The sequence below is a fragment of the Schistocerca nitens genome, chromosome 1 (assembly GCF_023898315.1).
Source record: "Schistocerca nitens isolate TAMUIC-IGC-003100 chromosome 1, iqSchNite1.1, whole genome shotgun sequence".
NCBI classification, from domain to species: domain Eukaryota; kingdom Metazoa; phylum Arthropoda; class Insecta; order Orthoptera; family Acrididae; genus Schistocerca; species Schistocerca nitens.
In genome coordinates this window covers 1,034,553,205-1,034,625,293 of record NC_064614.1, presented here as the reverse complement: position 1 = coordinate 1,034,625,293, position 72,089 = coordinate 1,034,553,205, and positions in this window count along the sequence as shown.

The following is a 72,089-nucleotide window of genomic DNA, read 5'->3' as shown; positions in this document are numbered from 1 at the left end:
CAGGTAATCACGTTGTAACATCATGCGTTCTCAGATTTGATAAGTTCACAAAGGTACATGTACCACATTGGAACAACCGAAACAAAATGTTCGAACGTACCTACGTTCTGTATTTTAATTTAAGAAACCTACCTGTTACCAACTGTTCGTCTAAAATTGTGAGCCATATGTTTGTGACTATGACAGCGCCATCTATCACAAAAGGAAAAAAGTGGTCCAACTAAAACATTCATATTTCTTTACGTACTACACGAATATGTAATAAAAATGGGGGTTCCTATTTAAAAAAAAAACAGTTGATATCCGTTTCACCTATGGCAGCGCCAACTAGCGGGTCAACCATAGCACCATCTGGTTTCCCCCTTCAAGCTAGACAAGTTTCGTTCTTTGTAGTTTTTGCGTTTGACGCTTATTTCGTGAGATATTTGGCCTGGTCACGATCAATGGACCACCCTGTATAACAAAAATCCACATCTTACTGAAACATTATTGAGATGTAATTTCTCATTCCCTATCACCTACAGGTTCTTCTTATTTAATGACCTGAAACTGTGTTTAGATCTTCCTCAAATAGTAGAATTGTCAAGTGGTATTGTCATAGATCCTCTAAACTTACCTGACAGAGTTTCATGAGAAATTTGTCATATTTCTGCTGCCGATTATTATTTAAGTTCTTCGGGTATTCCTTTTAGTGACTGATAAAGTCATCAGCAGTGTGTCTCTCGAAATTAAATGTCTGTTGGGATGCATTCTTGATAATGACACAAGTTTTTTCTGATATCAGCCTTGGAAGTGGTTTGTTTCACCCTGCCAGAAATTCCCCTCTTATCCCAAACTCATCTTCTCAGAGAGTCAATTTATCCCAGGTCCTTAGTGTTACCGCTGGATTTATTCCTGTGCCTGTCATACTTTACGGTTTCCCCTTCCTGCTGCATTCCATACAGCAATGGAATTTATTCTCTGATGTTTTTATTACTGTTTAATGTAAATCATTAATATTTTCTTCACTTATATTTACACCATACCTAGAATATTTTTCTAAAAAATTTACTGTTCTTCGTTTTACAGATTAAACAGGGATATTCAATTCCTTATTTTCCATTTTCAGTTGTAACTTTATAAGAATTACGAGTATCAGTAAACTTTTTGTACTTTCATCACCATATGTATTGGTTGCGAAGGACTGACTGATTCTCCATTTACATAGATTAAAAATTTAAATAATAATTTTTCCATTCATTCATCATTACATTCTAAATACAATTCGCCAAATATGCGTAATTCTACATTTTTTCATCATTTTGTATGAGTGATTTTTCCTAAATAATTTAGTAATTCTTTGGTATATTTCCAGAAAATCTATTTTTCGATTTATAATAACAAATCCAATGTGTATGAACAATGTCAGAGATACACCCCACATTTATGTTCTCTGGGATAAATAGCCTTTTCATCAATCATGAAAATGTCAGTGAAGTATTTAATTTTTAATTTCGTAACAAGTTTTTCTACATCAAAATTAGTAAATCCATTAGAATACAAATGGATTAATTCTTTGATCTTATTTACTATTTTCTTTCTAGTTCCTTTCCTATCAACTGCTAAATTGTATATTTTTTATTCTCATTCTTTATCAATTTTTGTTTATTGTGAACATATGATGCAACAGAAGATACACCACCAGCTACTGAACTGATAGCTGCTAACTTTGTTAATAAAATTGGTAAAAATTCTCTTTCATGTTTTTTTAATCCAATAACTTCTTTTTTCGTTAGACATTCGACTATTTTTTCTGGGTGCACCTAATTGTGTAAGTAAATTTCAACAGTTTTTTTAATCTCACTTCCTGTTTTAAGTAACAGAAATTATCGATGGTATTTAATTGTCCATTACAGAGTCAAATGTAATCGGTTTTGGTTTGGTCTTGCCACTAGGTAGCAAAAACATAGATTAAAAACTTAATAAGGAATTTATGAAGCCCATCCGTTTTCATTAAATTTCAGCCCCATTCGCCATTATGGGCTCATGATTAGTTTGCTGGATATGGGCTTGGCGAAACCGGGTTCCCGAGCGGGGACTGGTCAGCGCTGCCAGTCCTCTGTCACTGTAAGCTCTGGTCATGCTTCAGCGACCACTGTGTAGTGTGGTAGTGAAACGTTGTACGTCACACGGGATGGTGATCTAAGTTTTACCATCAGGATCGCGAGGATGGTAAAAACCTCTACAAAGAAAACCACTCTTTCAAGGTACGCTGGGTAATGATGAGATGCACGGCTGTTGCGGTGGCACAGTCGCTAGCGGGCAACCACTGGGAACCTGCCGCATCTCAATTGTATAAGGTTTAATTAGGCATGTTCGGCTCTGTCTGGGAGGACCCTTACTTCCGGAGCTGCTCGTGGGACCGGAATGGATCCTCCCAAATTTCTTTTCCTCCTCCCAGCGGAAAGGGTGAGCTGCTGGAAGGTACTATGACGAAAAGTAAGTAGAGGGCTCAGATAACCAGCCCTCCAGATGCGAGACTAAGGCGGTGCAGAGTGAAGAATAACAGAACAGAGGCTACTAATCAGAATGTGTTTTTAGTCATACAATGGGATGAAGGAAGTTTCGAGGATGTCTCACCTTGCTACATCCAGAAGAGCAGATTAAAATCGGTAAATCTATTATGAAATGGTATATGGTTGTTTGAAACATCCAGTTCCTAACAAGCTGTTAACCTACATGTTGCTAAGTCCCTCTGCGAAAATGCCATGGATACTGAGCTCCACAGCATTTCAGCAAAGGTGTTGGATCATGTAGAGACGTTGTTGATCTACCAATCAAAGAACTGTAGAGTGACTTGGCCCCAGACGCAACTGTGAATGTCCAGAACGTTATGAAAAGAATGGCTGGAAACCTGCTGGAAAGTTACTCCTTCATTCTTACCTTCAATACCCCAAACTCCCAGAGCCCCTCAAGGAAGGCTTTCTTCTCCTAAGCCTGTGCTATTTTAAATATCAGCGTTTCAGGCATATAACTGTCTGTTGTAAATGATACACGACATATGGCAACTGCGGTAAGGCTACTCATGATGGAGTGGGTTGCTCGTCTCCAGCGAAGTATATCGATCGCTTTGGACACCGCCCTGTTTGTAGTAGAGACAGCACGATCTTTCTAGAGGAATGCAGGGTACAGAAAATAAAAAGGACGAAGCATGTACCCTATGGTGAGGCCAAAAGATCTACAAGTCCATGCAGCCTTCCACATTTCTATATATTTTACATCAATGCTACAGAAGCCTATTCCAAAAGCTTAGGTCTCTGTGCAAACGGAGGTGGTGAGTGTAGGCTCTAATATCTGCTTGTGTCAGTGCACTTGCAAAGTGGCAAGTGTTTCAGAGCCTCTAGCCCACCCTGTAACAGCAGACAGATGTACAGTGGCTAACATGGGCGATCCCCAGGCACCTCCAAGGGCTGAGGCTGTTCAGAAGCCCAGTAAGGCCATTACTACTACTACTCCACCTCCAGAAAAGCCCACAAAACAGCGAAACGCCCCTGTAAAGCAGCAAAAGCTGGTAAAATCAGGCTGTACACCGTACGGCCATGTCACTGTGACTCTACCTGACGGCTTAATCTGACTCTTCCCAGAGCTGATGAGTTATGAGGTATGTATGGGGCAATCATCTCGCCCCATGACTGAAACTCCACTAACTGAAGTGCCCCACCACAGTGGAGAGACAGGATGCAGGTGCTATCCCCGTGACAGATGGCCCTCATACAGCAGTGGAATTTGCAGGTGTTGAGGACACATGAGAACGAATTTCGTCGACTATCTCAGGGTAGACACCGTGTCTATGTCTCTAGGAGACTAATTTCGATCTATCACAGTCCCTAGATCCTGTACTCGAAGTATGACCTGAATCGTGAGAGAGCTAGAGGAGAAGTTTCGTCAGTACCGACTACCACACCTTGCCTCTCTCACAACGAATTTATGAGCAACTGCCATATCAGTGCACATTCATGATTCTGTTCTGTTTTCCTGGCGCCACATGGTGCGCTCGATGAAGAGGATCTAAAAGACCTTCGTACACAGCTTCTCCACCCCTTCATCATCTGTTTCTCATCGTGTGCGTATTCGCTCACGCTCTTCTGCATTGCAACTGGGTGATTCTCTCTCATAGATCTGTCACTATGCTCTCCAGCCCTGGCCCACACAGCTCAGGGGGAAGTGGTTGACGACTTGCGAGGAAGTGATCACTTTCCGGTCTGGATCCAGTTGCCAGATTGGGTGGAACCATAATGGAAACCCCCACGTTGGGTGTTCAGTAGAGCAGACTAGATGCTTAACAGGCAAATAGCCAAGTTTGAACATCTTGTCCATGTTGACAAATGAGTGGATCGTATTACTAACCGCATCCATTGCGCTGCTGAAGCATCCATTCCTCAGTCCATGGGCAATTGAAGAGGTATTCTGTCCCTTGGTTGAGTGACGAACGCCGCTCTGCAGTCAGAACTAGAAGTTCAAGTGCTGACCAACAGCAGATAATCTTGCAGCCTTTCGGGTTGCTTGTGTGAAACATCGCCAGATTTTCCCAAGACCAAGGACAGATCGTGGCAACGATTCCTGAACAACATTCATCGTTCCAGAAGAGCTCTGTTGTATGGGGGGACCATCAAGAGAATTGCTGGGAGAAGTTGGAGGAGCCCCTTGGCTGCTGTAGTGCGAAATGGCACTCTGCAAACCAGTCTGTGAAACACTGTCCAGACGGCCTATTTTGCCACAGTTACTGCAACTGAAAGTCAGGATCCAGGTTTCCACCACCATATAATTTGAATATTCACTCAAACTGAACCAAAGAAAACTGAAATATCCTAAAATACCCATTTACGTCTTTTAACCACAAACTATAGAGATTGTGACATTAAGTGAAAAAAAAAATTTTAAGCCACATATCGCTAATTATTATCATTCTGCAGAATTTGATATGACTTACTTTAAATTTGTTGTTTTTCAAATGAAGTGAAGAAATAATCATCTAATTGACTCCTCTTCACTCGATCATGTTAAATTACAAATTATCTGTATAAAGAATGGTAGAAGTGAAGTTTTACCTCAATAATTATGTAATTTTGATCCTCTGAACGAATTTTATAAAGCTTTTGATGCTTTTAGATATTTTAAGAGTAACACAATTGAATCATGATGTTAATCTAAATCTCTTCAATTATATGGAAAATGGACCCACCTATGTAATAAATAAGCCTTGACAATTGAATGTTTTATCTTCATAGAAAACATATGTACTACTTTCAATGACAAAATTTCAGATTATACACTGCCATGTGTAATTATATATGGTGAAAATAATTTAACTTACGATTCACAACGCAGGATCTCGATTGAACGTTTTAAAAATCATCATCACATTTTTTGGCTATTGAGTGAAAAACTTTTTTATAAAACATATATAAGCATAAACATATTCTTTTTTTAAAAATATGTATTAGATTGTAAAAGGAGGTTTTTAAGAAGTTGTCTTGAATAAAGCCATAAAGAAAAATGGCAAATCTTAAATTATGGATTTACAAAAAAAGTTACAAAAAACCTATCCTGAGGCAGAATTCACAGTTGATAACTACTGTTTTATCAACTAGTTCCTCTTAATTGGCAGTTTTTTCTGTGTGTTCCATTCTTTGCAGATACTGTGGAGAGTCTATATACTCCTTAACTTATTTACTTAATTTTCAATGTTCTTCTGTAGCATCTGTTCTCAGACCCATAGGTTATTTTTATTTCTGGTTTACCAACAGTCAGTGATTCACTACTATTCAGTGCTGTACTCCAAAACTTACAGACCCAAAAATTTTCCTCCCATAACACCTACGTCTGAAACCATTAGCCTTATTTTGACCAGGAAGGCCTTCTTGCTCGTGCTACTCTGACTTCTGTGAACTCCTCACTTCATATGTGATCTGTTAATTTGTTTCCAATGTAACAGATTTCATTAAATTCGTTCTAAACCCTGGTCACCCATTTCAAAGTTAGGATTATTGCTAATGTCTCTTCTGTTAATTGGTGTTACTTTCTTCCTTCTTCCATTTACTCTCAATTCCCCTTCTGTATCTATCAGACCAATTCCCCTTCTGTACCTATCAGACTGTTCACTCCAATCAACATGTCCAGTAATTCTTCTTCACTTTCACAGAGGAAGGCAAAGTCATCGGCAAATCCAATCACACCTGTCTGAATCTATATCCAAGTCTTGAGCTTTATTTCAATTTTGTCATTGCTTCTCCAACCTATAGGTTGAACAGTTACACCTTTGAAATCCATGAACTAAGCTTTCAGACATGCATACTTATTGTTCCGTATTGGTTCTTGCACATATTGTATATAACTAACCTTCCTCTATAGCTTAGCCTTATTTTTCTCCAAATTTTGCATATGCACCATTTCACGTTGTAGAACTTTTGTTCTACTTAACAGACACGTATAAGGTCTATTAATTCCTTTAATTCTTGCTTTTATTATCTGGTGCTACGTCAGAAGCGCTTCTCTGGTACATTTATCTTTGCTAAATCCTAACTGATCATTGTTGAACTGTTTTTTTACTTTCTTTCCCATTTTTCTGCATATTATGTCATCGGGTTCGTGCATGAGCTGTTAAGCTGATGAACAGCAACTACCTCTCCTGACTCTCTTCGGATCTCCGTGGATAATTAAAATTTCCCGTGAGTTTGATGGTATTTGTCTTAAATTCTACACGTCAGCTTGGCTACTCGCTTACTCGCTAGTACCCTCAATGGTTATAGTGTCTCTGATGGAATCTTTTCTAGCCTTTCAGCCTCATAATAATAACAATAATGTCGTGTGACGACGGCCTCCCGTCGGGTAGACCGTTCGCCTGGGGCAAGTCTTTCGATTTGACGCCACTTCGGCGATTTGCGCGTCGATGGGGATGAAATGATGATTATTAGGACAACAAAACACCCAGTTCCTGAGCGGAGAAAATCTCCGACCCAGATGGGAATCGAACCCGGGCCCTTAGGATTGACGGTCTGTCGCGCTGACCACTTTTTTTTTTTTTTATTTATTTATTTTTTTTTCTTTTTTTTTTTTATTTTTTTTTGTATATACATGCGACGGTGGGGGCGCGGGGGGCAAAGTGGGCAGGGGTCGAAACCTGAGGCCTGGCCACAGTGTCCCCCCCACCACCACCGAGCCTGTGGTGTTTAGGGAAATAGGAGACACAGGAATCAACAGTAGTGGAAGGCGTTGTTATTTATTTATTTGCATGTGTGTTTGTAAGATTCACTAATATCATGAAATTATGGGAACACATCGGCGAAAAAGAAAAGAAATATAAATTCTGGTTAAAGAAAAAGAAAGGAAAAAGGAAAAGCAAAAAGAAATAAAATCCGCGCAATCTGCGACGCGCTCTCCCATCCGCGGAGGTCAGAAGTAGAATAGATCGTAGGCGGTTGAAACTCAGACACCGCCAGGGGAGGAGCCAGGGACCCCCCAACTCAGTGGAGGTCTAACAAAGACCGCTCGAAGATAGTTAGCAAATAATGTTCGGTATCGTGGCGAGTTTTCGAGAGCTGCATGGGCTGTTCGTAAATAGGTCCAAAAGTCGAGGCGGGATTTAGGTCCCTCATGAAAGAGATAAGCGACCGCCCATCCTTTGACCCACGTAATAGCATGACATTTGGCGGCGGGAAAATGTCGGTCCTCCGGGTATAGAAACATTCGAGGTTCGATTGTGTCGGGTGGCACCCGGAGATAGCAGGCAATGATTTGCTGCACGAAGCGCCATACATCTTGCGACGAGGCGCATGTCAGACGGTGTTCAGCAGTGTCCAGTTGCTGGCAAAGGAGACAAAGAGGGGATTCTGACAAGCCAATGTTGTGCAGGCGCTGCTTCGTGGCAAATTTCCTGTTGACTATGCGATACCACAGTGCCCGGACGTTCGTAGGGAGGAAGGGCTGGTGGACGGTAGTCCACACTATGGGCCACTGGATGGAGGGATGTTTGGTCTCCATCACATTCCGGGGAACACAGCGCAGCAACAGGCTGTAAAAATCCTTAGTCCTAGGTGGGCGTGTATCTGGGAGACTGGTATGTATGTAACTGTAGTCGACGAAAAAGGTCGAAATATGGGACAAATAGGGCACGATATGGCCGACAGACACCGGTGGTGAGGTGGAAGCAGGTAGGAGGACTTCAAGCAGGCTGCGTGTTAGAGATGTACCCTGGCCCATCCACTGTTTTCTCATGGTACTCATGTACAAGGCTGCAGCTCGCATACGGACATTGACGAGCCCGACGCCACCATACCGTGAGGGCAGGGTAAGTGTCTCATAACGGACTTTAAACATCGAACCAGCCGTGAGATAATAGCCAAAAGCCGCCTGAAGGTTGCGCCCAATTGCAGTTGGCAGAGGGAGAACTTGCGCGATGTGAACCAATTTTGATGCCACATAAAGATTAATAAACTGAACCCGTTGAAGTGTGTCCTGGCGGCGCAAGAGGTTCTGGCGGACGTCGTTGCGGATGACGTGTAACAGGCGACGGAAATTCGTTGCCGCTGTGCGTGTTACCGTGGGGGTAAAGGTAATGCCCAAGTACCGGAAAGTCCGCACAAGCGGCAGGGGTGCAACTTCACCCTCCTGGAGGCCTCGTCCAATGTGCATTGCAGAAGATTTGGCGACATTCATGGCACTGCCAGCGACAGCCCCATAACGGGTAATCAATTCGAGGACTTCCCGAATCTCAGAGCCGGAGCGAATGAGGAGGAGGAGGTCATCAGCATATGCCCGACAGCGAAAAGTGTGTTGGCGTAGGGTGAGGCCAGAGAGCTTGGTCGTCAAGCCACCAAGAAGGGGCTCAAGGGCAATGGCATACAGGAGGGTAGAGAGGGGACACCCTTGCCGTATCGAACGGCAGATAGGTACCGGCCCTGCTAAACGTCCATTGACTTGGACACGTGAACTGGCACTGTCGTAAAGACGCCGGATGACGTCGAGAAACGGAGGGGGGATGCCCATTCGGGCTGCCACCGAAAACAGGAAACGATGACGCACTTTATCGAAGGCGCTGTCGAAGTCTATAGCGACAACCGCTGCCCGGAGTCTGCAGGCCGCCGCTATCGCAATTAAGTCGCGGCATTCCCCTGTGGCAGTCTGTATGTTAACCTGTCCGCCAGGCGTCGTTTGCTCTGGCGAGAGGATATGAGGGAGTGTAGTTCGGAGCCGCATTGCCAGTAAGCGCGCGAAAATCTTGTAATCGGCATTGAGTAGGGTGAGCGGTCTGTAACTCGTGACCATCGAACCTCGGGCTGGTTTGTGGACCGGTATAATGATGCCCTCGGCATAGGCGGGTGGGATTGCTTGGTCAGATGTCATCAGTTCTTGGTACATAGTCGTCCACCGTGGTGCCATGAGGTCCCGAAAGGTACGGTAAAACTCAATCGGTAAGCCGTCAAAGCCGGGCGATCTGTTGACTGCACCCTTGGCGATGGCATGGTTGACTTCGTCTAGCGTGACCGGCACTGTCAAAGCATCCGCCTCCGTGTGGGGGAGGGTGCGCGTGACGTAATGCAAAATGGAGTCGTCTGCTGCAGTTCCAGCTTCTTCATCACTATAAGTACGACGGTAGTGCTCGACGAATGCGTGGACGATGTCATTCTGAGTGGTCACCTGCGTTCCATGAGGCGTGGTCAGAGTGCTGATGATCTGCCGACGACGCCGTCGTTTGTCGGACACTATATCATGCATGGATGGAATTTCTAAATCCGCGTGATCGTGGCGCCGCGTCCTTATCACGACCCCTTGCAGTTTCCGGCGTGCCAGCGCAATTATCTTCGCCTTAGTTCGTTGCCGTTCCAACTGGTTGTCCGGGGTTGGCGGTTGAGCATCCAGATCTCGGAGAATCGCGTAATAGAAGTCGACAGTGGTGCGATGCCAGTCGGCCATGTCCTTCCCGTATCTCATCAGTGTCCTCCGGATCGCCGGCTTGGCACAATCCAACCACCACGTCAATGTCGAGTGGTAGCGGGGAAGGCGTCGTTCGCAGGCTGTCCACGTTTCAGTGACTTGTTGGCGACACGCCAGGTCATGCAAGTGTGAGGTATTGAGTTTCCATGGCGCACGGCTGCGCCATACTGATTGCGGCGGAAGGAGGACCGTACAGATGTAAGCGCAATGGTCGGAAAACGCCAACGGCCATTGTTCGGCGCCCCGTATCGCAGATCTAAGAGTTTGTGAGACATATATCCTGTCTAGTCGACTTGCGGAATGACTGGTAAGAAAGGTATGGCCAGAAAGGTCACCGTGTTGAACTTCCCAGGTATCGTGAAGCAGGAGGTCTCGCACCACTATACGTAGCTCCTGGCATGTAGTATAGTGGGGAATCTGATCTTTAGGATGCAGAACGCAGTTAAAATCACCTCCTAGTAGGCAATGGTCATACCGCCCTAAAAACAGGGGAGCGATTTCCTCGGTATAAAACTGGGCTCTTTCATGCCGTCGGTCGGTGCCTGAGGGAGCGTAGACATTAATGATGCGTGTCCCCATGGCAGTGAGTGCCATGCCCCGAGCTGATGGAAGGAAGGCGACATCGGTCACAGAAATCCCGTGGCGGACGTAGATGGCCACCCCGCGGCCCATAGGATCACTCGCGGAGGCGTGGGCGGTATAGCCATTGATATCCGGGAGACTAGCCATGTGAACTTCCTGCAAAAGGGCGAAATCAATATCCGAAGCCCAGAACATCTCCTGCATAAGGCGGATTTTCACCCTGGAACGGATGTTGTTGGTGTTGATGGTTGCTATCCGGTAGGCCTGGTGTCGGATTTCTGGAGGCTGGTCCACTCCGCTGTCCGCGCAAGGGTGTGGGCGTCGCAGCGGAACATTATCCCGCTGGCCCGCAGGGGAGTCTGGGGAGAGTATGATTAGTGGTGAGGCCGTGACGGCGCAGGGTCCCGTAACGGGTCCTGCTCCTCGACCTCCTCCTCGTGCCACGCCGTGGAAGCGGAAACTGGTGTATCGTCCATTTTGCCAGCAGAAGATGTTGTAATTGTGCGTGGTGTAGTATCGCCTGTGTTACGTTCAGGATTTAGTTCAGCGTCAGCACGGGGCGCAGGCACACCGATAGATGTCTCCGCGCTCATACCGTCTTCGTCAGCAGTAGCGGGTTCTGAGGCCTCGTGCTGGTCGACGGTTACGTCCTCCTCGACTTATAACGTCTCCTCTTGGCCGGAAACGGTGCGACGTCTTCGCTTGCGACGTTTCGGGGAACGTTGTTTCCTTGTGCGACCCTCCGTGTCAGACGACGCAAGGGAGGCGCGTCGTTCTGGCAGAAAGGCCGCTGTAGGAACGATGAGCGAGTCGATCTCCATCGTGTTTTCGAGGCCAGGGTCAGCGTCTGGTTGCGCCGGCATCTTCGGAGCGGCGTCGATGGCCGGCCGAGGCGGCGGGTCGTCCGAGGCGCTCTCCGTCGGTGTCGGGTCGGGCACGTTGGTGGCGTCGTTTGTGGTGACCGGGAGACGTTGCAAAGCGGTAGGAGAAGCTAGAGCAGCGGCATAGGTCACCGGTAGCACCGTAGGTTGCGACGTGGGTGGTTCTTCGGCAGCTGGAAGTTGCGTAATACGCCGTTGTAGGCATTCGGATCTAAGGTGGCCTTCTTTACCGCACCCGGAACAGGTCCGAGGCTGGCCGTCGTATATAATTATTGCACGGCATCCGCCAATCTGTAAATAGGACGGGACGTGGCTTCGGAGATCTATGGTGACCTGTCGGACCCCGTTTAGGACAGGATACGTCCGAAACTGTGTCCACTTCTCCGCAGTGTGGCCATGGACTGTGCCGTATGGGCGTAGTGCCGCGACGACTTCCTCAGCAGGAAGTTCGAATGGCAGTTCGAAAATGCGTATCGTTCGCATACCTAAGCCGGCGTGGTCGACGGTTACCTCCCCCACATTGCCATCAGCGTGACAGAAGCGGAGCCCCTGTTTGGTCTCACGTAGTATGCGTTCGCACGCCGCGTCGTTAATGATTTTCACATAGACCGTGCTGCTCACGATGGACAAATGTATGCCGATAATATCGGTCGCCGGGATCTTCACTTCCTCTCGCAGAAAACGCTCCACATCGAGTGCTTTGGGTCGGGCATAATCTTTGCAGAAAGTAAATCGGAGTGTTGATTTACGGTAACGGTTCGCCATGGATCGTACAAGGTAAGCCGGCACTTAAGCAACGGCCGTCAGAAAGTAAACAAGGCGAGCTCGCGCGCCGCACGAAGTCAACACGTACGCGTCCGCTCTGTTGCCCTGCCGAAGGCAGACTGACCACTCAGCTACCGGGGGCGGACGTTCAGCCTCATTGTGTCACAATTCTTCAACATCTGTATGGCACTCTGACTGTATAATGGATCCTCTGCATTTCTATATCGGCTCTGTTTCTTCGTATGTCAGCTCATTAGACTCTTCGCTGTCCTGATACAAGCCTTCAGTCTATTCATTCGACCTAATCACTCTTTCCTCTGCGTTGAATAAGAAATTCCTTCGGCACTATTAATGTTGACACAAGCGCTATTAATTGCACCGAAGGTTAATTTGACTTTTATGTAAGCTGAATCAGTACCTTTCACGATCATTCCTTTGTTAATTCTTCATTTTTCAGGAATTATTTCGCCTTCGATTTCCTACACTACCAGTTTTTTTTTTAATTTCCTAAATGATTTATGTTCCTGTATTTCTCTCATTCCCTAAACATTTTTGCAATTTATCCTTTCGTTGATCAGCTGAGATAATACTTTTGTAACTAAGGATTTCTTTGAATTTACCCTACATGTACGTACGTTTGTCGCTCGAGACTCTGTGATTGCCCTTTATAAAACAGTCCATTCCTCTTCTGCTGAAATGTGTATTCATTGTTGCAATATCTGCAGCCTTGGAGAACTTCAATCACACGTGTCTTCCTTTAGTACTTCAGTATACCAGTTCTTTCCATAATAATTCATCCTAATGTGTGTCTTAACATCAATCTACTTTTCATCATTACTATATTTGAAATCGAGTGTATCTGCTCCTGAGTAAGATTACAATATTATGTTTGATTTCAAAATATGTGTATGACCATCGTGTAATGAAGATGGAATCCCGTGCCTCCGGTTCTTTTCCGAGTTCACCTCCTCGTATTTGGACTTTTGAATCCTGTATTAGCATCCCCCTTTATATACTGAATTACTAGTTAATTAATGCTCATATACTCAGTGTATCTATTCGACTTCTGATTTTGATGTCAGCATATGTACCTAAACTGTTATTTTTGTCGCTGGTTTTCTATTGATTCTCCTGAGAACGCACCTATCAGTAACTGTTCACAGTAACTTATTCTCGGTCCATTTTCCTATTTATAACAAATTCTACTCCCATTGCACCATTTTATCTTCTTTCTATTTCAGTTCGCTGATCCACGCAATACCTAGATTGAGCCTTTGCATGCCCCTTTTCACATAATACCCTAGAATATGTCTCACCAGCATTTTGTATATTATTCCCTTTACAGATTCACTCTGACCTTCCCAGATCTTATCTAATAAACCCGTGTTTCATTCGTCTGCTTGATGCCTATATCTGGTGTTCATCCAATTCCGTATCGCTAATTGATATTGTAGCTAATAAAAGTCGAATTACACCATGTTCACGTGATTCTCACCTCTAATCGATACTGTGAGGATATTTGCCTATGCTGTACCAATTATATTACACTTACTTTCATTTTAGAAAAGCTTCCATTCACAAAACGAGCTGGTAACAAGGTCCAAATCTTTCTGCGTTTCCCTACGGCGGTCCATTGCCAAAACTTTCGTGAAGCCAACAATAGCGTCAGGGAACTATATTACATGAGGTATTCAAGAAGTCTTCAGTACTACTACACCTTGAGACCTCGCTATGGCAAGTCACTAACGAAGCTCAAGAAACTTAGGTCCGCCCATTTTAACATTACAAACGGGCCCCGCAGAAACTGTACCTGCACACGAGCCAAATGCCGGAACGTCTCAAGACGTGGGAACGGAACGCAACGTGGTGCCAAGAGCTGACCACGGGTGCACATTCTGCGGCTTGGCGCACTACACCGTAAATAAATCGATTTCAGAACTTATTATTTTCGGGGGGAGAATTCAAACTTCGTGGTTAAGCCGATGCTATGTGGTACATCGTTTACCAAGTGTATTAGAGGCATTAATTGTGGATAGTATACTGAAATGTTCATCTATTTTGACGTCACGAGATGTACATAGTTCGTGGTATACTGAATCAGTGAATTGTGCTTATAGCTTTTGTTCGTAACACACACACACACACACACACACACACACACACACACATATATATATATATATATATATATATATATATATATATATATATATGTATATATATATATTCGTAAGAGTGTCCAGAAATATATTAGGACATAGAAAATGATCCATTGAATAATTTGACGTATGGAACAAGTAGTTAACTAACGTTCATAAGTCTACGCGTACTGTGCTGTTTATTTACATCTACATTCTTTGTTTTCTGAGGGGAAACGAAGAGGATGATCCTGATCACTAGGAACTCATGATTCAGTTTTTGTTCGTGCAAAGAGCTCTACTTGGGTTGTTGGAGAACGTACCCTTCAGCTGTCCGTGTGAGGATGTGGATACAATGTAACGGTTCACCGCCTCACTTCAGTGTGTATATCCGAACCCATCACAACGCTGTCCTTCCTGGTCGCTGGGTATGAAGGGGAGCTCACCTGACCTGAATATCCTTGATTATTTCCTATGGGGATATGTAAAGTCACTTGTGAATGAGACACCTGTGGCTACAGAAATGAAAATAGTTGACAGAATTTTAGATGCATATGGTGTGCTTCGAAACACACGAGGGATATTGGTCACGGTGTGTCAGAATCTTGCATTGAGGTTAATGACCGTCAGTTTCAGTACATTTTGTAAGATAAAGTACAAATGGCACTTTCTTTGTGTCAGTGATGGTATTAGCAGCTAACTGTAAGTAACATAAATAGAAACGTGTAATGTGATTTTATCCCTAGTGTCTCCTTAAACCGGCTTCTCCGACATGAGGGTCCCTTCCTCAAATGGTTTAGTAGTGCTTCCACTGTTCAAATGGTTGGCTCTGAGCACTATGGGACTCAACATCTTAGGTCATAAGTCCCCTAGAACTTAGAACTACTTAAACCTAACTAACCTAAGGACATCACACACACCCATGCCCGAGGCAGGATTCGAACCTGCGACCGTAGCAGTCCCGCGGTTCCGGACTGCAGCGCCAGAACCGCTAGACCACCGCGGCCGGCGCTTCCACTGTGTCCTGTTAAATTTTTGCACGGTTTTACGGAAATACTCCGTACATGCATACTAAATACTTACAATTTTGCAGAAAATGGGATACACTATACTTTTAATTGAAAATAAACAAACATATTAAAAATTGCGTTAATTTACATGATTGTGGAGCTGAAACTCAAGTTTTTCATTAGCTCTGTTCCGACAAATCAAAAAGTGAATGTGGATTATTAATGTTTTATCCAGTGTGAAAATGCGGTTTGATCGTTGTGGTAGCTATACAGTGTGGAGAAAAATTGTGTCACAAAATAACCCTGGAAAGCTGATACCAGTAGGAATTAAAATTACTAATGTTGTGTAGGTCGACATCGCACCATTTTTAAACAACGGAAACGTGGCGCCACGCACTCCGATTTGCCTTGGGATTGCCCTCTTGCCGTTCGTCGGTTGACGGACAGCGCTATCGTTGTCGAAGTGCGTGGCGCCAAGTTTCCGTAGTTTAAGGATGGTGCGTTTTCGACCTAAACAATATTGGTAATTTTGGGTCCTACTGACATCAGTTACCCGACATTAAAATATCGTGACGAGTTTTCTCCACGCAGTAGTAGGCAGCAGTCCACTGTTGTGGCAGAAGTGTGAGATATCCTTACAACTGAGCTGATTTTAGCATTAAGGTGGTATTGGAAACAGTGTCGCCTGTACAGAAACCTGCTGATCGATCACCGTGTAAAACGAGTAAGGTAATTACATGCCCAGAAGAAGGTTATAATTACTCAGAAATAGCTGGAAGGCTGTGTAGAGTCACTAAAAAGTTGGGTGTGAGCAAAATCTGCTAGCGGTATTAAGAAATTTGGTCAACCAAAACTGCTCCAAGAATCGGCAGAAAACAAAAGTCGACTAATGAAGGCTGTAATGGAATCTGCAGTTTTTGTCTTTAAGACAGTCGTTGTATAGCAAAAATGTAAATGAGATCTTGAAGACATCAGCCTACGAAGTTACCAAGGTGAGACAAAAACTTGCGAGAGTTAACTCCAAGAAAGAAGCCTTCTGTAAAAACGATGAAGAAGCAGAAAAACACGCAGTGGGCTTTACCACACATTGGGAGTGGACGCAAAGAGATTGGGATGTAATCATATGGAGTGACGAGACGAAGATGGGCGTCTTTTGAAGCGATGGAATTAAATTCGCTCATCGACCAGACAACGACGTTATGTCTGGGAGCAACATTGCATCCCACTAGTGTCATGGTTTAAGTATGCAATGGCGTCTACAAACGTTACAGCGCAACTGTTAAGTCAAAAACTGAAAGGAAGATAAATCATTCCCCATTATCACGTTTTTTTCAAAGTTGGAAACGATCATTACATATTTCAGCAAAGTAGTGAGTCATGTCCATGGATACAACCAATAAGAAATGGTTCGCTAACCACCGCAATAGTAACGACCTCAGTCCGATTGAGACCTAGTGACCACGGATGAAAATTATTGTTTCGCGAAAGAATCTGAGCAACAAGAGGAAGCTGCAGGAAACCGTCGTCAGTTCATAGTTGAGAGTAATAAAAGCAGAAGGTCTTCGACATTTGGAAGATTCGATACCGCACAAAATCAAGGCAGTGATTAAAACAAACGAAATACAGAGATACATTTCAGTAACTTTTGTACATCATGCTATGTAAATTTCTGAAATTTTTGGTTTACGAGTATCCTGATTTATTGTTCATGAAATTTAATTAAATTTCATATTTTAACTCATATCTTCAAACATTGCACATAAGTATACATTTTTGATGAATTGAAATATGCATTTGAACTTAAATAAGCTCCTGAATGCAATATTATATTACTCTAAAAAGTGTCCAGAAATAATACTATCGATACATGTTGCACATCGCAGAAAATGTTGACTTCATTAGAATGAACGCTGCTCACGATAAACAGTTACCAATCTAGTGCCACTATTTGTTTACATGGTGAGACAGTTCTTATCTTTCGGGCGTGCACGGTGCAGCACGTAGAACCATCCCTGTGCATATGTGCAGGGCCGTGCTGCTTGTCGTCACGGGGTAAACGTTTGGCTACCATCGATATTAGACGAGGCAATTAGGCCTGCCGGCACGAGGGTACAATTTTTGTGGTCTTCAGCCCCATTGTGTGGAGAACGGAGCGGGTTCCTCCCCTGCGGTTTTCGGGCGCCCTCTTTTTGCCCGCTATGTAAGCGGTCGGCGAGTCGTTAACTGCAGAGGCGGAGCGTGCGTGGTCGTGTTAATCCAGGCTGCCGATGTTAACGACCACTGCGGGTAGAGGTCAGTGTCCCACGCGTTGTGGAGTGTGGGTATGTGTAGGTGCCTATGTGTGTGCCTCCCCTACCCACTCTCTCCCCGTGCGTTCTCTAGAGGCGGGGCCCTCCTTTATTCCGCAAGGAGATACGACTTTAATTACAAAGAGCGCACTCGTTCTCCATGCCTCTCCAGTTACACTCAGTCATTAGTCTCCCACAATACTGCGCAAAATGATGACGTAATTAGAAGGAAAACGCTCGGCCGCCTCATTCGCGTGTTCCGCAAAGCATTCGGCGGGAAATGAAGTCCCTTTTTGTCGAATTCTAAATGCTACTTTGCGTGTGGCAGTCTCTCTAATGGCGCCACTGTTACTAATGTTCGCCTTCTACAGTACCTCACTATTCATCAAACGTCGATGAAAGTTAACTACGTAATTGAAGCCTGAACTAAATCAACACAGCACTTTGTACGACGATGTGGATACTAGAAACTTATTACCGATTCGTTTTACAAACACTACTTCACACAACACACGTTTATCGAGCCGACAATTACCTGTGGGGAAATACACTACTAGAAGTCGCTGCAATGTTTATAACGTATACAGGTTACGAAACTCACACGTTAGCGATAGTCAAGCGGCGATTGAATCGCGTATACAAGTTATAAAAAGGATGCGTATTGGAGGAGGCATCATATGTACTCCAGTAATTCATATGAAAAGCTTTCCTTCGTCATTATCGCTGTACAACGGGAATTAACCGACTCTGAACGCGGAATGGTAGTTGGAGCTGGATGCATGGGACTTTCCATTTCGGAAATCGTTACGGAATCCAGTATCCGAAGATCCACAGTGTCAAGGACATACTGAGAATAACAAATGTGAGGCAGTAACTCTCACCATGGACAAGGCAGTGGCCGACGGCCTTTTCTCGACAACCGAGAGCAGCCCCGTTTGTGTGCAGTTGTCAGTGCTAACAGACAAGCAATACTACATGATACAACCGCAGAAATCAATGCGCGACGTACGACAAGCGTATCCGTTGGGACACTGCGACGAAAGTTGACGTTAATGGGCTACGGCAGCAGACGACTGACGCGAATGCCATTGCTAACAGCTCGACATCGTCTGCAGCGCCTGTCCTGGGTTCGTTACCATACTGGTTGGACCCTAGATGACTGGAAGACCGTGGCCTGATCAAATGAATCCCGATTTCAGTTGGTGAGAGCTGACGGTAGGGCTCGAGTGTGGTGCAGACCCCGAAGCAGCCCTGGACTCATGTTGTTAACAAGGCACTGTGGAAGCTGATGGTGGCTCCACAATCGTGTGGGCTGTGTTAACCCAGTATGGATTGGGTCTTCTGCTACCACTGAACCGATCATTGACTGTAAAATGGCTACGTTCGGCTATTTGGGCACTATTAGCAGCCACTGACGTTCCCGAGCAATGACGTTACGTCACCGGATCACGCTTGTTCGCACTTGGTTTGAAGAACACTTTCGACATTTCAAGCGAATGATGAGACCACTCACATCACCATACACGAATCCTATCGGCCACTTACGGGATGTAATCGAGAGGTCAGATCGTGCACAGGATCCTAAATCGACAGTAATTTCTACTTTCTCAGTGATGAACGGCCATAGAGTGAGTACGGCTCAAAATTTCTGTGCAGTACTCCCAACTGGTATAGTCCTTACGATTTCGAGTTGCTGCTCTGCGCCGGGTAAAAGGACATCGGACACAATGTTAGTGGGTATCAGATGTCTTCAGTCACCTCAGTATATAGCTGAGTGACGAACGTTACTATTATCGGAGGCAAATATGAAACTTAGATTGGAGTTCTCCTGCGTAAGACTCCCCTTTTGAGACAATACACTGCGCGGCTCTCTCCGTTATTCGCACAGTTCACACACATTCATCGTCGAAAGTCGCCTGAACCTCAGTCCGTTGCCGCCAGGGCCGCTATGTTAACAGATGCTGTCTTGGCTTTTACTAAAAGTCACTGGGATCTTCCTTGATTATAGAACATATAAGACTTTTCATATTCCAATCATCTAAAAAAGACGACCAATTACTATGACTTAATTCACCATTGGCCATTAAAATTGCTACACCACGAAGATGGCATGCTACAGACGCGAAATTTAACCGACAGGAAGAAGATGCTTTAATATGCAAATTATTAGCTTTTCAGAGCATTCACACGAGGTTGGCGCCGGTGGGGACACCTACAACGTGCTAGCATGAGGAAAGTTTCCAACCGATTTCTAATACACAAACAGCAGTTGACCGGCCTTGCCTGGTGAAACGTTGTTTTGATGCCTCGTGTAAGGAGGATAAATGCGTACCATTATATTTCCGAGTTTGATAAAGGTCGGATTGTAGCCTATCGCGATTGTGGTCTATCATATCGCGACATTGCTGCTCGCGTTGGTCGAGATCCAATGACTGTTAGCAGAATATGGAATGGGTGGGTTCAGGAGGGTAATACGGAACTCCGTGCTGGATCCCAACGGCCTCACCAGCAGTCGAGATGACAGGCATCTTATGTGCATGGGTGTAACGGATCGTGCAGCCACGTCTCGATCCCTGAGTCAACAGATGCGGACGTTTGCAAGACAACAACCATCTGCACGAACAGTTCGACGACGTTTGCAGCAGCATGGACTATCAGCTCGGAGACCATGGCTGCGGTAACCCTTGACGCTGCATCACAGTCAGGAGCGCCTGCGATGGTGTACTCAATGATGAACCTGGATGCACGAATGGCAAAACGTCATTTTTTCGGATGAATCCAGGTTCGCATCCGTGTTTGGCGACATGTCGGTGAACGCACATTGGAAGTGTGTATTCGAAATCGCCATATTGGCGTATCACTCGGCGCTATGGTATGGTGTGCCATTGGTTATACGTCTCGGTCACCTCTTGTTCGGATTGACGACACTTTGAACAGTGGACGTTACATTTCAGATGTGTTCCGACCCCTGACTCTACTCTTCATTCGATCCCTGCGAAACCATACATTTCAGCAGGATAATGCACGACCTCATGTTGCAGGTCCTGTACGGGCCTTTCTGGATACAGAAAACATTCTACTGTTGTCCTGGCCAGCACATTCTCCAGATCTCTCACCAATTGAAAACGTCTGGTCAATGGTGGCCGAGCAACTGGCTCGTCACAATACGCCAGTCACTACTCTTAATGAACTGTGGTATTGTGTTGAAGCTGCATGGGCAGCTGTACCTGTATACGCCATCCAAGCTCTGTTTGACTCAATGCCCAGGCGTATGAAGGCCGTTATTACGGCCAGAGGTGGTTGTTCTGGGTACTGATTTCTCAGGATCTATGCACTTAAATTGCGTGAAAATGTAATCACATGTCAGTTGTAGTATAATATATCTGTCCAATGAATACCCTGTTATCATCTGCATTTCTTCTTGGTGTAGCAATTTTAATGGCCAGTAGTGCACAAAAAAGAGAAAATTATGCGACCTGATTTGACTAGTAATAATTTAGTAACGGAAACAGACAGCTTTCTCCACGTCTTTCAAAATGAATTAAAGTATACAACACAACAGAATACACAACATAATATGGCTTATCTTTTTGTGTCATACATTGTTACAATATCATCGTGAACACAGCACGGAACACCAAAAGTGGTAGAACTGAGAATGGAAAAGTCGTTGAAACCGTACGTAGCGTACACACCTGTATTCCAGATAATTATACGTACTTTTCGCCGGATGGATAAGTGCGCAGTTAAACAGAAGATGTAGGCCCTTCAGGTACTTCAAATCTATCTTTGAAATTACTATTAATTCGTATTTATGTTACAATATTTCCTTAAAATGTTATCAGTGATATCTAAACTAGTATATACAAATTTGATTTAAACTATTGCAATTGCCTCTTATTTTCTTTACATGTACATACTTACGATTATTTTAAATATGGCCTAATATGACTACACTCGCAGCACTCTTCATTTCCTGGTGAAAATACAACTATTATTGCACCACTAAAATCTATGTCTGTTACTCTGAGTACACGTATCACTATATGTTTTGTATGTATGTAGTATTGCCTACTTTATTTAAATCATTTTTTTCCGAAATTATTTCTTTTCAGCTGTGGTTAATGATGTGTGACCTATGTCGCTTACTTTATAATCATGTGTAATTAGTTAAGTATTTGAGGAGCCGAAGAGATAGTATGAAATTTAATGATGTAGACAGTGAATATGGCCATGTGGATAAAGACAAAACCAAGTGTTGAACAGTGTGGGGGAAAGGAGAAAACAGAAGCGAAACGGAGATAAGAGAGAGCGCTGTTTGTTTCTCCTACGCTCGTAGCTTATTCAAGAAAATTGTTAAATAAATTTATTTAGTCTTTCTTTTCCATTACGTATTTGATCGTGAAACGATTCTTTATTGTATTTGCCATTGTTTTCAAAATGTTCAAATGTGTGTGAAATCTTATGGGACTTAACTGCTAAGTTCATCAGTGCCTAAGCTTACATACTGCTTAACCTAAATTATCCTAAGGACAAACACACACACCCATGCCCGAGGGAGGACTCGATCCTCCGCCGGGATCAGCCCGTAATTGTTTTCTCAACATTTAAAAGCAAGTTAGTTTTCGTTATGCAGGCAAACATTGTGACCTTTTTGTAAAAATTTGCTTATGTGTGTGAATACTGCATATTTTGGTTTCCCAAAACTCTCCTCGTTTAATTAGTGTTTTAGTCATTATACTCAACTGATGAGCATATTGACTGCTGGTTGGTCCTGTACTGTGCATGTGAACTGTGTCGTGAAGCAAAACTTCAAACTTAATGAAACGCAGTATTTGAAATGATGAAAATAAACCTAATTACCTGTTAAAAGAAACTAATAATTGAAAACTATGTAACTGAAATTAAAACTATATACTGAAACTCAATACCGAAGTACATTATGAACGTTACATGATAAGAAGTGCAATGTTTAACTTGGAATACCGACAAAAATTAACTTCTCCCCTGCTCAGAAAAAGTAGATGTATGATATTACCAACACTTTTCACTGTAGATTCATCTGCTATGTAATCACATCACTTGATAATTCTGTCTACCTACTGTTTCCTCATAAGAGTGCAACGTGAAATCTGTTGTGAAATAAAAGTGACTTACTTCTTGTTCAGCATGCTATTTCTTGAGTGATGTACTGAGGTGGTCGAAAGCAAATACAAATCAGGAGGAGATGCAGCAGCTAAAGAAAAATAATCTATGCAATTTCCTTTTTTTTCATTTTTTTATCTGAAACAGCCTGTTGCTGTGTGTGGGGCAATGTGCAATGCACACACGACATAACATTCAAAACTTTACAAGTCTGTATAACATAAGCAGACTTACAATTACAATATTATCTCGTTACAAATATTACAGACATCTCAATTTATTGAGTAATTTGTGACACAATGAATACAAAGAACTCAAACTAACACAAATGACAAAGATTATTAGTTATCTAAGGGGCAAAAATTTCCTTTAATTAGTACTTCTGACGAACAACCACTTTATTCGTCCGCATGTCTGGGTTACATTTAAAAATTTCTCCAAAAATCTATACCATTAATAGAAAGATTGAAATAGGTTAATAAAGAAAAGATTTGATCTGAGTAATAAAATATTCCAGATAATTTTTCCCAGATTCAAAATTAAAAGAACTAACTTTCTGAGAAGCACAACCGCCATTTATTACGCCTCAAATGATATTGCCGCAGTGCTGCGTAACTGACTGAATAACAAGTGAACCGCAGGTAACACTACACAGAGTGTAGGATCTTACTCAATACCCGTACAGAGTGCTCATTCATCATTGTTCCACTACAAGAAAGGTAAATTACTTACAACAGCAGGAAACATAAAAAAACCTTAAGCCTTTTCTAATATACTGGTATTTGTGTTGGGGTTCTGAGGTTACACAAATGACCTCGAAGTTCAATAATGTATGTGAAACTTCCAATAGCACTAAATATTGGACTGTCTGAGTCCAAATTCAAAGTGTGTAAATAACGCCTTTTCTGATATGCTTGGCATCTGGTATTTGTGTTGGGGCTCTGAGGCTACACAAATGACCTCGAAGTTCAATAATGTATGTGAAACTTCCAATAGCACTAAATATTGGACTGTCTGAGTCCAAATTCAAAGTGTGTAAATAACGGTTCCTTGAAATACTGCGCTTGTAATGCAGAGTGATTATGGAAACGTGAAATCAGCTGTCCGCTTTATTGAATGACCCTTACAGAGTATTAATGCCAAGTTTAAATCTACTGGGTTGTCAATTTAAATCGAAAGTAAGGGGCAGTATGTTAAGGATGCAACAGCAACATATTAATGAGTTCCCAAAAGACAGAATTACTTTGATGTTATGTATTGTGAAGTTAGATTAGCACAAGACTTGATGCTACCACTATAATGCGTATGTGGAACCTAAAATACTTGCACTAAGCAGAAGAGTCTGTTGTGATTCGCCCATGTGACTATAACATGAGATAACCACATTCCGCCAACATAGCTCTAACTGCCGGTACAAATTTATGCAAAGAGTTGCCTCCGCACTGGAATACTGCCACATGTTTAGACTTATTAGATTCGACATTTAACTACAATGACAAAGGCCTGAACGAATGAGATGAATTCCTTTGAACTAGTTATTCTTTTCCAGAGCTCTTAAAATACGACTGTTTTTCTTTGCCGTGGCTACACTGCACTGCCTTCCTGATTTATTAAGTCAAATAGACAACAGACGATAAGTACGATGCTAGTATACATTCTTTCGCATAAAATACAGCCTGAACATCAGCTGCTAAAGTAAGACAGATTAGTGATCGCAGGTCAAGCAGTTCCTAACACCGTATTATTGTAGGACAATATGGAATAAAATTCGCCAAGGAAAGCGCACTCCTCCGTCAAAGTTTCAAAGTTCGATTTTGCCACTGCGACTCTAGAGTGGATATTCTCCTGGCATGTTTGGCAGTGAATAAGCCTGGATTTGAATGACTGGAGAACAGTCGTTCCTGGTCTTCCAGCAAATATTCTGAGGCTCAAAAATTAATAACAAAGTTGCCGACATTTAGGGGATACATCTGTAGCATTTGAGACTGTAACATTCTATATACATTAAGTATCGTAAACAGTTTTTTGTTGTTATTAATATGCGTATTTCTACTTTCCTGATGTGTGACTTACAGTATTTTTCAGTGTAATGTGTCGTTTCATAGTTCTTGTTTCGACAAATGTTGGTGTACTTGTAACATACCAATTTCTCAAATATTACACGACCTTCTGAATGTGCACATGGAATCGCACTTCTAAATGGGCATATAGGTTAAGAGGTATCAGTTTACTACGTGGTATCCCTGTAGCAGCAAAAATAACAAAATACAATTCGTAGTAACGAAATCATATGATCTACATCGATATGAAGAAAATAAGGTAGTGAAACTGACTATTCCCTACGACACATTACGTTGCCTCAATTTTAGCAGCAGTAGCAACTTTTAAGGATTCCTTGCTGGGAAAAGTGCTCAAGATTTATCGACACATTACGGATTTCAGCTACAGTAGTGGGCAAATTAATTGGTACAAGCTCATATTTTACAAGGAGTTTGAGATGATTAGCTGTAAATTATTTTATCCGCCCAATTGTTGGACTGTGATTTTCTTGAGTATGAACAATAGTTGCATGTCCCCTCCTGTTCATACGCGTGCTTGTATGTGTGAGAACAACGAGTGTCGCTTCTGTGTTCCCGAATGGAAGACTTCATTCTTGTGCTGAAATGAACGTTTCATAATGAGAGGCGGGTAAAAATAGATGCTCCTTATCTATGACTATAATGTAGCAAAATTTAGTGTTTCAAAACTTGTTAGGGCATATAGTTGTCCTCAGAGAGAAAAGCCAGAGGTGCATGAAAAAGAGAAGCCATCCATAACACTTTAGAAATAGAGGTAGTAGAATTCATTCATACAAGACAAGTTATGATGTTGCATTCGCTACTGGAGTTGAAATTCTCTCTTCAACGGTACGGCGTAGTTAGCTTGAGTGTGCGCGAAAAAAACCCAAGCCAATAAAGAGACAGTTGTTAACTTCCTGCCATGAAGAAAAAACGGTTTCCATGGACCAAAATATAAATATCTTGAACCTCCAATGATTGGAAAGGTGTAATTTTTAATAATGAGTCACATTTTATTGTTCAAGGCTACACAGCAATTGCTATAAGGTTTAGCACCTAAGGGGCAGTGACAGTCGAGTGTCCTCAACCGACTGCAAAATATCTTCCCAAAATAATTTTTAGGGGCTGCTTCATTGGAAGTAGCCGTGGGGCATAAGTACAAGTGGACGTCGCGATGAATTCAACCAAACTGACGCAAATCCTTTGGGCGCAGGATTGTGCAATTCCTACAGATCCTTTTCACAAGGTGGAGGTAAACTTCAAAACGACCAAGGCCCGTGTCACACTTCTGAATCAGTAAAGACGTTGATCGAAGAAAAAAAAATGCTTCAGTGGCCTGGTAATTCACAATCCAAACGAGAACTTGTGGAGTATTGTGAAAAGATGTGTTGGTAAACTGGACTGTCAAGCCAAAGAATGCATATTAATGTGGTAAAAATTAGATTTTATGACGATGAACTACAGAAAACTTACAGTAAACTACAAACTGTATTATACATACAGAAATAAATGTGCACAGTTAAAGTTTAGGCTTCATTTGATCACTACTGTATACGCAACGATGAGCATCGAGCGTGTTTCTAATACTACAAGGAAATGACCCCCTTGGTCTCACGAAATCTCATCGCCTGGAGACATTCATGCCCTAGCCACCATCATTTCATTAAATAACCCTGATAATTAAATCGTCTATCTTGTTTCGTAAGCTATTTGTTTGTTTTTCTGTCTCTCTCACATATTCGCAACATGCATGTCTCAAATTCACATGGAACAAGTCTCAGCTTTTGAATAATTTTCCCATTACACTTCCAAATACCACAGCTGAATGTCTAAAAATGTATTTCACAATGTGTGAGATGCAGCCCGCTTTTACAATTAAAAATACATACACCCCAGGAAAAGAGGTTGAATGTGGAGCAAGATATCGTCTGCTGATTTGTTCAGTATGTGTTAACATAGTTTCAAAAGGGACTAAGTTCGTTTGTACGGTAGTAATTAAATGTTTTATAAATCTCTTAGGTTTATTCTTTTTCCAAGACGTGCAAAATAATATCTGAGTATATGGCAGGTAATATTTAGACGCTTAAGAAATTCATCTTATCTACTTACATGAATTATTTACGTTTAATCTGAAGTTCGGTGCAATGGTGGTGATAGACAGCCAAGTGTGCTTTCGGTCTACTGATGGAATCGAACAGCCTCTCCAAAAAATCGATTTATATCGCCTTCCTCTACGATAGGGACATCATAAGAATGTAAGCAAAGTTGTGCATTTGATCTTAACACCTGATTTTCCGTTATGTGAGAACGAGGCTACTGACGGAATAACATCTATATCTGCATCTACATCTACGTGATTACTCTACTGTTCACAATAAAGTGCCTGCTAGAGGGTTCAGTGAACCACCTTCAAGCAGTCTCTCTACCGTTCCACTCTCGAACGGCGCGCGGGAAAAACGAGCACTTAAGATATATTTCTGCGAGCCCTGATTTCTCTTATTTTATCGTGATGATCAGTTCTCCCCATGTAGTTGGGTGCCAACAGAATGTTTTCACAATCGGAGGAGGAAACTGGTGACTGAAATTTCATGAGAAGACCTCGTCGCAACGAAAAACGCCTTTGTTATAATAATTGCCACTCTAATTCACGTATCTTATATGTTTCACGGTAATACGAAACGAGCTGCCCTTCTTTGAACTTTGTCGACATCATCCGTCAGTCCCACCTGATACGGATCCCACACCGCACCGCAATACTCTTGAATAGGGAGGACAAGCGTGGTGTAAGCAGTCTCTTTAGCAGATCTGTTGCACCTTCTAAGCGTTCTGCCAATGAATTGCAGTCTTTGGCCTGCTGTGCCCACAATATTATCTATGTGATCACTCCAATTTAGGTAGTATTTGGTTGAAGTTACAGCCATCAGATTTGTGTGACTTATCGCGTAACCGAAATTAAGCCGATTTCAGTTAGGTCTCATGTGAATAACTTCACAATTTTCTTTAGTCAGGTTCAATTGCCACTTTTTGCTCGATAGAGATACCATATCTAAATCTTTTTCCAATTCATTTTGATCATCTGTTGCCTTTACAAGACGGTAAATGACAGCATCGTCTACAAACAATCTAAGACGACAACTCAGATTGTATGCTATGTCGATAATATAGATAAGAAACAATAGACGGCCTATAACACTTCCTTGGGGAACGCCGGATATTATTTCTGTTTTACTCGATGATTTTCCGTCTATTACTACGAACTGTGACGTTTCTGACAGGAAATCACGAATTCAGTCGCACAACTGAGGCGATATTCCACAGGCACGCAGTTTGGTTAGAAGACGCTTTGGAGTAACAGTGTCGAAAGCCTTCTCGGAATCTAAAAATATGAAATCATCTTCACATCTCCTGTCCACAGCATTCATTACTTCATGAGTATAAAGAGCTAGTTGTGTTTCTCAAGAACGATATTTTCTTAATCCCTGATGGCTATGTGTCAATAAATCGTTTTATTCGAGTTACTTCATAATGGTAGAACGCAATATATGTTCCAAAATCCTACTGCAAATCGGCGTTGGTGATATGGGCTTGCAATTCAGTGGCTTACTCCTACTTCCCTTTTTGGGTATTGGTGTGATTTGAGTAACTTTCTAGTCTTTAGGTACGGATCTTTGTGTGAGCGAGCTGTTGCATATAATTGCTAAATATGGAGTCATTGTATCAGCATACTCTAAAAGGAGCCTGACTGGGATACAATATGTACAGGAGGCCTTGCTTCTATTAAATGATATATGCTACTTCTATGTTTCTCATTTTGACAAGTGTTCGTGATTGGGACTCAGGAATATGTACATTGTCTTCTTTGGTGAAGGAGTTTCGGAAAACCGTGTTTAGTAACTTTGCATTAGTGGCACTGTCATCAGTGACATCACCGCAGTTATCTCGCAGTGAAGGTATTTATTACGTCAGGCAACTAGTGTTCATTATGTATGACCAGAATCTCTTTGGGGTTTCTGCCAGATTCAGAGACACAGTTTCGTTGTGGAACTTACTGAGAATGTCTCGCATTGAAGTACGCGCTATATTTCGAACTTCTGCATAACGTTGCTAGTGCTGGGGACTTTGCGTTCTTTTAATTTGGCATGCTTTTTTCTTTGCCTCTGAAACAGCGATCTGAACCGTTTTGTGTACCATGGGGGATCAGTACCACCACTCACTGATTTATGTGGTATACAGGGTGTTGCAAAAAGCTACAGCCAAATTTTCAGGAAACATTCCTCACACACAAATTAAGAAAAGAAGTTATGTGGACATGTGTCCGGAAACGCTTAATTTCCATGTTAGAGCTCATTTTAGTTTCGTCAGTATGTACTGAACTTCCTCGATTCACCGCCAGTTGGCCCAAGTGCAGGAAGGTAATGTTGACTTCGGTGCTTGTGTTGACATTGTGACTCATTGCTCTACAGTACTAGCACTAAGCACATCAGTACGTAGCATAAACAGGTTAGTGTTCATCACGAACGTGGTTTTGCAGTCAGTGCAATGTTTACAAATACGGAGTTGGCAGATGCCCATTTGGTGTATGGATTAGCACAGGGCAATAGCCGTGGCGCGGTACGTTTGTATCGAGACAGATTTCCAAAACGAAAATGTCCCGACAGGAAGACGTTAGAAACAATTCATCGGCGTCTTAGGGAGCACGGAACATTCCAGCCTATGACCCGCGACTGGGGAAGACCCAGAACGACGAGAACACCTGCATTGGACGAGGCAATTCTTCGTGCACTTGACGATAACCCTAATGTCAGCGTCAGAGAAGTTGCTGCTGTACAAGGTAACGTTGACCAAGTCACTGTATGGAGAGAGCTACGGGAGAACCAGTTGTTTCCGTACCATGTACAGCGTGTGCAGGCACTATCAGCAGCTGATTGGCTTCCACGGGTACACTTCTGCGAATGGTTCATCCAACAATGTGTCAATCCTGATTTCAGTGCAAATGTTCTCTTTATGGACGAGGCTTCATTCCAACGTCATCAAATTGTAAATTTTCACAATCAACATTTTCACAATCACTCGCAATTGTGCAATCACGTCATCAGCACAGATTTTCTGTGAACGTTTGGTCAGGCATTGTTGGTGTTTTCTTGATTGGGCCCCATGTTCTTCCACCTACGCTCAATGGAGCACGTTATCATGATTTCATACGGGATACTCTACCTGTGCTGCTAGAACATGTGCCTTTACAAGTACGACACAACATGTGGTTCGTGCACGATGGAGCTCCTGCACATTTCAGTCGAAGTGTTCGTACGCTTCTCAACAACAGATTCGGTGACCGATGGATTGGTAGAGGCGGACCAATTCCATGGCCTCCACGCTCTCCTGACCTCAACCCTCTTGACTTTCATTTATGGGGGCATCTGAAAGCTCTTGTCTACGCAACACCGGTACCAAATGTAGAGACTCTTTGTGCTCGTATTGTGGACGGCTGTGATACAATACGCCATTCTCCAGGGCTGCATCAGCGCATCAGTGATTCCATGCGACGGAGTGTGGATGCATGTATCCTCGCTAACGGAGGACATTTTGAACATATCCTGTAAGAAAGTGTTTTAAGTCACGCTGGTGCGTTCTGTTGCTGTGTGTTTCCATTCCATGATTAATGTGATTTGAAGAGAAGTAATAAAATGAGCCCTAACATGGAAAGTAAGCGTTTCCGGACACATGCCCACTTAACGTATTTTCTTTCTTTGTATGTGAGGAATGTTTCTTGAAAGTTTGTCCGTACCTTTTTTGTAATACCCTGTATATGGCTCAATTGCCGTCGATAGTATGTACTTGAAATCATTACACATCTGTTCCGCTCTTACATCGTTACATCGGAAGAAATGAAGACGGTCTCTTAAAAAAGGAGTCAAGAAAGTTTTATCAGCTTTTCTAAATATATATACTTTGCGTGTCTTTTTGATGGTTGTGGTTGTTAAGGTATTCAGCTTAGCAGTCGCTAATCCCTGTACTCGTCATGATACTCCCTATTTGTCCGGGATTATATGTTGCTAAGAGGTCAATTTTGCTTTCGCAACCAGTTACGCTTATGAACTAGATGTACAAAATAATTTTCTGAGAAAACTTTCAGATCAATTTCGGATGACGTTTTATGTCTGCCGCCGACTTTAAATGTATAATACCGAGGTAAGATTGAAGTCACCACCGAGTATAATAGTATTAGTGGGGTACATGCTTGAAATGAGACTCAAGTTTTCTTTGAACTGTTCACTAACTATATCTTCTGAATCGGACTGGTCGGTAAAACGATCCAACTAGTAGTTCAGTCCGACTGTCAAGTATAACCTCTACTCCTACTATTTAGCAGGCACTATCTACTTCAATTTCAGGACAAGGTAAAGTATTTCTGACAACAACTGCATTTGATCTATCCTTCCTGAACACTGTTAGATCGTTTGAAAAAATTTCGGCTGAACCTATTCCCGGCTTTATCCAGCTTTCTGTATCAACAACTATTAGAGCTTCGGTGTTTTCCGTTAGGGTGTGGAGCTCTGGTTGTTTCCCAACACAGCTACGACAATATAGAACTACAATACCGATCGTTTCTACAACTACTTCGGATATGCGTTTCTGGTAGACTGGAGAATTGATGAATAGACCAGGAATCGGTTCAATGCATAAAGTGAGTCACAGCGGACACTGGTAAAAGACAACAGGGAAACGCTACATTCCGCCTAACGACACACAGAGGGAGGTACTGGTGGAGTAATGGTGTGGCATAAGAATTCCGATTTACTTCCAACTGAAATTACACCACCTCCCTGTACAGTATCTCAGTGTAAGTGCATATTCTCTTGAACATCATCTACATCTACATCTACATCGTACACTGCCAGCCCCCTAATGGTGTGTGGCGGAGGGTACTTTCGTACCATTATCTGAGCCCTCCAACACTGTTTCACTCGCGAATAGTGCGTGGGAAGAATGATTGTCGGTAAGCCACTGTATTGGTTCTTATTTCTCGAATTTTCTCCTCGTGGTCAATACGCGAGATGTATGTGGGGTGGAAGTAATATGTTGTCTGACTCCTCCTGAAAAGTGCTGTCCCGAAATTTCAGTAGTAAATATCTTCGTGATACACAACGCCACTCAAGTAACGTCTGCCAGTGGAGTTTGTTTAGCATCTCCATAACGCTCTATCGCCAGCTAAACGACCCTTTGACGAAACGCGCCGCTCTTCGTTGGATCTCCACTATCTCCTCTATCAGTACTACGTGATAGGGATTCCAGATAGATGAACAGTTCTCAGTAATCGGTCGTACAAGCGCCTTATAAGCCACTTCTTTCGTGGATAAGTTGAATTTCCTTAAGATTCTTTCGAAGAATCTGAGTCTGGTGTCTGCTTTTCCCACTATCTGTTTTATATGGTCATTCCAATTAAGGTCGCTTTTGAGAGTTACGCCTGGATATTTTACGGTAAACGCTGTCTCCAGCTGTCTGCACGTTAGCTTATTTATGAAAAAACTGTTCTTCATCCCTTAACATATCGTGAAATAATTTTTATGAGCCTACTATATTATTTTACATCTATACAATAGACAATGGTGCTTATGATAGATGAGGGATAATTCCACTAGAAGTGAAACCAAAATGGGAATTTGGATTTCCTGAGCACGAACCTAAAAGTTATAATTTACAACTTCTGAAACTGTACAGTACTTCACACCATAATGAACTATAAATTACATTAGCACTGAAAAACAGTTGATGGAGATTTACTCAAATGAAATTTAGAAAATGCATTACTTTCATGGTGCACAATATTTTAGAACAAAAACGTATCGCTTTGCTAATTCGTTGTTTTACGCACATCATTTAGACATCTTCAACAGTTTCAAACAATATTTGGAAATAATTTTTACATTTTAAAAACAAATAAAATAATAGTTTTAATTAAATAATTTACTGCGGCACCCGCGAAAAATGAAAATCAAAAGTTTAGCCCACACCCATTATATTTTAGTTAATGAGACAAAATTAATTCTGCTGTTTTCATCACATATGACAGATGAATTTTCGGTGAAAATAACGTATCATATTTGCTAGAAATGCTTTTGCAGATGTACCAGTTGACTCTTTCTAATCAAACAAGGAATTCCAAAACATTTTTCACAGATTATTTAACGTATTTCAGAAGCATAAAATTTTAAAACTGTGTGTAGATTTTCTAAACTCATTGAATCCTTGCTCGGTTGGACTCGTTAGCTGATATGAATAGAATAACGTCAACATAGGAAGAGTAAGTTGTGTAGGATGATTATAAAGTCAACGTTATCAAAATGTTGGAAAACAAATTACCGAAGGTTACTCACTGTTTTATGAAAACTAAATTTCTTCTTTGAAATAATAACAAATGCTGACTATATTTCAGACAGAATTTGTGGTCTCCAGATTGAACTTAATGAGAGCTTCAGCACAGCTTCTCAGGACGAGACACAGAGCATACTGCAATAATTATCACACTATCTGCACCATGACAAGGTGGTTCTTCATGCTTCTCACCAGGAAAACCTTCATAATCTAAATATATAAATTTTCCTGTTCTGAAAGTAATGGAAAAAGTCTCAAATGAAGCTAGACAACATTTCAAACAGCGATGCAATTTATCGAATTTAACTTTCAGCAAAGACGATTGTGATCTTTTGTTAAACTGGCATTTCCTCTGTACATTACATGGAAAAGGAGCTGTTGGTGGTGTTACAAACATGCTGAGACATAACTTGTGACAGTGTGTGAATGATAGACAATTTTTCCTTGTTGACTCTTAATAATTATCAAATTACTATTTACATCTGGTTATCTGCAACATGATGAGCTAGCTCTTCATACTTCTAATCAGAAAAAGCTTCAGAATCTAAAAATATAAGTTTCATAGTCTGAAAGTAATGGAAACATTCTCAGATGGGACTAGACAACATTTCAAACAACGATGCACTTTATCAAATTTAACTTTCAGCAAAGAGAATTGTGATATTTTATTAAACTGTCATTTCCTTTGTGCATTACATGGATAATGAACTGTTGTAGTGTTGGCAATATGCTGAGGCATAAGGCGTGGCAGTGTGTGAATTATAGGCAAATTTTCCTTATCGACTGATCATGTTTTGTATATTATGCGAAGTCCATAACTGATGAGGACAATATAATAAATGGTCCAGCAAAGGAGGTGAAAGACCATGTGCCTAGTTACAGCAGCACTGGAGTGATTTCATATTTCTTCCAAATACCCAAGTCCACATCGTCCGCATCAGTGAGAAATGTATAATTCAGTCAGGTCTGTTATCTGAGGAAGCTGATACAGCCACGCGGAGTGGCCGCGTGGTTAGAGGCGCCGTGTCACTAACTGTGTGACCCCCCACCGTCGGAGGTTCGAGTCCTTCCTCGGACATCGGTGTGTGTGTTGTTCTTAGCATAAGTTAGATTAAGCTAGTTGAAGTAGTGTGTAAGTCTAGGGACCGATGACCTCAGCAGTTTGGTCCCTTGGGAATTCACACACATTTGAACATTTGAAGCTGACACGTTTAAAAATTCACTAACATTCGAGTTGCAATGATGAAAACTGTTCACTGTCCTTTGTTGTGTGGGTTATTGTTAAATTAGAATCGTGGGGAAAGCTGTCAGTGAAGAATGTGAAAAGAAACATTTTAGTCAAAAACTATTTAACGAAGCAGAGAATAAATGTGTATGGCGAGAAAAGTATGGTACTACTGAAGTCCATAACTGAAATTAAACTTTTAAATACTGTTCAGTTATTCGTAAATATCTCACTACACAATGATTTTAACATCGTTGTGTATACAATTTCAGTCCTTCACTGTAAGTTAAATGGATATGTTACGTCTCTGCCACCAATATGTCACATCCATATCAATTAACTGTATTCTTACGGCGTATTTATTTAATGTGTTATACATTTTCATAAGTAATTTTCCGGCAGTTTGTGCAAATACCACAAGTGTCGGTCTGTATTAAAGAACCTCACAAATAATAGACCTTCGAATACACGCTCATCATCTTCAATTTTCTGAGTTATGTGTGTAGCACAACATTTTTCTTTTCGTTTTACGGCAAATGAACTGAGCTTACTTCGTCAAACCTTGGCTATGTTTTGTTTAGATTAAGGTCTAACTAAATGAATATATAGTAGATTTTGCGTTAAATTTTCATATTAATATTTCACCTTCAATTATATGAATGTTACGTCCGTAAAATAGTGATCACCTTGAGGGATTCAGTTATTTCAATAAATTTTAAGTACTCTTTACGCTTGGAGATCAATGTACGAAGTGAACAGCGGTGGTATTACAGTTGTTTTGCTCCGTGCTATTTAAAGTAAATTGCACTGAGCGCACCGCTACATGCGTTTAATGAAATGTAACTGACGCCCCTAAACACCTATTACGTGGTTCAAATGCCTCCTTTAGTTTGCATGAAAATGCGTAAATCTCGAATTTTCCTGCACGTATGTGCCATCAAAAAATGTTTCCGTGTATTTTTGCATTAGACAGAGGCAGCAAGGGAGTGCGTCATGGAGTGATATACAGCTAGATACATAGAGAGAGAAAGAGAGAGAAGGTTGGACGTGGCAGGAAAAGATAATGATAGTGAATGAAGTACAGAAACGTGTCGGAATGATATCTCTACGTGTGCAGATCTGAGTACAGCCTAGAACTCGTGGATGGACGGGGCCACTGGAGAAGGTGGTAAACGCATTAGCGCCATCATAGCAAAATGAGTTCGCCGTCGAGATAACGAATAGCCTATGGATGCAGAGAATACGTAGGTCATTCAATGATTTCTGTCATCGCGATGTCCGTCGCTCTTTATTGCCTTTCTCGGAGCTGGCCATCGTACCATGTCATCTGCACGTGCGCCACTCGCGATATAAGAGGGAAGAAGCGGCTTATTTGACAGAAGTATGAAACCCTTGTCCGAGCCATGTTTCGTGAAGGCAGCACGTAGCAGCTGTTACTGATGCGATCGTCGATAAATAAGACTTGGCTACCGTCTAAATGTATCACGGCGAAAATTTTCAAGTTAAGAACATTACACCGTTGTTCTTTCATTGTCAAGTAGAGGTTAATTCTAGGTTGTTACGAAATGAGAAGACGAGCACAATCACTAATTTCGAGAAGAGTTCGAGCAAGGAAAAGAAACGAACTCAGGGGAGCCAAGCGTAACGAATTATTCGCATATAACAATAAACACTGTGTATGTTCGAATATTAAGTTCGCTGCCAAGAATACTGACGCATGATGTGTCCACGCACGGGCTGAGGTGAATGTGTACTAAAAAGGTACTTCTAATGCTGATGTCTCATGTATCTGTACGCCTATATCACGTACATAACTGACTGAGAGTGTGGAAATACTAAAACAATTTATAAACTTACTTTACTGCGTGAAATGTAATACACTTGGCCATTAGAAAACTTATAATTAAGGGGCACGAAACAAATTACATTTGACATTAATGTGTTATATGCTAGGATATTCAACTGATTGGCATTTAAGTGCGGTCGTCTGAGTGAGTTGTTGCAGCGCGTACCGAACGTTGTGAGACTCTGATGCGGGTATGTACGAGGGTTGGAACTTAAATAGTGGCAACTTTTTAGTCATAACCATACAAAAGAGTTACATGTTCGCACCTGTTACTGTCCTTGAAAGTAGTTACCAGCGTTGTGTAGAACCCGTTGCCAGCGATGTGGAAGGCGTAGTATACCGTTAGCGGAGCCTGTTCTGTTGATGGTGCGAATGGAGCGGTCTAAAGTTATGGTGATTCTCGTGTACGACTACGATGGTGTTATCCTAACGCATTACGTTCCTCCACGGCAGTCCGTCAATGCACAGTATTACTGTTAGTTTTTGGAGCATCACCTGCGACCAGCTTTGCGAAAGAGGCGGCGATACTTTCTTCGCAACCCACACATCATTTTGGACGAGAAAGCGCGGGCGCATACAGTGTAAGCTGTGGCTGCTGTGTTCGGTCGATGGGACTGGGAAGTACTTAACCATCCACCATACTCCCCGGACTTAAACCCGTGTGACTTTCATTTGATTCCGAAGATGAAGGAACCAATTCGTGGAATCCGCTTCAGAATTGTTCCAGAGATTCGACAGGCAGTAGACCGCTCTATTGGTACCATCAACACAACAGGCCCTGCTTACGGTATACTACGCCTTCCACATCGCTGGCAACGGGTTCTACGGAACGATGGTGACTACTTTGAAGGACAGTAACAGGTGCAAACATGTCTGCTGTATCGGCTTTGAATAAATAGTTGCCACTATTTAAGTTCGAACCCTCGTAGACACCGACGTGTGGGCAAGAGTTTCGTGTATTTCCGACATTTCTGTGTTAATTGTCGGAGCGTGAACTGTGACAAAGTTATCACGAAATGCGTGCAAACCAATTACTCATTTCTTGGCTACTGAAGGACAAACTTCTGTGGACATGTATCGAAGAATGAATAATGTATTTTGGGGCGGCATGTCTGTCGAAAGCAACCGCTGTCAAATTGTGTGAGACAAGGGGTGCTGCTGCTTCCTGGTAACGCGTGTCTCCATCTCGAAAATTTCGTAAAGCAGAAGCTACACGAACTGATGTGGGAGACACTCGAGAACCTGTCTTACGGTCCTGATATCTCTCCCTGTGATCATCGCACCTATGGTTCCTTAAAAAGAGGCTTTGAAGGTTCGACGATTTTTGTCAGAGACCGATGTCAGCAGACAGTTACGCAGTTCGACACACAGCAGCACACGTTGTTTTATTGAACAGGTATCTTCAACCTGGTGCGTCGGCGAGATGATTGCCTCAATGCTCTTTGCGATTTGGCCTGACTAGTATATCAATTCGTGAATGCACAACTTTCCGAAGAAAAATTTTGATCTGCCATTCTAAAAGGCAGGAGTAATACCTTGTAGATAGTGAGTAGAAGAAATGATTACATATTGGGTTTCTCGCGAAGATAGATAGTATTTTATTATTGTTTTCCAAGAGAAGACAATGTTGCGGCCCACCTAAGAAGAAGAAACATCTACGGCAAGTGTCGGTATTCGGCAGCTGCAGGACCGTGACCTGTCGAGAATGCCGTATCTCATTCCGTGATACTGCTGTTGTCGTTGGTGTGGGTATATGTAGTAGAATGATACATAAAGGCCATACTCAGCGCCACGCTAGATCTCAGTGGTCCCGTGCTACTAGTGCCCGACTCGGCAGACATGTTATTCAGCCAGTCGTGCAGGACCGAGCAACCGTGCAACGTGCTGTGATCAATGAAATGGATGCGCTTACAGCGAGAGACCTATCATTGGTGTGTGCTGTAACATTGCTTGTCCACATGGTGACAAATAAAAGCTGCATTTTCATGTCTTATTTATTCCGGGTACGACTCGTGTCGGCATTCAGTTGTGCCATTATCAGACCGTGTATGGTAGTCTAGTGGATCAGCTTGAATTGCCAGACAAATTATCGAGCAAAACTGAACCAGTAGCCGCACCAGCGCACGTATCACAGCTATGAACTCGGAAAAAGTCTGAGCTCTCAGATTGCCGAGCCTAAAGATGGTGTACATTAACTGGCCTTAACACGTCAGATATCTAACGAATGCAGTCTGAACTACCAGATATGAAAACCAGGTATAATCGTGTTGCGCAACCAATAGAAATCCACACTATCGGGCCGAGCAATCAGTCCATAGGACGACAAGGAACTCATTCATGGTGTAGTGTACATAGAACCAGAACTATTGTATTCAAATTTTACTTAATTCATTCTTGCTAGGAGGGATGGCAGGACGACAGCCGATTATTCAGTGAAGGACCGATGAAACTAGTATAGTCATGCGTATTCAAATACAGAGATAAGTAAACAGGCAGAATACGGCTCTGCGGTTGGCAAAGCCTATGTAAGACAAGTGTCGCGTAGTTGTTAGATAGGTTACTGCTGCTACAGTGGCAGGTTATCAAGGTGAAAGTGAGTCGGAACGTGGTGTTCTAGTAGGCGCACCAGTGATGGAAAGCAGCATCTCCGAGGTAGCGATGAACTGCGGATTTACCCGTACGACCGTTTCACGAGTGTACCGTGAATAGCAGGAATCCGGTAAAACATCAGATCCCCGACATCGTTGCGGCCGGAAAAAGATCCTGCAATAACAGGAGCAACGACGGCTGTAGAGACTCGTTCAACGTCACAGAAGTGCAACCCTTCCTCAAAATGCTGCTGATTTCACTGCTACGGTCGCAGGTTCGAATCCTGCCTCGGGCATGGATGTGTGTGATGTCCTTAGGTTAGTTAATTACTGAGCATATCTGGGATGCCTGGCAACATGCTGTTTAGAAGAGCTCTCCACCACCTCGTACTCTTACGGATTTCTGGACAGTCCTGCCGGATTCATGGTGTCAGTTCCCTCCAACACTACTTCAGACATTAGTCAGGTCCATGCTACGTCGTGTTGCGGCACTTCCGCATGCTCACGGAGGCCTTACACGACATTCTGTAGTTGTAGTAGTTTCTTTGACTATTCAGTGTCTATCCAGGAACAAGTAACCCAACAGCTGTGTTTTCATCTCTTAATTTTAACAGAGGCAGCCAGTTTTGGCATTCCTTTATGCTATCATCAGGTCATCAGTCGTACCACAGGTGCTGAGAACGAGCGAGGTGGCGCAGTGGTTAGCACATTGGACTCGCATTCGGGAGGACGACGGTTCAATCCCGTCTTCAGCCATCCTGATTTAGGTTTTCCGTGATTTCCCTAAATCGTTTCAGGCTAATGCCGGGATGGTTCCTTTGAAAGGGCACGGACGATCTCCTTCCCAATCCTTCCCTAACCCGAGCTTGCGCTCCGTCTCTAATGACCTCGTTGTCGACGGGACGTTAAACACTAACCACCACCACCACCACAGGTGCTGAGTTTGCAGTGAAAGAGAAAATATTATGCAAAAGCGGACTAGTCTGCACCCCCCTTCAGATTATTTACGAGTATGTAGCCATCTTACACCACGCTGGTGCGACTAGTCATTTGCTTTTGCTCGATATTTTGCCTGACTGTGCAAGCTCAGCCATTATGTTACCATCGAGTACCTGATGACGGTATAATGGATTGCCGAAACCGCTTGCCTCTGTAAAAATTCAGAGATGAAAATACGGCTATTGGTTTACTTATTACTGGCTTTTAAACGCATGTTGGTTGTAGTATCAGTGAGCGTGCTGCCCGCATACTGTCAGTCTGAGCTTGAACGAGGGTAGATTGTGATGGCCTGGATGCTCGGCACGAGCATTTCGCAAACAGCACCATTTGTTGGGTGTACTAGGAGTGTTGTGGAAAGTGACTTCAACACGTGGCGAAACCAAGGTAAAAAGTGTCCACACATCATTCCACCTGTCGTTCGTAGGTTGGGCATTCTAAAAGCTGGACAGTCAGCGAACTGTGGCGGTACTAACATCAGAATTAAATGCTGAGCAGAGTACAAGTGCGTCTCAACACACATTACACTAAACACTCCTAACGATGGGCATCCACAGCCCGGTTGATCAACCCAGTAATGGCGTCGCCTTGTCGCAACACTTCACCTGAAGATAACGGGAACGAAACCAATTGAAACGATGAGGCAACACGACACCTCATTTGGCTGATCACCCCAGAAACCTTTATTATTGGAATACGCCGAGAAAGCCTGTAATTACATACAATATTTCATTACTTATTATTGTTACTACGGCCGTGTGCTGTTTCTGATCTACATACAGAGGAGGCTTTCATTTACCATCTTATAAAGTCATCAGATGATCAAAACCAATTGCAAAATGACTAAGACAGAATACCTTTGTGATATGAAAAGCGGCTGTTGACTCTAAGTAATGAAAATTGGTGAGTCATCCACATGGGTACTAAAAGGAATCCGCTAAATTCACAAATCTAACAGTCATAAATTCTACTAAATATTTAGGGATTAAGATTACTAACTGCTTAAAATGAAACGTTAGCGTGGATAATAGTGTGGAGAAAGCAAACCAAAGACTGAGATTTATTGGCAGAAAATGCAAGAGCTCTGTTTAGTTGACTGCTTGTTCGCCTTCTTAGGAGTACTGCTGTGTAGTGTGGGTTCCGCACGGCATAACATTGACTGAGGATATCGAAAAATTTTAGTGATGTGCAGTTCGTTCATTATTTCGAAACAGGGGAGAGGGTGCCACGGATATGATAGACGAAATGCGATATCATTCATTAAAACGAAGGTATCTTTCGTTGTGGCAAGATCTTCTCATGAAAGTAAAGACACGACTCATTGTAGAATTATTTTGTTGGTGCCCATCTACGTAGGGAGAACTGATCGTCATAATAAAATAACTGCAGTCAGAGCTCGTAGAGAGAGAGAGAGACATTTAATTGTTCGTTTGTCCCGCACGCTACTCAAGATTGGAACCGTACAGCACCATGATTTTACCAAACGTGGTTGGAATGTCAGCGATCTCATTTATGACAATTACTTACGAAAAAACAGTCAACATCGCAAAAATGTCATTTACTTAGGGTGACCCGTTTCAGCACATACGGTAGGCAGTCTTCAGATTGATGCACGGTAAACATTATAAAAATGCATGGTAATTAGAGAAGTGAGTCTTGAGTAAAATGTACAAAGATAAAACTGAAAAGGCGTGATCTTTACCCATTTGCAGGAGCTGACAATGCGCTGAGAAGCTGTTTTTTCAAGATGATAACTGCAGTTATCGTCTTGACAGCACGGTGCTTCTGAGCGCGCCACCAGTCCCAGAAGACGGTGAGTATCAATCTGAAGATGACCGACTGAATGTGCCAGAACCGGTCATTTTAAACCAATCACATTTTGCATTCGTTACCGCTTCTTCATCAGTAACTATGATAGTGTATGAGACTGAAGGTGGTTCGCTGAACCTTCTGCCAATCACTGAATTGTGGATTGCAGAATAATCATAAATTCCATTGAGCGCTTGTGGGATCCGTTGGGGAGACTTATTTTAATGCGTCCACATGCACCATTGACTATGCAGCAGTTGTCAATTGTGCTGATTAGGGAATAAAAAAACCATACCACAAAAACACGTTACCAATCCTGTGGACAGCACGGTAGCACGTTGAAGAGCATGCATTGCTGTCCGTGGTGAGCACACGAACTATTATGAACTAGGTTCCACTTTTTGTAATGTCCTGCGGACGGACCATCATAAGTCGCGGTGGTTTCAGTGTATTAATTGTCTTTGAATGAAAGTGCCGATTCTGTTTGTCTCATTGTCTATTTCTTTCAGTTACCATCTACACTATACTGCAGCAATTTTATCTACTCATGGTCCTTGGTTCATCGATCTATGTTACTTCGCAATGATACATCTGAAAACTAATTTAATCACCAAGCATTGCACACCATTCTATAAATGATCCTTTGTCAGGTAACGTGATCATGATCGCTATACCAATTCAAGATGGAGAAACTTTGAGATTTTCTCAGGTTAACCAATGGTTATTTAAATTCGGAATATCAGCGACCGTCATAACGGAGCAAAGGAAATTTGTGTATCCGACGTAATGTATCAATTGTGTCAACTATCATGCTAAAACTAGTTACGAAGTAGTGTACCACACCCACAAACAAACTGCAGTACTGAAATGGTACAGCCGGCCGAAGTGGCCGTGCGGTTAAAGGCGCTGCAGCCTGGAACCGCAAGACCGCTACGGTCGCAGGTTCGAACCCTGCCTCGGGCATGGATGTTTGTGATGTCCTTAGGTTAGTTAGGTTTAACTAGTTCTAAGTTCTAGGGGACTGATGACCTCAGCAGTTGAGTCCCATAGTGCTCAGAGCCATTTGAACCATTTTTTTTTTTTTTGAAATGGTACACAAAATGATAGGAGAAATTCTGAGTTATTATGTAAATAACTGTTGTACCAATTTGGACGCTCTACTGGTAGCGGAGCATAGCTCGAGGAACTATTAAAATACTGCCAAATCACTGTGTAAGATAACTTCGGCAAAAAATGCCTTCCCCTCTCGGCCTATTCACACCCGCCCGGGGAGAAGATATATCCTCCATTTGAAATTTTGATAAAGCATTAAAAAGTGTCTCGCGCCAGATCAGAAAACATGACTAGAAAGGCTCTAAAAGAGCAGGAAAGCAGCAGCACGAGAAAAGTTTAATCGGCAGTCTTGTAATGGTAATATCGTCTAACTTTTACGTGCTGTAAGGGAAAACTAAGGATATTATCAAGCAGTTGAAGTGATGTCTCTGGTTAACGTCAAGCTACAACTTCAGGAGCCGCGCGGGGTAGCCGTGCGATTGAGGCGTCTGGTCACAGTTCTCGCGGTTTCCCACCATCCCCCCGCCCCCTCTCCACGCAATCAACCCCTCCACCAACGTCGCAGTTTCTTGTCCTGTTTCGGGCATGGGTGTGTAAGCTAGATTAAGTAGTGCGTAAGCCTAGAGACTGATGACCTGAGCAGTTTGGTCTCATAGTCCTTACCACAAATTTCCATCTTCAGGGCCAAGGGAACTATAATTGGGGTTTAACGTCCCGCTGACATCGAGGTCATAATAGACGGAGTACAAACTTGGGTTGTGTAGAGGATGGGGAAGGAAGGAAGTCGACCGTGCCATTTCAATGGAACCATCCCAACATTTGCCTTGAATGGTTAAGGTAAATCACGGAAAACCTAAATCAGGAAAGCTGGATGATGGTGTGAGCCGCCGTCCTCACGAATGCGATCCATTGCGCTAACCACTGAACTACCTAGCTCGGTCCTGCAACTTCAGACCCAAAGCATTGGTTCGTGAAGGAAGAGTTCGTGCATTTCAAGATGAACCGGAGGTATTGCTTCAATCAACTCCTTCCATAGAAGGAAGGACAGGTATTGGACAAACTACGAGTAAGAAATGTAACTCTAGGCAAATAAGGCGGGAAGCACTCCAAGGGCTCTAACACATCCATATGCCTTAATACCACGGGTAGCATTAGAACTACTTTTTATTTCCTTATTAGACACACCTATACTTATTACGGATATTTTTCAGTATATATTACTGCTATGCCTACGGCCAACGGCCTTGCCACAGTGGTAACCGGTTCCCGTCAGATCACCGAAGTTAGGTGCTATGTTGGGCTGGGCTGGCACTTCGCTGGATGACCATCCCGTCTGCCGCTGTTGGCCAGTGGAATGCACTCAGCCCTTGTGAGGCAAACTGAGGAGCTACTTTACAGAAGTAGCGGCTCCGGTCTCGGAAACTGATATACGGCCGGGAGAGCGGTGTGCTGACCACATGCCCCTCCATATCCCCATCCAGTGACGCCTACTGGCTGAGGATGACACGGCGGTCGGTCAGTCCCGTTGGGCCTTCATGACCTGTTCGGGAGGAGATTAGTTTAGTTAATGCCTACCTATGACTTATTGTCATGAAACATACTCACGCATGAGTCTGTTTAGAAGACAGGTTACAGGAAATTTTGGGCGATGTTTTAATTTTACTGATTTAGTTTAGAAGAAAAACATCAGAATTCGTTGGTAGTGTACCTATATTTTATCGATAAGTACTTGGTATGACTAGAATCAATTGAGAAGACTTGCCATAGGAAGTAACTTAGTAGTCAATGAGTGTATGTATGGGTATGGTGTACTTGAACATTTATGGTTGAAAAATTTATATAAAGAATGTATGCAAGGTCTTTGTAATCATTTAAGAAGATGGGGAAGTGGGAACGTTCTATGCCCTACACTCCACCGTGGAGTTACTGCGGTGCTGAACTTCGCAAGACAGCGTCTGCTCGGCAAAATGGACACACTTCGTCCTCGAGCCAAGCGAGTATACTCTGTTTCTCCACAGGCCTACGACCGAGTTCCCCAGGGAGGTCATTACAGCTGAAATGCAATTCTTTCAAAACATAGGATCATATTGCCTAGTGTAATAAGAAACCCGGTAGTTGTCACTTGCAACTGCTACGAATAAGATCATTTTGCCTGTGCACAGCAAATAGCACTACAGGAGCGAGGGTTTTTGATAAAGGATACAAGAGGGAACTGCTTCACAGTAGCTCATTTCCGTACACGTACAAACCAGGACCGCTCAATATCTCATCCCGGTGGGTTCGTAATTTCTTGCTCTGATCTCTCGGCTGCGTTCTCGTTCGCCAGCCCACTTTTCTTCCACCTTGATATCAAGATATCGCTCGCTCGTCACCTCTAGAGATCATATCCGGGCCAGTGGACAGGAAAATTAACTCATATGTACGTAATCGTCTCGTTCCCATCGTCAGTACGTACTTCAATATTTGAATGTAATTAAAAGATATTATTTTACTTATATGTGCCAGAGATCTCAGATTATAATTCAAAATTACCTTGCGAGATGAAAAGCTAACAAATGATATTTCATGTTTCTCATTACCTTGAAAGAAATTTCTATCGGGATGAACCAGATATATTCAGGGGTAGTGAGGGGATTAGTTTATTAAAGACACTGCTTTCATATAAATCTCCTCCACATTTAACACAATACCAAACTGTGAATAATGTTGTAACTGTGAAACAAAACATCAATCCATTCTTACTCTCACAGATGTTTCTACGGCTGTATTATCGTACAACGTAGAAGACGCTCCATTCACACAATATTTTAAAAAAGAAAATATGGAACGAATTAGTCTGCAACATTCCCTCTGTAAAGTCTCATCCTTCAGCAGTGTTGAGAGTGTTGTCATCAGAATACAACCAGTAGAAAAATGACAAAAAACACCTTTTTGTCAATAAATGTGACATTTTTCTCTTCAAGATCACCCTCCAATGGTACCGCAATTCAACCTTAATCTTCACCTACTCACAATTCATATAAATCAGTAACTATTTTCTGAGTAGGTAATGTTTGAAGCCTATCTGAAACAATACCTTTTACTCTTTTCACAGTCAGTCATTGACTTTTGAAAGTAAGTTTTTTAGTACTTAGTTTCTTCATTAAAACGAATCTCGTAATGATTCTTGTTGTTCTCAACAACGTTAAGGTCACCCTCAACTTAAGATATTCACCCTCACACTGCGACAAAATTATTTCTCAATTATATACCCATTACATTAACCACCCTATAATCTCTTCACTAGTGGATTCTCATTTTTGAAATCATGTATCTATTTTTCTACAGTAGTAACATTAACCTCCAAGTTATCACTCAGTTCCCTTGCACTAGCTTCTCATTCTCATCAGTTCTCCTAACTTCTGTTTTTTCAATATGTCCTCTCGCATGAGCTCCCAACTCTTGAACACAAGCTCCTATTTTCTGTTCAACACCTTTCAAACCACCTTCACACATGGTGCTTGAAACATGTACATAACATTCGTTTTACTATTAAATTGATACAAAACAAGCATGCTGTTACTGAACTGGGACACAGCAGCCTGTTGGATCTGTAGGTGCATTTACTGAGACATCGCAACTACTAATAAACTCATGTGGCTGTACGACTCTCATTCACAATGAAACTTCAGCTTTCCTCAACTATTTCTAAGAATGCAAAATGATGTACATAGTCCTATATCTTGGAAAGATTACAATAATAGCAACTGCACATATTCTGTTATTTGAGGATTGCGTAATTTAGTGTGCGAAATTATATACAGCATTCTCAGTCGGGCAACACCTCTAGGATCCAAACTGCCATATGCTAATTAAATGTTTTCTACTGGCATCTGTAACTGCTCTTTAGTCCATTACTATTTCAATAAGCTGCAAAAAGAGGTTAGTACGAACTTGTGAAATAGTTATTGAAGTCTTCCTGGTCACCTCTCTTAGAATGAGCTTTAACTAGTGCATATTTTAAACTCTCTGGAAAAATTATTTATGCCATAGATGTATTACATATGCCACTGAAGACATTACTTGGCTAGATGGAACAACTTTTCAGAGTACTATCTGAAATTCCGTCAAGACCATATGAGCTTTTGTTACTTAGAATTTTTGTACTACTTCTAGAACTGAAACGTTTGTGAAAATACATGTTTAGTAAATTCTGTTGTTTCTTCAACTAAGTCATTTAATCCTAGCTGTGTTGCAACATTTAGAAAGTGTTTGTCAAAAGTACACACTATTGACATTTAGTTTACCTGTCATGGTATCTTGTATTCTGTCTGGCTCTCCTACCTGCCATTTGACAACATCCCATTTATTTAAAATCACAACATCTGCTTTATTAATGTCTGTCAGGAGATGCATACATCATGACATTATTATGACTTTCATTAAACTTCACGGTATCTTCGTAGTATGCACGCAATGTTTGATCTTGACTGATCTGGCCTTTTTCTAAATGTCTAGCTACCTATTACATGAGATTTTAATGCCCTCAGTTATGCATGGCCTACTTGTATTTAACAGATTGCTGAGCGGGGTAGCTCCCTCCGTCGGAGGTTCGAGTCCTCCCTCGGCATGTGTGTGTGTGTGTGTGTGTGTGTGTGTGTGTGTGTGTGTGTGTGTGTTGGCCTTAGCGTAAGTTAGTTTAAGTTACATTAAGTAGCGCATAAGCTTAGCAACCAATGAACTCAGCAGTTTGGTCCCATAAGACCTTACCAGAAATTTAAAAAATTTTTTAAATAGATTTTTGCGTAACTATCGAGGAAAGTTATTTTAAATCTGTATTTTAAATGTTGTTTCACTGCTTGTATCTTTAAACAGTTTCATTTTTCATGTTTTGCTCTTTGATCAGTTTGTTGAGTGTGTATAACTGGTAATGTGTTGCTTGTCATGATTCCAATATCTATCATTCTACTGACAATGATTATTCACATATCTGCTATAGCACTCGTTTTGTATAAAGTACTCCTTCGATTTCTGTGTTTAACAGTGAAACTGTTGCCTTGTTGCTTACTTGTATGTACATATATTATATGCATACCTTTGACGTTACCAGTTTAGTTTGTTTTAAAAGATTCTTGGTTTCCTATCGTGACCATAGTATACAGCTAAGAAATATGTCTATCTGTTGCACAAGAGGCTACTCTGGCAAAACATAGAAAATGCTTGTTACTACTCTTCCACTGCCAAAACAGTTCCAGCTCATTTCATTCTATCGAGATGTGGTGTGATGAAACTGATCAACAAGAACCTTTTCATGTACTCAAATCCTCGACGAAGTGCAATTTCAGATATCATTATCACTAGCTGACTGCACGTGACAGTAGCAATCCTGTGAAAATGGAACGAGTTGCCGCACACTTCTATTGCACTTATGTTGCATATTCCATGTTCACCTCCCCTGACCTTCTCCTGTGAATGGAACACAGAATGCGTGATTATGTGGCTGATTTGGCTGAAGGTTTTGCAGATGACGGGAACTTAAAGTGTGTTACAGCAACTAGCCAACTCGAGGTGATGCAAGCAAAAAAGGAGAGAGGTAGATCTACACTGAGAGGAGACACTGTTTTTGTAGTTCTCATTTACACTAAGCATTGTTTCGCCAAATGTGCAACTGAAATGTTGTAAAACTTTCCCTTGAAAAATCTCTAGGACACGTAACAACGCATCCCTCACACTGAGCTCGTTTTCTTTTGTTATTACCTAAGGTATGAACAGATTCGCTACGTCAATTGTATGCGACTGTGAGAGAGTGACTACCTGCAGTCAGCGACAATTTCCGCCCACTTATAAAAAAATAAAATCGATGCATTTACATAATTTCGTGTCTACCCATGGGTGAGGACATATCCTCTGTGTTGAGTCTATAGTAGTCAAGTAGATGTTCGTCCTGTATTGGATTGTATCATTTTCCTTTTTTATTACAGTTAATAACGACTTTGTAATTTATTTATTTTACGTATCCACCACATTGAGAGATGCATTTCCCAGCCTTTCAATTACCATTTGATGTTGCAGGCAGTCATATAGATCTAGATAACGTAATGGCTATTAGTTTCTGTATTATTAGTTCACTAAGACAGAGATTTAGGAACCAGGTTTTAAATTGTAAGACATTTCCAGGGGCAGATGTGGATTCTGACCACAATCTATTGGTTATGAACTGCAGATTTAAACTGAAGAAACTGCAAAAAGGTGGGAATTTAAGGAGATGGGACCTGGATACACTGAAATAACCAGAGGTTGTACAGAGTTTCAAGGAGAGCATAAGGGAACAATTGACAGGAATGGGGGAAAGAAATACAGTAGAAGAAGAATGGGTAGCTCTGAGGGATGAAGTAGTGAAGGCAGCAGAGGATCAAGTAGGTAAAAAGACGAGGGCTAATAGAAATCCTTGGGTAACAGAAGAAATATTGAATTTAATTGATGAAAGGAGAAAATATAAAAATGCAGTAAATGAAGCAGGCAAAAGGAAATACAAACGTCTCAAAAATTAAATCGACAGGAAGTGCAAAATGGCTAAGCAGGGATGGCTAGAGGACAAATGTAAGGATGTATAGGCTTGTCTCACTAGGGGTAAGATAGATACTGCCTACAGGAAAATTAAAGAGACCTTTGGAGAGAAGAGAACCACTTGTATGAATATCAAGAGCTCAGATGGCAACCCAGTTCTAAGCAAAGAAGGGAAGGCAGAAAGGTGGAAGGAGTATATAGAGGGTTTATACAAGGGCGATGTACTTGAGGACAGTATTATGGAAATGGAAGAGGATGTAGATGAAGATGAAATGGGAGATAAGATACTGCGTGAAGAGCTTGACAGAGCACTGAAAGACCTGAGTGGAAACAAGGCCCCGGGAGTAGACAACATTACATTAGAACTACTGATGGCCTTGGGAGAACCAGTCATGACAAAACTCTACCATCTGGTGAGCAAGATGTATGAGACAGGCGAAATACCCACAGACTTCAAGAAGAATATAATAATTCCAATCCCAAAGAAAGCAGGTATTGACAGATGTGAAAATTACCGAACTATCAGTTTAACAAGTCACAGCTGCAAAATACTAACGCGAATTCTTTACAGACGAATGGAAAAACTGGTAGAAGCCGACCTCGGGGAAGATCAGTTTGGACGTATCTTAGAAGAAAGATTAAGGAAAGGCAAACCTACGTTTCTAGCATTTGTAGACTTAGAGAAAGCTTTTGACAACGTTAACTGGAATACTCTCTTTCAAATTCTGAAGGTGGCAGGAGTAAAATACAGGGAGCGAAAGGCTATTAACAATGTGTACAGAAACCAGATGGCAGTTATAAGAGTCGAGGGGCATGAAAGGGAAGCAGTGGTTGGGAAAGGAGTGAGACAGGGTTGTGGCCTCTCCCCGATGTTATTCAATCTGTATATTGAGCAAGCAGTAAAGGAAACAAAAGAAAAATTCGGAGTAGGTATTAAAATTCATGGAGAAGAAGTAAAAACTTTGAGGTTCGCCGATGACATTGTAATTCTGTACGAGACAGCAAAGGACTTGGAAGAGCAGTTGAACGGAATGGACAGTGTCTTGAAAGGAGGATATAAGATGAACATCAACAAAAGCAAAACGAGGATAATCGAATGTAGTCAAATTAAATCGGGTGATGCTGAGGGGATTAGATTAGGAAATGAGACACTTAAAGTAGTAAAGGAGTTTTGCTATTTAGGGAGTAAAATAACTGATGATGGTCGAAGTAGAGAGGATATAAAATGTAGACTGGCAATGGCAAGGAAATCGTTTCTGAAGAAGAGAAATTTGTTAACATCGAGTATAGATTTAAGTGTCAGGAAGTCGTTTCTGAAAGTATTTGTATGGAGTGTAGCCATATATGGAAGTGAAACATGGACGATAACCCGTTTGGACAAGAAGAGAATAGAAACTTTCGAAATGTGGTGCTACAGAAGAATGCTGAAGATAAGGTGGGTAGATCACGTAACTAATGAGGAGGAATTGAATAGGATTGGGGAGAAGAGAAGTTTGTGGCACAACTTGACTAGAAGAAGGGATCGGTTGGTAGGACATGTTTTGAGGCATCAAGGGATCACAAATTTAGCATTGGAGGGCAGCGTGGAGGGTAAAAATCGTAGAGGGAGACCAAGAGATGAATGCACTAAGCAGATTCAGAAGGATGTAGGTTGCAGTAGGTACTGAGAGATGAAGAAGCTTGCACAGGATAGAGTAGCATGGAGAGCTGCATCAAACCAGTCTCAGGACTGAAGACCACAACAACAACAACAACAAGACATTTTATGTGTCCGTAGCGTTATGGTGATTGTGCATATCCCTTGAGCTATCAGTAATTTTCTTTACATTGTATTTATAAACACATGAGTAAAAGATTATGTTTCCCAGTATTTTTTGCTATAGCCGAATTCAAATCTAACTGCGTTATCCATTTCATATCAGAAATGTTTCACCCAGCAATCCCAACTCACATAAATTACTAAGTAATTCACGGAGTATTAGAGTATAAGAAATGCAAGACAATAATAAAGTTTAAAAAAGAAGTACGTAGTCAACAGTTGAAGAAATTTTCATTATTTTATAACTGACGCCACTGCCTATAAATGTAGCTAATTATAGTTGACGACCCAGCCTACGATAGTAGTTACCTTCTAGTTGGCGATGCCTCCTAGGATCTACTTAAAATCTCTGTAACACTTGCTAAGCAGTCGAATAGACGGGAAGTATAATCTTTAAATTTCTCTTAAAGGAATCGAAACATTCTCAGCGGCAAGTTAAATGGCTTTAATGGAACTGGCATTGAATTAATGACATTGCACTGAAATATTTCGTATGTATTGTAGTTCTGTACGATTTTGTGAATTGTTTATTTTTCTATGTTTTCTGTGTAAGTATGGAGAAAGTGTGTCACTATCAAACTATGAATGGGACACAGGAGTTTTATGACATTATGCGGGTTTGTCTTTTGCTTAATGCGAAGTGTAGGTGACGCTTGTCTCATGTGTGTTAATCACTGGAAGAAAAGTACTTTGGGGAGCTAAAACCACACGGAAGTAAACTGCTTTTGAGGTACAACTGTTAGGATGTCGGGACGATTCTGACATGGGAACTAATCACACTGATCTTATACAATTTTTCTGTCTTACTAGTAATTATTAATTATTTTGACAGAATTCTTCCGTTGTTTTGGTTCTGATTGTGTTTGTCCGTGCTAACTGTAAGTTGATTAGGACATCGTTGTGTAATCGTTCAAAACGTAGTTCCAGTTGGGCAAATGTTGATGTTATAGAAGAACTTGATGCATAGTTAACATAAAAATGTGCGTGTAATGCCCGATCGGAAGTGTTCGAAGATATTCCCGCCACACTTGTTGATGAAAGAGGACTGAATGTAGTTCCCTCCACTGGGGAACGGGAGCCTTTTGCTATAAATCGGGATTTTTAGTTTTCCTGCACTTGGGCTACTTTGCTGATAGGATGTTCACAAGTCGTTTCTAAGATATCTTATAGGGTTTTGCATAACGTGTCTGTTCTTTCAACCACGAATGCAATATTCAGAGGACTGGACAGGCCGTGGGGGTGTCAGCCATGCTTAGCGACGTGCTTCAGTAGTCAGTTATCTATATCGAAGAAAAATTAATACGAAGAATGGAGAAAGAGGAAGAAAAATTAATTGAATAGCTGAAGAGGCAGAACGAAAATTTAATTGGCAAGATAAAAAAGCAAAGTGGAAATATAAGTAAGCAACAATAAAATATAACAGGAGAGATAGAGAAGCAAATGAAAATTTACGTGAGACAGTAACTGAACTGGCTACGCAATGGGAGGCTTGTCCGAAATAATGTCAGGACACGGCTGAAAAAATTGCAAAAACTATTAATCAATGGAAAATCCAGGATGGAATGTAGCAATATTATGAGAAGGAAAGTTGCTACTCACCATATAGTGGAGATGATGAGCAAATAATACATATGAAAGAACTCACACATACAGAAACAGCTTAAAATTCAAGCAAATATATGCGAAAATAATAACCATGAGAAAACACTCATCCATGTGCCACTTGAACGCAAAATCAGTTATACCATTTAAACAACTGAGGTAACAATAATGATGGACAAGAGTGGACCCCATGTACGTTTAGTTCGAATAGCATGATATTGAACCGACAAGGCTATGGAAATTTAGGTCGATATGGACGAGAACGAAGGGATGCTGGTAGGGTAGTTATTTTGCTGGGTTCAGAATTTCACTCAGCCAACTCACGGAAGAATCCACCCAAGCGCGAGTGCGTTAACAGGTCTCGAGGCTCACTATTCTTTTGTGAGTATATGAGTGGCAGTGCAGTAAATTCTCAGATTTCACCTACAAGTTCAAAGTAAAGTTTGTCTATTAGTGTGTCAGACGTACATGATAAATTGAAGGAAGAGGAAATCATCTGAATTAGTGTTTCATATACGTATCATCTGTAAGAGGTTGTGTCCAGAGTGTAGGGAAGCAGCCTACTCACGCTGTAGGAAATTCACATCAGTCTTTCCATTGTGTGCCAGCCAGTCCGCTGTAACTATCTCTGACGTCATAAATGTTGCGCAATACATTAAAAATCAAGCAAATAACCTAAAACATTTCTAGCATGTCAGGAGTAATACTAAATTAATGTGTGTTGAATATCAGTTCGATAACTTTAGCCATTTTCGAAATTTGGACGTTTTTCTGTAAAAGTCATTGGCGCAACAGAAAAGAGCTAGAGAGTTAAAAATTTATAATTAGATTCATTTTTCATAATTATTTAATAAAAACAGTCTTCTGGATCTCACAAATTAAGATTTTAGTGGAAATTCATGATTTTCTGGTTTTCGTCTCAAAACTTAAGGAAGCAAGATAGATTAAGTAGGCTAATAAATAAGGCTAGGATGTTTAGATTTAAGTAGAATGGAGATCCGCTATCACCATAAGGATGTGAGAAGTTTCATTTGAATACCTATAAAACTATAGCGATAGTGTATCCCCAAAGGGCCAGTTCAGAGCTCGTCTACTGCATGCAGTGTAATTAAATTAATTCTCTCGTCCAAAATATTTAACTTAGCCACATCAAAATTTTATTATGATTACTTACCTGTGTGCTGAATGCACATTTAAATTGAGAGCTTCATCGGCCATCAGCAAAAGAAGCTATGATTTATTCGGTAACTTAAAGTGGTGCATTACTAGCCCAGCGGCTAGTCGGGAGAGCCGATTTGATCAGGCGTTCCCTTAGCCGTCCGCACCGCGGCTTTATATATAAGAACGCTGCGCGAGGAAGCAAGGCCCCAGTTCTCTCCAGATGCTGAATAACACGCCATCTGTGTCGGGAGTCGCGTCGCGTCGGTATCATTGCTACAAACAGCCTCGGATGCCGTATTAAGTTACTTGAGATATGTGTACCATGAAATCATTTTCGAGTGAAGTGTTAATTCTGGGTTGACTTTAACTATCGATCTTCAGTTTGCGTATGTCGTATTTTCACGTGCCGCCGCGGGACAGACATTCTACCAATTATTTAGCGTGGCGTTTGATGAACCTAATCATCAAATTATGGCGAGCATTCATTTAAACATTTAATTTGGACATTTATAGTTGCATCAGCGCATTAGACTCTGAACTGCTCTGTTAGTTAGATTGTGTGGATTCTTCTGCTTTCATCTGTGACTTTCAGAATACAGAACGTTTTTTTTTTAGAAAATCGTTTTTGATTATAAATCCCGGACATTCTTCTAATTCCTCAGAGCTATAAGCTGTAACTATAAGTGTATTCTCAGATGAAGTGGGCACTAGGAATTCTAATTACAGGCTTCACGTTTTGCTAATCACTTTCTGGTAGCCAATATTGTAGTTAGAGAGCTAGTGTTGAGAACGGCGAAAGACAGCATAAACAACAGCATAAATAATAGGAACATTTTTAACAACAATAATTCCACCCGCCGCCCCACAAGAGTGTAGTTGAAGTTTAAAATATGGTTTTTGTGGTTCTTTGGTCTTACTGTGTTAATACTGTGTATATTGTGCTGGGATTTTGTACGGAGATGGAAGAGGTGGCGGTGCTTATTTCTTGTGGTTTGGTTCAGCGTGTCTGGTGATGTCTTAAGAAGCACATGGTGATGATTCGATCTGGCTAGGCGGACTATGTTACACGGGAATCCTTTGTTATGATTATTCGGAAAAACCTGGGCAATACTTGCAAACCCTACTCAGAACTCCAAATTATTTTGAAGGTCATGATGACTTAACGAGTGATAAAGTCGATGAAATAAATAAACTGCCGGAATTGAAATTAAGGAGTGACGAAATGGTAACGAGAATTTAACTGAATTTTCTATCGCTATGTGGAGCAATATAACAGCGCCCTTATTGATGATTTATTTGTGTTCCGTTGATATCGCTTACTGTACTTGAAAGAGGAAGCAACGACAGTGCTGGTTGCTTAGTAAGGATGCATAAACTATTGGTTCCGTGTTGAGCATGATCATAATTTGACTACCTGTAATCGCAAGCATGGTAAGAGTCTAGGAGACCAATGACAGTTATTAGAAGTGATGCAGATTAAAGGAGGAGGAGGATCAAGGAAAGGAAAGGAAAGGGACGGGATCATTGATATCAGCGTCATCATGACTTTGTGCAGCGTCAGTGGCGACGAGTGAAAATGTGCGCTGGGCGGGGTTGGAACCCGTAACCTCCTACTTACAGGCAGTTGCCTTAAAAACTGCTCCACCCAGACAAAGTGTTTATCGAAAATGTGCAGACTATCTCGACCTCTTCCGGCCTGACCCCCTTGGCCGCCTAGCGCCAATTACCCTCAGTCCCTAACCGTGCCTTCAGTGCTCGATCTTTGCACATTCCCACAGGAGATCGGACGTAACTTTGCATCTGCACTGAATGTGATGGATCCATTGCTCATCGAGGTGAATCAGTAATGTGAATGCGTGGTGTCTGTTCCCGTCGGATGCGCTGACGATGGCGACATGTCTCATCGCCAAAATATTGTGCCCGCTGGACACTGTCGACTGGCTGTACACTCGTGTGCTGTTCGATTAATGTGAAACAATTTGTTTTGTATATTCATCCCACACACTGAAGCACACATATCCCTATCTTTCACTGTCCATTTGATGTTGCAAGCAGTCGTAAGCCAATAGTTAATTTGATGTGTAAATTTGTATCGTAAGTCATGTCCACAATGCTACTTATAAATATCTCCTGTGCTATCAGTAATTTTCTTTACGTTGTGTTAATAAATTCGTGAGTACAATATTAAGAAACCCAATTCTAAATACCACAAGCCACTCGCATATCCTTATCTTCATTTAATTATTGTTAATTATTGCGTTATTTTTGTACATTAGAAACTGTTCACAATCAGTGTTAAGTACGAAGTAATTATGATAATAACTGAAAGTAAGGATTGTACCACCGTAATAAAGTATGAAAGAGGAGTATGCAGCTTACAGTTGATGACGTGATATTTTACAATTGACAAAGCGACCTGAAAGAGTGTCACACTTACAGTTGACGACCCAGCGTAGAATAGTAGGTATCTCATGTAGCTTTCAGCGTTTCCTATAAAGAGTAACAAACTGGAAAACAAAACTACGAACTCAAAGAAACAATAAATCCAACAAACTACTAGATAAATAAGTTACAAATTAACTTATTAAAAAGAAAAGAAATGGTAATTGTAATATGTACAGGTACCAGCAACCATATTTCTAAGAATTCTTGTAAATGTAAACATTACAGTAACTTTAGTATGATCTAGAGAGGCACATAACTTATAATCTACAGAAAACGTCGAACGTAAAATACTTGCTGACAGAAGGGCAAGCGTTTAGTCACTCAAAAACACCAGTCAATCTCAAACGTCAAACTTATCAGGAGCAGCGCATCAGAACAACAATAACATAATATTTATATTTATCTTTCCCAAAACATTGTATGTAGGCTGAACGTAAACATGAAAACTTCTCATACGCTACAATCAGTACGGTAAATTATACATTGTTAGAGAGAAAGAGTATTTTTAATTGCGGCTTTTTATACTTTTTAAATGTCTCGCTTATTAAAACATTTGCAGAAAATTTATTTTTGTGTCAGGTTCCACAAGAGTCTCTACATTTGTTTCAGTTTTTGTTGAATATTGATCAAAGGCAAAATTTCTCAGAATATTTTGGCTGCTTCTGAAAAGAATTCAACAAAATGGATACTATGAGTGAGATACCATTTCACCTTTTCACGTCTGAAACAAAACAGGGTTCTTGAGAATAAATATTATGCGCTGAGTGAGCATCAAGATTACAGAAGATTATTTCGTCTGCTGAATGGTTATTACCACTAGTTTCGGAAAGCTCGTGAGTCTTGCAAAGGATAAATTAAATGTTCGAGAATGTACTGGAAGTATTTCGCTCTATCTGGATGGTGAAACAGCCCTTGACTGCTAAAGTAAAATTTACTGCTAAAGTAAAATTTCATGATCTTCGGAATAATATATATGTCCCCACATGTATTTTGGTAAAGAAAATGCTGAGGGCTTTTAAGTAACAACAGAAATCATTTCGGTCTCACGAAAAGGATATATCAGCATTAAATGGTGTTCTTAAACCTCCCGTAATCTCACTACAAGGATGAAATTTGCTGACAGGAGAAATGTGAGTAAGAGAGCTAGTCATATAGTTACAATTATCATCTCAACAAAATCAAAATTCAAGCATGAAACCTGTAGGTAATGTAAGTCGTTCTCCACACATTCACAAACAAATGCCAGACTTTTCCCAACGATGGGCGTTTTGCTGCAGACACTGATTGAACAAGTCTGCATTCCGACTTTCCAGAAAGCCTTTCTCCTCTAAAATGACGTGGTTCCCATTCTGAAACTTGTAAAACAATAAACTGGTAGCCAAGATGGCAGGAATTCTTTTTGTTCCATTATCACCGGTTTCGGCGAAACTAAGGACGCCTTCATCGGATCTTAGGACACATACAGGTTACAGCATCAAGGTGTGGCCTAAGATCCGATGATGGTGGCTTTAGTTTCGCCGAATCCGGTAATTATGGATGGAAAAGAATTCCTGCGATCTTGGCCACCAGTTTATTGTTTTACAAGCAGCAAGATCGCTCCCACATGAGCACAGTGTGCTCCCTATATTCTGAAACTGCCTGCAATGTAATGACATCTTCGTCGAAGGAAATAGGGAAAAATTAACTTGTTCAATGTCAGAATACGGACCTGCATACACTAAGATCCTAAGAAAGCTTCATGGGTGACTGTCCTGTGCAGCATGTGCTGCGGCATTGACGTGTAGAATAAGTACACCCGTGGACAGGTTCAAACCAAGCTTCCTCCTCACAGCTTCCCGTAACCTCGTCAGGTGATTGCGTTAGGAATCTCTTGTTACGGTTTGCTCCTCACAAGCATAATCTATTATCAGCACGGTATGACACTTCCTGAAGACAGTAACAATTTTTCCGACGACGTATGACTCCCCGCCTCATCCGACGGCGCTGGATGCACGTGTTCCCACTGCTTGCTTTGGTCCCTTGTCTCGGCTGGTGGGGAAAAAAATTTGAGCAGTAGCCATCTTCATCGTCTGCTGACCCACGTCAAGTTAAAGATTTAGTGGGCGATATGGAAAAACAGTCCGTTTCTGATTTCCTTTTTGTGCATTCTCACCTCGCTTGTGATACGTCTGCCCTCGAGCACCAGGTCCTCAATTTCTCGTGCGATATCCGTTTCCTTACAAAGAGTTCATATTCCTCTTCCTTCGAGTTTCACCACACTGGAAGCGTCTTCTGCACCTAATGACAGCGCCATAGGATGGCGCCTTGTTGTAGATTTCTTCCATCTAACCTTCGACTGTTTCAGCGTTGTTAATTCACTCACGAGCTTTCCGAAACTAGTGGTAATAACCATTCAGCAGACGAAATAATCTTCTGTAATCTTGATGCTCACTCAGCGCATAATATTTATTCTCAAGAACCCTGTTTTGTTTCAGATGTGAAAAGGTGAAATGGTATCTCACTCATAGTATCCATTTTCTTGTTCCTGCTGTACAGGTGTGCTGCCCTACTGTAGCGTCGAAATTTCAGTGTGCACCATGACTATAGACCTGTGTCTGCTAACAAATGGTAGATTAATTACAGAACCTTTTCCTCGAGGAGATAATCTTTCATATGACTAATGATCTAAAACAAAGTATTTTATATCCTGGGCATTCGCAGTTGCTGAAGGAAATGATGTTAAGTTGAATTCTGATGATATGTGGCAAAATTGTTGCTTTATTGATACACACCCGCTTTCGCGGCCTAAAGCAGTATCATCTTGTGCACCCTACATGATAAAGAGTAATATATAAAGTCTCAACATTGTAGATCATTAAAATTATTATACATAATATCTGAAATATACTCACAGCGTTAAAACGTCATAGTTGTATCCGTCGCTCCTAATCAGGGTATAATATGCGGTGAATTTTTCTACATTACACTGGCGAAGAGATTCGTTGATTTCGATAAAACTGCTGGTTGGTGGATCATGTACTTAAGCGAAGTGGAGCACAGCATCATTAGCCCTTCAAAAAATTTAGTATCACTTCGTAGAAAAGGAACAAATGCCATATTTTGAATATATTAGAGGAAGTAGAAACTCATACCTACAGAAAAGGAAATGCAGAGTTCACCTTGAACAATCAGTTAGAATTAGCGCACCACAACATTCTGGCAAAATGTGGTTGTTCATAGGACTAACTATTACAGTGTAATAATATTCGGTATTAAAAGGGCTGATAAAGGTAGCGACAGAGCCCTCTTCGTCATTACGTCACACCGTCCACAAGTTATTTTCCGTTTCGCCAGCAAGTTGATCCGTCTTTTAAGGATCCCCTTGAGTACGAGGTTACAAAACGCCAATAATGTCTACCGAATTCAACATTCCATATGTTTTCTACCATCCAAGCACAACGTTGTCTGCTAATGGCAATAGAGGACGGGACTGGAGGTATCCAATGGTGAGCAAGGCATGAGGTTACGGAGCGTAGTTGAACTGCGTAGCCGGCGACTAACAATAGTGCTACGATGTTAGTGCTGTTGATGCAATGCAGAGCAGTGCAACGATAAATAAAACAAACATGCATTATATCTAGAACATTTCCCGAAGTTGACACATCGTTAGAAAGGAACCAAAGGAACAAAGGAACTTGGCACAGTGAGTAAGACGGTGACAGAAGAACCAAATGAATTTCATAGAGTTAGTAAAACTTGGCAGATGAAGTACTAGCGTTTCTACAAGATGATTCAGTGGAATGTTTGGCGTCGTATACTCTCAGCTGTGTGGACAATGTGCATGAGGAGTACAATGATGACGATACGTACATAGAAAGTGAAAGTGATATGAAACAAGCGTCGAGCCATTTAATTTATCATCCTTGTTTGCAGGGAGCCACAAATTGCGACCTTAATTACTTACATGAAAAAGAAAAACAGATATCGATTAAGTTAGCAGCAATATGACCGTGTCGAGCATGAGAAAATACTATGGATATTGAAGGGAGGACATTTCGCACTTGTAAAAATTTGGTGTTTGAGAGTTTCAAGGACCACCGATACAATTTACAGGAAGTGCATGATAGTGACCTAGTAATCTGCACATCAAATTGCGCACAACATAGATTAAAGTGATTTCACGGGAAACAGTGGATGGTTGCATTTTGAACAGTGCTATTGCTTGAAGACGCAGGATAACGAAATTTAAAATGAAGTGTCAACTTGATAATGCACAGCAAACTTCAGAATCAGGAAGAAAATTTTTAGATGAGAAAAAGGAACTTATCCCGTCTTTCAGTAAGAAGTTTGTTTCGAACTCCGACCAATTAGAATTTGAAGAAGAAAGGCCAATGCAAAGGAACCTGGAAATTCGCGGTACCACAAGAGTTGCATGAAGAGCAAGTAAGATCAATATTTTAACATTTTCATATGAAATTATGCCGACTATTAAGTTAGATGCTAAATTGACTGGTGATTTATTTATTGTCCCGCGATAAACTGGAGATGCTCTGCCTCCCACGATTGTTTCTCGTGCGTATGATCATGAATGGGCAGTAGAGAATATTTACGTAACAGCAGGCAAGAGTGGGAAAATGGACGTAAGAGAGGTACAACTGTGGTGTGAGCACTACGTTTCGCCAATAGCTGGTCAAAATAACATGTTTTAGTTTTATCCAGATCTGCGTATACATGTCATATTCCTGTATGACATTTCAATTCATATCAACTGGAACAACTCGATAAATTCGGCATTTAAATACTTATGTCTCCGTGGTTATAGCACACATTATCGCACAGTCTGCAGCTACGCCTTCAAAGATATCCTGCTTCAAGAAAAGCTCCAGGATAGATTGTTTTGCAGTGGGTTAAATACCATCATATTCAATCAGCCCTCATCACCCCTTTATATCAAGACGATTCTACAAGCAATCTTTAAGAGTCGATACATAGTTGAACATTTTGCTCGGTTTATTACTTAAGGAGTTTGCCTTCTATTTTGATGGTGCGAACCTTTGGATCACTGTGGTGTGTCATTTGTCATTTGGTGTTCTTAGTGCAAGTTGATCGTTTACTGTGAACATATCTTGAATTTCGACTATGTCTATTTTGTGAAGTGCTAAACCCACATCCCATGGTAGGTTGATCCATGCGACTCCCTGAAACTCATTTTCTGTCGACCTGCTGATGCATATGGCGAGTAATCAGCAGCTGATAGGTTTCCTATTATAACTGGTAACACAACACTTTCAAATGAGCCTTACTCTAGGTTAAACGTGCTACCTTTCACTCTAGGGGGTCCTTGTTAGTCGCTCTATCTACCATTCCGCTCAATTATCTCATTGCGCCCCGAGTGATATCGTTAGTAGTCACTATTTTTTGGACAATCTCGCTTTCTGAAAAACTTTACTTCGGCCTTCTACCAATGTGAAACATCTTTCCTCTCTTAGATTCAGGCAAAAGCTCTAACTAAGTGTCTGTTAATTAAATGGTGCATCGACCTGCATTTTTAATGAAATTAGTGTGTCACCTCTTTGGCGAATGTTATGTAGAAAATATTCACTGAATAATGTACATTGACTAGGAGCGATGGTTATAGCTATGACATTTTAAGACTTTAAGTATATTTTACATATTACGTTTATTAATTTCAAATTACTTTAAATTTAAATTTAATCAGTAATTTAATTATTCTTTACCATGTAACTTACTCCTGGTGATGCGACTTTGGCTCGCGAGACCGGTTGTTTGTCAATAAAATAATTTTACCAGATGTCCCCGAAATGACCTAACAGGGGTTTGAGCATGAATATAATATACACTCCTGGAAATGGAAAACAGAACACATTGACACCGGTGTGTCAGACCCACCATACTTGCTCCGGACACTGCGAGAGGGCTGTACAAGCAATGATCACACGCACGGCACAGCGGACACACCAGGAACCGCGGTGTTGGCCGTCGAATGGCGCTAGCTGCGCAGCATTTGTGCACCGCCGCCGTCAGTGTCAGCCAGTTTGCCGTGGCATACGGAGCTCCATCGCAGTCTTTAACACTGGTAGCATGCCGCGACAGCGTGGACGTGAACCGTATGTGCAGTTGACGGACTTTGAGCGAGGGCGTATAGTGGGCATGCGGGAGGCCGGGTGGACGTACCGCCGAATTGCTCAACACGTGGGGCGTGAGGTCTCCACAGTACATCGATGTTGTCGCCAGTGGTCGGCGGAAGGTGCACGTGCCCGTCGACCTGGGACCGGACCGCAGCGACGCACGGATGCACGCCAAGACCGTAGGATCCTACGCAGTGCCGTAGGGGACCGCACCGCCACTTCCCAGCAAATTAGGAACACTGTTGCTGCTGGGGTATCGGCGAGCACCATTCGCAACCGTCTCCATGAAGCTGGGCTACGGTCCCGCACACCGTTAGGCCGTCTTCCGCTCACGCCCCAACATCGTGCAGCCCGCCTCCAGTGGTGTCGCGACAGGCGTGAATAGAGGGACGAATGGAGACGTGTCGTCTTCAGCGATGAGAGTCGCTTCTGCCTTGGTGCCAATGATGGTCGTATGCGTGTTTGGCGCCGTGCAGGTGAGCGCCACAATCAGGACTGCATATGACCGAGGCACACAGGGCCAACACCCGGCATCATGGTGTGGGGAGCGATCTCCTACACTGGCCGTACACCACTGGTGATCGTCGAGGGGACACTGAATAGTGCACGGTACATCCAAACCGTCATCGAACCCATCGTTCTACCATTCCTAGACCGGCAAGGGAACTTGCTGTTCCAACAGGACAATGCACGTCCGCATGTATCCCGTGCCACCCAACGTGCTCTAGAAGGTGTAAGTCAACTACCCTGGCCAGCAAGATCTCCGGATCTGTCCCCCATTGAGCATGTTTGGGACTGGATGAAGCGTCGTCTCACGCGGTCTGCACGTCCAGCACGAACGCTGGTCCAACTGAGGCGCCAGGTGGAAATGGCATGGCAAGCCGTTCCACAGGACTACATCCAGCATCTCTACGATCGTCTCCATGGGAGAATAGCAGCCTGCATTGCTGCGAAAGGTGGATATACACTGTACTAGTGCCGACATTGTGCATGCTCTGTTGCCTGTGTCTATGTGCCTGTGGTTCTGTCAGTGTGATCATGTGATGTATCTGACCCCAGGAATGTGTCAATAAAGTTTTCCCTTCCTGGGACAATGAATTCACGGTGTTCTTATTTCAATTTCCAGGAGTGTATTTGGGACGTTTTTCTGCATCAGATTGAGAATTTATCTCTTTTCTCTCATACAGTGAAGGTATTAACCACTGCCGTACATAGGAGGTTTGTGACCATCCTTTGAAAGTTTTGCAATCTAATCAGTTACTTCATATTCCAGAATTTTTCAAAAAAGTATTTATTGTATTTAATGAATTCGTCTTTCAGATATAAATATTATAAATATATATTCAGATACAAATATTACAAATTTTTCAGTCAAACTTAACCCACAAATTTAAGTCTTAGTGGTACTCGTATATGTCAGTTTCCCCAGTGAGTGTCGTATTCAGTATATTCAAGTTCAGAACATAACGCACACATCAACATCTCTTAAAAAAAGTACGTTGTCGTTGAAAGTCAACAGCAATGAACGAAATTTGCACTTTTAAATTTGTTTTTAGAGTGGGCAGAAAGGGACCCTCCGTGGCCCTTGGTAGTACAAGTTACTGAATTTTCGTTGATTCTGCTTAGAGTGTGCTGAAAGATATTTCCATGTTCAGGGCACTACTGACGCATTTGCACGTCTTTAAAACGTGTGCTGTTAATATAAAACAACAACTAAAGAATTTCTTATTTTATCTGATTTTTTTAGGGTGAGTGTGGAATAACTCCCTCCTTCCTCCCCCCACCCGCCCCCCTCCACCTCAAGCCACCACTTGGTGATACGAGTTATAGAAAATGCGTTGGTACTTCTGACTACCTCTATCTACTGTAGAAAGAGGTAGTCAGTACAGGTTTCAAATCTGATACTGGCGCCCGCCGTAGCCTTGCACCACGACGACGAGTAGAGCGGCCTCTACTCTTCAGGAAGCTGGAGATGCAACCGGCAGGCGGCAGCACGAGCGACAGGCAGGCGGGTGACAGCTGTTATCATGGGCCACCTGCGCCCGATGCCGGCTCCACGCTGATGGCCTGTCACGGCGACAGCGAAATGCGGCCGCAGGTACGGGAAATGAACTACCAGCCCACATACTGCACAGCCACATCTCCCGTGCGTATACAGATTTCTGACGCAGGTGAAGAAATAACACGCATTTTTATCCTAAACAGTTATTTACGAGTATGCAGGACGAATCTGATCTCCACCGACAGAATTTCCGAGATGGTTCAGTGACATTTTCTGAATACTTTGATACAAGGACGCCTGAGCTGAAGGGGATCACTGCAGAGTAATTACGTTTCAGGTCGTTTCTTACGGCACATTTATATTTGTATTTGTACTATACCGTAAGTATCTGCGTGTGTCGACGGTACGCACGTGAAATGTAGCAAATTATTCCAAGCCTTTACCCTACAAAGAATCATAGATTTTTCTTACTATGTAGCTGGGAGGAGAGCGGTTCCACCGTCATGTAGGAGAAGCACTCATTGCACGATGGGGCAGCGTGAGCTGGCCAAACATCAGGTCGGTTAGTTATGCAATACTCCCAATGAGTCTAAGGAAGTAACATTAAAGTGCATTCATCTTTTTCATACTCCACTTGCAAATATGAATAAATAATACATCTACACTAAAAAATCTCGGTTTAGTATCTTCAGTACTCTTCGAGATATAAACTTTTACCCAATCCCCATAATAGCCTCTCTGGTGATACGGAACTGAGACAGTGACTGTCATGTATTCATCTATAGGATCACTTGAAACAATAACCAAAAAGACAAGATCATAGAAGTACATTTTCTAGACTTTTCTTTGCTTAGATTTCAATAGTTGCTAGTATGATAGTAACTACTTTCAAAATTATTATTTAAGTATGGTTTGTTTTGAGAGTGTTGTGTAGAGACTGACAGAGTGTATCGAGGACATACTTGAAGCGGGGATCTTTTATTTTATTAAAGACCAAGCAACAGGTACGCGTGGGAAACTTCTTGTGTACTAGTTTTTCTTCCATTTATTCGTAACATCACGGACCGTATTGGGAAAGTTTTGGCCAAGTTTCAAGTGGAGACAATCTTTCGCCCTACCAAGGAAATTAGTGAAAGTTTAAGATCGGTGAAAGACGCACGACACCCCTTAGCTACCCCAGGTGTGTATAAAATTCCGTGTAGCTGTGGTATGGTTTATACTGGAACAACTAAAAGGTGTGCTAATACCCGCCTAATGGAACACAAAAGGATTTGTAGATTGGGACAAATTGACAAATCAGCTGTAGCGGAACACGTTTTCAAAGACGGTGATCACTAAATAAAATTTAGTGAGACAAACGTGATAGCTAGGACCTCACATTATTATACCCGCATGTATAGAAAAGGTATAGAGATCTACGAGCACGAAAATAATTTTAATAAAAAATAAGAAGGATTAAAACTAGACAAGATATGCCGGTCGACTGTGTACCAACGAAGTGACTATCGATTACGAGAGAGATGTCACTAGCCAGAGATAGTTTTAAAGTCGAAGGCACGTGATGAGTGGTGGCGCCATCTAAGCGCTCTGTATAAGCGGGACCTCTAGAGCCTAGTAGCCAGTCGCCGACTCGCCTCAGAAGATGTTGCCCGCAGTAGGCAACGAAACGTCAGGAAGGAGAAGCAGTTTTATATATGGACCACGGCAATTCAGCCAGGAAGTTTTAATTAATGAAACCGTTCTTTGTTTTAGATAAATTACATTACGTTTCGTCAACAAGGAATTTGTGTTATAAATTTCTTTGTGTGACTCTACTGGATGACGTAGAGACTGCCGCGAGTATTTCAGGGTTGGCTACCTAAATCATCAACCAAGGATGTCCCGTGCTTTGTGTAGCGATTTGTGCTACAGTCCTGTCTCTCTGGGAGTGGCTCGTGAACCGTCTTACTGTACAGACCAACGTGGAACTTCTGCACGCAATATATGTTAAAATGAAAGAAATCTTACGTTTTATCGAGTCTGTTAGCAGAATTGCAAAGCGACTTTAGTTTCGAACGTTACTGTGAAAGGCTGGAAATTTTTAGTGGGTGTGCGAGGTAGTTTTTGCGTGTGAACTTTCTGGTCGTACCTAAATTCCGAGTGCTGTGTTTCGGGAACAAATCGGAATATTCGGTGTAGCTGCCATTTCTAAAGCGATCACTTAGTGACTCCATGTATGCAGTAATGAGCGAATAGCTGTACATCAGTAACTGCATGGAACGTTAAAACCATTCGGGTCGAATTGGTGAACCTCTAGCTGCTTTCGTGTGTGGAACTTTTGCTAAAACTGTCGTCAACTGGCTCCACTATTATTTGGACACAAAATACGGAATTGATAGCCATGTAAAGCACGTTTTGGAGGCATTATACAATAATTAGTAAAAAAAATTTTAAACATTTTCAAGCAATTTCTTTAGAATCACTAACGCCGTAAATTTTACGAACTTACAGATGATGCTTCCAAGCTTCAGTTATGTTGGTTTACTTGGAAAGGATTGGGCTAGTGTTTCTTCAACACTTGCGTTCATCGGCTGGGTGAGTGTCTGCCAACGGAGAGTGAAGTGACAGACGACAAGAAGCCTATTATTGTAGGCAGTTAAACTGTTACGGGGATGAGAAATTATAACCCGCCTCTCCGCACACTGTTTGTCTTGTTTGGAAATAAACTCGTCCCATCAACGCACGGTAACTTGCTGCTGACTACATCGTTGCTTCTGTTATCTTGACCTCCAACGTTTATTCTTTTGTAAACAGAAACATCGATGTAAGCCATACATCTTAGGCTGCAATTTATGATGAGGATTGTTATGGAATGCCTGTGTGTCACAGTCATTGACGTATTTAGAGAGGAGTAAGAGGGGCAAACTGGGCGGTTGCCCAGGGCGGCAAGTTTTAGGGAGCATCAATGTTTGCAGAAAACGGTACGATTAACCATGGCCCGCAAACAAGTTCCTCAAATTTAAATCCCACTCTCACACGAAATAATTAATCGACGCACATTATCAGTGCTGATTAGTTTACACACCAAGCGCAGCGTCCTAAAATTTTTACCTCCAGCTCACATGGGAATATTGATCGATCCACACGAAAAGGTGTGTTACATAATGTCGTTTAATCTCTATACTATTAGCAAAGATAAGAAATAGTCTGATGTAGTGATATTAATTAGTTCTCTATATAGCTTACGAAGTAGCGTTCATTTTCGATTGGTAATTATGTTACAATGTGATTAAAATGGCGCTAACGTACCAGCAACACCGCACCGCCATGGTTCCGCTAATTTTTTTAACAAACTCTTAACAAAACACAATAAAACACATAAATTTTTCCTGTTTATAAACCAAACAACGCATTTTTCAAACATTCTATGCACTTTGTTAACTTTTTTTACACTACGCAAGCTTCTGTAATGGAGAGTAGCAAATGCACCTCTGTAGATTTTCAAGCGGGCTACTGAATACAATACATTTCAGTTCGTTCAATGAATATCTTTTGTCAAGAGTTTGTTAACAAAATTAACGAAACTGTGGTACTGTAGACGTACCGGTACCTGAACGCCATTTCAACGACTTTGTCACATAATTATGAATTTAAAACGAAAGACATTCGAAATCAATGGCAAGTTACCCTTTAAGACGCGATTAAGTGTAGCACCCTACCGATTTCTGGCAAAAGAAACAATAAAAATGGAAGAAGATGCACAGCAGTTCCGCACGTTAACATTTTTGTAACATCGTCGAAGAACTGAGGTACTGTTAGAGATTGGATTGTACAGAAATAATAAACCCGTCTACAAATTAGAGGGCAACAAAAAAAATCCCTTGTATTTAAACAATTCAAACGATTCCTTTCTAGATTTAAGCTAAATGATTGTATTTTTTCTATCAAATTTCAATAAAAGCACAATTCAGTGTGGAATTTATATTTATATTTACTGTACGACACTTTATTAAGACTTTTGTACTTGTATATTTTATAAAAGCATGAATTTAGGTTTGCAACTCATAGTATTACACAGACAAAAACAAGCCCACATGTTAGGCAAGCTTTAATAAATATCTGCATATCGAGTCGGGAATTCAGCACAGCTCTTTTTGCTGAGGGACGTCAGAAGCCCTAAGTATGGGCCTGACCACAGTGTTGCAGTTATTATGCATCGTCCTGAAGGGCATGAGGATCAACTGAAGATGAAACTTCATCTACTGGACGACGGCATGCTGCTAACGAAAACATTACTGCAATGGAAAAGTTACCCTTCTCAAGTTGAGCAGGATATCTCGAAAGCGGTATTGGCATAAAATAAAACTTTTTAAAATTATTTGTATCTGATTTAGTTCTTCACTAACAATCTGTAAGGGTCGCAGAGCGCCATCAGACCCTGCGTGGATTAAATAATATTGCATTCATTACTGCAGTGTTCTGTCTGAGGTCTGATTCCCGGCAGTACTATCAGCCGTATGGATAGGTGCACAAAGGAACGGTTTGCTATTGTGCACCTCCTATATGGATTCACTGAGTGTAATGGAACAGCGGCACAATGATTCCAGCAACGGAAACCACGTGACACAGCTTTGGCATCTGAGCCTTGTTTCACCGTTATGAGTTTACTGTTTGGTGAGTGCTTATTGCAAGCTTTCTTGGTACTGCGAGAATATTTTCTCAGACATGAATGTATTTGGGGTAACAAATTGAATAAGTCGTGTTTAGATAATTATCCTATACCGAACCACCGGTGACTGTGGGTCCCTTTTATCATTATACTTAGTAAATACTCCCGTAGAACCTCCGAAATTTAGTCCATGGAGTTCGGTATCACCTAGTACACAGATCCGTGGCATATTATAGAACCTGATGTTTAGAGTAAGGAGTTACTTATATTGATAACGTGAAATAAGTAGCGACATCAGCCTAAAATTACAAAACTACATTTTTTTTCATGTGGTCTTACACCGAAATTTGTGAGAAGGATAGCGCCGAGAAGCGCACTTACCATGACAAACAGCACTGTACCTCAAATTGGATTTCTATAAAGACAGGAATAGGGGGGAGGGGGGGGGGTTGAATACTGATTTTATCACTTACTACTGTCACCGCTGATTGGTTCATATTCCAGTTTCAGTGACGTTCTGTTTCATTTGGTTCATTTATAATTTCCTTAATGTTAGTTTTGTAAGGTTAACAAAGGTCTGTGATTCTATAACATCCAAATAATATGTGAGACACTTAGTAAATTTTAACCAAAAGTAATTTTCGGTAATTTGAAAAAAATCCTCCACTTTGTAAACCAAGTATTTTATTGATAAAATAGCGTTAATGATAGTATAATTATTTGTAAATCATTTATGTTATATTAATCTCTGTATCTTCTAGAAATAAGGTAATGTATCTAGTACATACGTACATGTATACATGTATATATGTTGAAAATCTCCTAAGCTACTGGACCGATTTCAACCAAACTTTGTGCACGTGTCACCTGCTATCTATAAAGAAGTACTGTGAGGCGAAATCGACCTACCTCTCAAACAGTTGGGAGTGGGGGTGAAAAAAGTGCGTGACGCACTGCACACAAACATCCACTACATTCAAACACTATTTGAGAATGAGAATAGTTAGCTACTTGCAGCAAACTTTACACATGACTTGAAATCTATATGAAAAATATTTCCTTGAGAGCCCCTCAAAATAATTTTAAAAAATGTTAATCGCTAACAACATGCTTGTTCTTAACATAGAAAAATGCAGCGCCAGGCCTGTTGTTTTAATTCGTTACCTCTTCACTACTAACTGTATTAGCAGCCGTTTTGGAAAATGTGGTCACATATACCACTAAAAGTGCCCGAAAAATTGTTTCATTGTACGATACATACTTAAGGAGATAGCCTTAAAGCGGAGCGAAAATCACCCACAACAGTGATCCACTGCTCGATAATGAGAGCACACAGCGACTTCCAATACACTTTAAACATGTTTTCAAACCTTACCTAAACCTTTTCTCACTTTCTTGGTCAATGTCAGTTAATTATCACAGTAGCTATAAAGCGGTAGGATACTGGTTGTGGAGTCCAAAGGTATTAAGAGCAGAAAAAAAGTACGCGTGAACGGCAGTTTATTATCGGAAACAGCTAAACTCTACATAATGATAAAGTACACAGTTTAACTGTGGGAACACTGACGAGTTATGAATGAGTCATCTAAGACAAAGTACTCCACAAGCGCTGATGCAAAATGACAAATCGCCCCATGTTGGCGGGCTAAAATAAAGTTATTCAAATAAGCTAAAGTACTAAACAATTGTAATAGTTTTTTTTTTTTTTTAATTTCCATGATACGTTGCTCGTTAGTAGACAATTACCGGTCAAGGACGCTAACTAATCAAGCAAATAATTACATTTAATAACTGCAGAAGAAACTTGAGACCAACAGCAAGACACGTCCCTCGTCATAAAAATAGCTTGCATTTGTACAGCCTAAATAAATTATCTGGCGACAGCCCAGTTTGATCCATTCCTCTTTCAGTTCGGTATTAGTCTTACGACTATTTTCCTGCGCACTACTTATCCTAAGCTCTGACGGATTCTTCCCTGTCGCCTCTGGCTCATCCCCACTTCCACTCAACCTCCATTACGATTTCCTCCGCTGTCTCGTAGGTTCTGAGTATCCAGCCCACTGGAATCTGAACAGTAGCTGGTTCTCCACGCAGTTCCTTGTTCCACTTCTTGTAAATGAAAACAATTGGTACGCCAATAGTCAATGAGATTCACTTTTAGTACTGTTCCTCCTACTGTTCTGCGTGCTGCATTAACGTGACAACCGGAATTCGCCTCTCTCTGCCCGTATTCAGTATAGAGTTATGAACTATCTCTATTCCCAAGGTCTATTTAGTAAAGTCAATTTCGTGTCTGGTGGTACATCTATAGGCTCCTATGGTCAGTATAACTGAGGCTGAGGAACGCTCAGTTGTGTCATTTCCCATCCCCATTCATGTATACCCTTTTTTCTGACTTAAGCTACCTTTGCTCGTACCAACTGCTTACGTGGAGTACAACGAAAGTGTCTCAGCCTGCTGGAAACCCCATTCAAGCCTGATTACTGTTTTCGTACAATGTTTCCTCCTTTATGTCCCAACAATAATTTCACTGCACGTGAGTTCTGGCCTTCCCTCACCACCATTTTTGGACACACTCTGATCTTCCCCCAGAGTTCCGCGAACTCTCATAAATCCCATCTATTTTTACGCATTCGCTGGAAACTTCCTTGAGCAACCCACAACTCCTTACATGCTACTGCAAACCGTCGATAGCTTCGTCTGGGCTTGTCACCTCATTCCGTTCTCCGTGCCTTCAATACTACATACATCATCCAGTGGAGACTGCTGACTTGACCTGTGAACATTCTCGTCATGCATGTGCCGGTTCCGCAATTGACTTACTCTGCCGACGACATATAGCACAGGTCACCATCGCCTCCATCTCGCCTCCTGATACACTCAGCCCGCTGACAATAATTATCCCTTCCGGCCCTGAAAGCTCCTGCTGCCCTGCAGCAGTCAGCCTCGCCTATACTACAACAATGCACTGTACTAGCAGTTACTTCAAATGGTTCAAATGGCTCTGAGC